The sequence below is a fragment of the Primulina tabacum genome, chromosome 11 (genome assembly GCF_025594145.1).
Source record: "Primulina tabacum isolate GXHZ01 chromosome 11, ASM2559414v2, whole genome shotgun sequence".
Classification (NCBI taxonomy): domain Eukaryota; kingdom Viridiplantae; phylum Streptophyta; class Magnoliopsida; order Lamiales; family Gesneriaceae; genus Primulina; species Primulina tabacum.
In genome coordinates this window covers 34,558,457-34,612,404 of record NC_134560.1, presented here as the reverse complement: position 1 = coordinate 34,612,404, position 53,948 = coordinate 34,558,457, and the positions used below count along the sequence as shown (strand labels likewise).

The following is a 53,948-nucleotide window of genomic DNA, read 5'->3' as shown; positions in this document are numbered from 1 at the left end:
TTCCAAAGTCCATGATGCTTGTAAATCTATTTTTTAATTTAATGGATCTCAAATTCTAATATCTTCAAATGCTCCCAAAAAATTAAGTTAAAAGTCTCCCTCCAGTTTCCTCACATTAAATAAAAATCATTATATCAAAAGGTAACATATAACACACTTTCGTGGGATTAATAAAGATTCAACGTACATATATCTTCCTATTTGACTCAAATTTTATGCAAATTGGAGTTAAAAGATATATCATATTATTTTTATTTTTTAATTCATTGTCTCATCATCCTACCACATAACATAGAATTTAATGCCATTTCAAAACCTGTTTTTCCAAAAAAAAAAAACAAAAAACTAGTAATTATTATATATTTTTGTAAAAACAATTCCAATTATTTTATTCAAATGTAAATTTTTATTGCCACAAATCAAATAGATCGAGTGATATAGTACTTAAAAATATAGAAGGACTCGAACTAGAACTTAGAATCTCAGGAAAAAAAAGTACATTTTTGTTAAGGTAAAAGGTCCAAGTATGAAAGCCCATAAAGTCTGTCTTTTAGGCAAGTGATACTCTCTCATCCTTACTTCACAGACCAACTGGCAGAACTCTTATCCTCTCCTTCATCCCTTTCATCTCCTCCAGAACAAATAATTCCAGTTTTCTCAAGCTTTTCTCTAACCCGTATGGTCTTATGTTTTCATTACAAATAAGTATCATCCCCCATTGACTGATAAACTTTATGAGAATCAGATTTTCCATTGAAAAAGTCGAAGAGAAGAATTGTATATTAACTGGCCGTGTTTTGTGTAATGTGTGGCATACTTGAACTTGTGTGTGTGTGTAAATGATTTTATAGGAGAAGGATGTCTTGCCTGTTGCCGCAGTTCAAGTGCTCACCCGTTACTTTTGCTGTTAAATTCAAATCTCTGGGCCATCCTTGTAAGTTGTTTATCTGTGAATTTATGTGATAAAGATTCATGCTTGAGGTTCATTTTTACGCATAATTTGAACTGGGGAAGTTTTGTTTTATGGGTTTTGGAAAAGTTGGCACCTTGGTTATTCTGTCTTGCATTGGTGGACCTGGAGTTCAGTTTAGGAGATTGAATATTTAGAGAACTTATGAGCGAAATTGTAAATTTTATTTCTTCTTCCCATCCAACTATGAATGTAGTTAAGTAATTGAAGAAAAATATGATTTTTTATTTTGTTGATGTAGCTGGAGTTTGGAAACTATTTGCATTCTTTTATTTATCCAATAATGATGTTTTTACATTTAAGTTTTATGGAGGATTTTCAGTAAATTCTTGTTTATTTGTTGTCTAGTATTGGAGGATTTTCAGTAAATTCTTGTTTATTTGTTGTCTAGTATTGGTTCTTTGGACCTCACAACTGTGGGAAGTGGTTCATTTGTTCATTTGTATTCTTGAGCTTTTGCATTCCTAGAAGTAAGAATATTTACGATTCTGTAGTCGACTTTCCACAGCTGTACAATCAGACAACATGCTTAACAATTTCTACAGAATAAAATTCAGTGTCACACGGTCTTGATTTGATTATGGATGATTTCCTGTCCCCCATGCTTAAGATGGCATGTAATTTGAAATTTTTAATGTGGAAAGATCATCCGATGTGTATAGTTAAGACTGTCTTTGTATCAGTTCTTGAACTTGATTTCAAAAGAACTTACAATTTACATTGGTTCATCCTGCTGATATATGCTGTGAAAGTGAGCTTTTCACCAATTAAGTCAACATTTAATGGGTGATACTTGATTTTCGGTTTTCAGGTTAATCAGTGAAACTTCATTTCAACTACATGGAAGTTATACTTCTTGAACTGCCTATAATATTCTCTATTCTTAGCTTTACTAACCATTGTCTCGTGCACCTCTCACACTAAAATTAGTCTCGTAAAATCTCCATAATCCATACCAAGGGAAGTCTTATGGTAATGGTGTGTAGGATTGTGGATCTTATTTTGATAATCTACATAAATGCAGCAAAAGGTAGAGACTCTATTATTTTCTGGACACAGTGTATCCTTTTGTCTACCACTTCAACACCAACCGTGACAGCAAAGACTTCAGTGCTCGAATTGAAGAAACTACAGTTACCATTGTTAGAACCAATTTATAATCCAGCTTCTTCTTCAACTACAGTACTCGACTTGCCTTCATTAGATACTCATCCAATTTCTGGTGCCGGAAATAAACCATGGGCATATATGGGAACACATGTTCATCCTACAAAGGTAACATCAAAATGCACTCACTAGTATTTCAGTTCTCCGAGAAATCCTTAAGAGAGTAGAGAACTATTCAACATCAGGTTTGATGTAGATGCAGGTAAATCTTGAAGCGACTTTAGCTGCAGAAAATCTACTTACAAGTGAAGAGGCTGTTGTAGCTGCTGCTGCATCTGAAGCACTTGCTTTAGCCAGGGCAGCACTACAGGTTGCAAAAGATGCAGCCATGATGGTCAGCCATGAAACATCTACCAACTCTAGAATCTTACATCAAGTTGAAGAGAATCAACCTGTTAATATTACCAAAAGAGTTGGCGTCATAGAGTCTGAGGTTACTAAAATTGGTATGAGTGAAACACACAGAGTTGCTAGTTTTACGGGATCAAAAGAAGAGGAGCCAAGTTGTGAAGAACTTGAATTTCTCGAAGCACAGCTCTCCAAGATTATAGTCGTGAGATCAAAACGTGAGACAGAGCGGAAAGAAAGAAGAAATAAAGCAGCAGAGAAGGCAGCAGCCAATGTTGTATCGGTCATGTCCAGTTCGTCAAGGCGGAAAAAGCGCACTTCCCTGCAGGATATAGATTATTCGGATCCCTTGCGTTACTTTAGAGGGACTACCAGTTCTTCAAAGCTCCTTACTGTATCTGACGAACAGATGTTCTCAAAAGGGATACAGGTAGTTCTAGGAATATACTATTTTTTTCCGCTAAAGTTTTTGTTTTCTCTTTGTCTCGAGTATTTACATATCATGTGGGATGGTTTTCTTCTTCTTCTTCTTCTTATTCTTTTTCCTTTCCCAACCCAACCGAACACAGTATTGAAGAGCCTATGAAATTGACAATTCATTTCTACTTCTAGTATTTTTATTTGGTAAAATATTTTTATGACTGGTGAGTGGCACAAATGGACTAGCAAATCCCAAAATATATACCTCTGCACATCTTCGCTTTTTTTCCTTTAATATCTATTCATCCACCAATAATGCAGGAGCTATTGAAATTGGAAAGGCTTCAAGAGGAGCTTGTAAAAAGTCATGGCAGTGAGCCTACTTTTGCTCAATGGGCTGCTGCAGCTGGTGTTGATCAGAAGACATTGAGGGAACGATTAAATCATGGTACTCTTTGCAAAGATAAAATGATAAAAAGTAACATACGTCTTGTTATCTCCATTGCTAAAAATTATCAAGGAGCTGGGATGAATCTCCAAGATTTGGTTCAGGTATTACTTTTTATCATCACACGTCGTGTCCCACGAATTAAAACTCAGAGAAATTGTGGTCCGTTCTGATATTTCTTCCAACATGATGTTCATTCCAATAGGAGGGTTGTCGAGGGCTTTTAAGAGGTTCAGAAAAATTTGATGCTTCAAAAGGTTTCAAGTTCTCAACGTATGCCCACTGGTGGATAAAGCAAGCGGTTCGGAAGTTCCTTTCTGATCAGTCGAGGACTATTAGACTCCCGGTAATGATTCTGAATGAAAGTCTGATACCTAGAACTTTTATTTTGCATGCATATATATATATATGTGTGTGTGTGTGTGTGTGTGTGTGTGTGTGACAATCTAATTCACATCTTTGTTGGAACTTGGAACGACAGGTCCACATGGTCGATGCAGCTTACAGGGTGAAAGAGGCGAAAAAGCAATTGCATTCTGAAAACGGTAAACAGCCGAACCATGAAGAAGTTGCTCAGGCGACAGGACTATCAATGAAGCGACTTCAGGCGGTCTTATTAACCCCGAAAGCTCCAAGGTCAATTGATCTGAAGGTCGGGATTAATCAAGACCTCAAACCATCGGTATGCCCTATATGAGAATTCCCTTTTTCTATGCTCCCTGTCCACTATATATATTATGGTTTCAAATATTAATGCATAAAGACTATCGTTAGCCCATCTAACATGATTTCAAGCCTTCTAATATAAAATGGTTTCTAACCCGTGGAATCATGGCGAGGAGGTCATGTGTTCAAAACCCATTGTGTTGACATCTCTTCTATGTTTCATCAAGGTCGTCTCCTCAATTGTTTGACCAATGCGCAGGCATGGACACGTGGTACTGATTCTAGGCCTATGCTCCTCTAGTCTATGGCTCACATTTAAGAAGATGTGTTAAGAGTATAAACCTATTGCTATTCTAGCTTCCATGAATTTGAAATTCTGCCCGCCTCACGATTTCATTAATTTTTCTCAGGAAATGATCGCTGATCCCAAAGCAGAAACTTCAGAGGATTTGCTAATCAAACAGTTGATGCGAGAGGACTTGGCGAAGATATTAGACACTCTGAATCCAAGAGAAAAACAGGTGATTAAAATGAGATTTGGCCTTCAGGATGGTAGGGTGAAGTCATTGCAAGAAATCGGCGAACTTATGGGAGTAAGCAGGGAAAGGATACGGCAGATAGAATCGTCTGGATTCCGAAAGTTGAAGAACAAGAAGAGAACCAAGTATTTGCAGCAATATGTAATGCCATGAGTATTTATTTCTTGAGGCTCATTTCTTGTGCAAATGTCATATTTTTGTATCATTAGCATATGATTTTTACTATATGAAAATAAAATCATGATTTGTTTTTTTATTTTAACTTAGAGATATACGTATAATCTATAGTTTTGTGGATAGTAATGTTGGTTCTTAAAGAAGAATGGATTCAGTTAGAATAATGTGTGTGTTGGAAATGAACATTGGTTGGCAGCATGTTCGTCAGTCATTACTGAATATGTTCAACAAAGAATGAGAAAAATTATTATTTTATAACCGATAATATAAATTAATTTATTAATATATGAAATATAACCAATGAAAAAAATAGGACTTTTAATGATTGCTCGTATACTTTTACATATTGATAACCCAATGCCAAAATGTATTGTGCATTTTTTCAGCCCATAGATTTAGCTAACGAGTAGATCTCTTGTGTGACGGTTTCACGAATCTTTATTTATGAGACATGTCAATCCTACAGATATTCACAATAAAAAGTAATACTCTTAGCATAAAAAGTAATATTTTTTCATGGATGACCCAATTAAGAGATACGTCTCACAAAATACGACTCGTAAGATCGTCTCACACAAATTTTTGTCTTAATTAATTATTGGACTTCTTAACAATTCCTGCCCACATTCCCGTTCCAGGTTATTTAACATTACTGATGCATTCGAATCGGATTATGTCTTCGATTTTTTTTTCAGCATTAATTCCGTAGACATAGTTCACAAAGATATTCCAGAAGCCAGCATCTCAACTTTTGATGCGAAGTTCATCTTGCCATTGTGTGCTAAAAAGTGAACAAAAAGATAGAAGCTGTTATAGATCTTATAAATCTTAGTATTTTTAGGGTTTACTCGACCCTACCCCTGCTGGCAGTGCCCGCAAGGGTCGATCCAACTGCTCGGATTTTTCAGAGTCAATTTTTTTTTTTTTTTTATATGGAGGTGGGCCGGGATCACTCCACATGAGTGATGGGTGAAACAATCCGTATTTTTAGGGCTAAATTTAATTTATCGAGTGAAATATAAATGTTAAGTATTTTAATGAGCAAAATTCGAAAATAAGGGATTTAAATATATCTACTCGAAATAAAATATTTAAATGATTATTTTTATGACTTGATGAATTAAATTAAGTAGTATTTAATTAAGGGTAAATTTAAATTGCAGGACTCTTAATTAAAAAGTTTACAATACATAACTCCAAATCAGAAGTATAGCCCAACTTTTTACTGAGAGAGATGTATAATTTTAAAGTTAACGTGTTTAAATATAATATCGGCTCATGTATCAATGCCATACATGTAGTTTTAAAGTTATATTGATCAATGAGATGGATGTAATATACCCGAAACCCGAAAAACCCGACCCGTGCCCACCTCTACTTGTCATGATGGTTCATGGTCTAGAGTGGCAGCTAGGCGGCTGGAACCAGAAACGTGCAGCTGTGAACAGTTTGGGCGCATGTGAGGGAGCTGCACGGCTGCGGCTTGTTTAGGAGCTGGGCTGCGGGTTTGGGCTGGAAACGTCTCAACCAAGGGCTTAAGTTGTGTCTAAGGTTCAGGTCTAGGGCTTGGTTCGGGTCCAGTTCGTGTTGGTTTAGGCGTCGAGTCGTGAGAAGCGTATATGTGTCATAATGCACCTAAAGGGGTTGTTTCTTGGATAAGCTGCTGTTCACGTTTATTTTGTGTCTTGGTCATAGTTTGGGGCTATTTTAGGGGCTTGGACAGTAGGTTAGGATGTTGGCTAAGTATGGTTCGAGTCCCGAGTCGTTCAGTAGGTCGTAAGCTATTTTATTTAATTCGATAATAATACGTGTCCGAGTGCATCTTCGGGGCTATGTTTGGTTAGTTAAATATTGAGGTTTTGGCAGAATGTCCAGGGCGTTCCGAAAAAGTCCACGATGTTTGTAAATAGGTATCACATTCAAAATAATTATTTTTGAGTTATGCGATTTGTCTTGTGGCCAAATTATGTTACGGGTTTGGAAGACAGAGAACGTGTCTGGGGACCTCTTCGACCTCTTCGGAGGAATTATATTATGTTAGGGAGTGGATATCCAGTCCAAGGGCTGTGGTGATATCTGCCGACACAGTACTGTAATTTAGTTTGATCAAACGATTTATGTGTATGAGCTACTTGCATTGAACAAAACTCTACGTGAAATTATTTACGTTTATGATTATGCATAACAAGTATGAAAATATGATTTTATGATTTTTATAAATTGTTTATGTAGGAAAGTCGCGTTATACATATTTATTCTTATAATATTTTATGTACGAGCTAATTTAAATTGCTTGGATTTTTACTACGTATTATTCGTTATATACGGTTTATGCATACTGATTCATTAGACTCACTAGACTTGATCGATGCATATGATGTAGTTGAGTAGACAGGAAGCGGTGACCAGTGAGCAGGCTCGGGCAAGTGACAGTGCAAACTCGAAGACCTTGTAGTTTAAGTTATATTATCTCGCACGTTTTTAAACTATTCACTCTGAATTTTTATCTATCAGTATGGATGAGCAAATTAAATTTATGGTTTTTGTTACACTATTTTTAAATTAAATTAGTAGTTTAAAGATTTTGGGATTAATTGGATGTTGGCGATTTATTTTAAATGATAAAGTTTTAATATTAATTTATTTTAGTATGAGTAGTGACCATTACTTTATTTTAAGAATTATACTTTTAACAAATTATTTAATAAGAAAATTTCAAATTTTTTTCGTAAATATTAAGTATTAGTATTTTAAGATACGGTTTGTCATAGTTTCAGTGCTGGAACAACGGACTTGGCGTTAGGGCAGTAATTTATTACCGCCCCAGCGAGCCTATATGAAGTCTCTAGTGCTTGGACATTGAATGTCGCGCTAGGGTGCGATTTATTCGAGAAAAAAGTTTATTTTATTGGAGATTTTATAGCTTAAGAAAAGCTCGATCATGTTTTTGCTCCGTTTAGGGAACTGTTATATCGCAAATTTTATTTTTAATAATTTTCTTTAGCTCGATTTGATTTATTTGAAGCTAATACCCTTTCATGCCGCAGATTTTTCTAGTGTATGCCACGATCCATTGACTTGGAGCTTGAACCATTTGATCCAGAAATCTAGAAAACTTTTTGTAGGAGAAAGAAGAAGAAAAAAAGCTTAAGATGGAAAGATTGGGATGTCTAAGGCAAAACAAAGTAGACGAAGGACATAAAGAAGAAGAGAGACATGACAGAGAGCACAACGAGGTCAAGCCAACCATAATCCAAATGATTCATAACTCATGTCAGTTTTGGGGAACAATGCCGGATGATCCAAACAATTACATTGCAAATTTCGAGGAAATTCGCGACATTTTTAAATACAATTAATGAAGTTTCTAATGATATGCGTATTTTTCTTTTTTATTTGAGAGATAAAGCTAAAGCATGTATAAATTATTTGCATGTAGGTTCCAATACTAAGTGAGAAGATATGACCAAGGCGTTTCTTACTAAGTACTTCCCACTATCAAAGACAATGAATTTAAGAGCTGACATAACCATATTCTCCCAATACGAGAAAAAATAATTATATGAGGCATGAGAGTGTGACAAGGATCTGTTACGAAGATGTCCACATCATAAACTGCCTCTATGGTACAAATTTTTGTACTAATCACACTATGATAGATGCTGCAACATGTGGAACTTTCTTGCGGAAAACAACGGAAGATGGATATGAGTTAGTGGAGGAGATGACTGCTAGTAGTTGTCATCCTCAGTTCGAGAGGAATAATTAGAGGATACCTATGGGAATGAATCAAGTGTATGAGTTTACTGCTGTGTTCGCATATATTGCGACTTCGAATAACAAGATTGTGATAGTTTGAGTATGGGTGGCACTGCTATGCATATACAAGAGGTATTTTGTGATGTTTATGGTGGTGAACACTTGATTTTCGAGATAGAATTCCTTTATATGTGCCTGATGGGGTGCCAGTGAATCATGTGGGTAGCTAGAATCCTCCTAGAAACAACCCTTATTCGAACACTTATAATGTTGGGTGGAGACAGCATTCAAAGTTTCATGGGATGGTCAAAACATCAAAATTTCCCACAAGGAGGCCAAGAGTATGGGAAGCAGCCAATGTACAAGGACATTGAGTTGATAAATGGAAAAATTCTGGAGTCGAAGGTGAATAAATAAGAGAGCAACAAAAAATATTGATAATTAGATACACCAAGAAATAAGTCATCTAACTATACACATCCACCCACTTCACAGTCTAATATCTTTATTTCTCCTCATTTCATGCAACATTTAAGAAAAGAAAATTGGATGCACATATTTCAAAATTTCTTGAGATTTTTAAGAAATTACACATTAATATTTATTTTGCTGACGCTTTCAGGAATGACTAGTTATGCAAAATTTTTAGGATATCTCATGAAACAAGAGGAAGTTGGAAGATCGCGTGATGGTAAATTTTATCGAAAATTGTTCTGCTTTAGTACAAAATAAGATCTGACCTAAGCTAAAAGATCTAGGGAGTTGTTTTATCTCATGCATGATTAATGATATGATTTTCCATAAAACTTTGTGTGATTAGATGCTAGCATAAATTTGATACCTTTTTTTTTTATTTAGGAAGCTTGGTTTGAGATATCGAAAGCCTACTAGTATTTCTTTGCAATTGGATGATAGATTCATAAAGTACCCACGAGGGTTATCGAAGACATTCTTTTTAAAGTGAACAAATTCATTTTTCCAACTGATTTTCTGGTACTTGAGAAGGAAAAGGATTTGAATATGCCATTAATCTTGGGTCAACTCTTCCTTGCAACCGGAAAAGCACTCATTGATGTACCAGAAAGGAAGTTGAGATTGAGAGCGAGAGACGAAGACATTACTTTTGTGTTTTTAATGCCCTTAAGAACACACTGTACAATCTAGATCGTTTTAGAGTTGATGCATTAGATTCACTTGTTTGCAATTTTGTGCAGGATGCTTCGAAGGATTTAATGGAAGGCATACTCACCAGTGAAGAGTTATAGAAGTAATTTAATGAGAAAAAGTTAAAATTTCTGCATATTTCAATGCCTATCCCCACTGAAAATGCAAGTCAGATTTAGACTAGAGGAGTTGGGAGATAAACTTATACTTGGATATCTTAAGTATGTTTACATAGGTGAGAATAATAATATACATGTTAATATCTCTTCTTCTTTGACAAAGGTGATGGAGGATAAAATGATGAAGGTCCTAAAAGAGTACAAGAGTGCATTTGCTTGGAAGGTGGCGGATATAAAAGGGATTCTATCGATCAACATGCATAAGAATTTGATAGAAGAAAAATAATAACCTCTGGTGAAACCTCATAGAAGATTAAACCCAAAGATGCAAGAGGTAGTAAAAACAGAGACCATCAAACTTCTCGATGCAATTATTATCTATCCTATCTCTAGCAGTGCATGGGTAAGCCATATCCAATGTGTGCCTAATAAAAGTGGTATTGTAGTAATTAAAAATGAAAAGAATGAGTTGATACCCACTGGGACAGTTACAGATTTGTGTGTGTGCATTGATTAAAAGAAGTTGAATGATACAACCCATAATAATCATTTTCCCCTCCCCTTTATTGATCAAATGCTTGAAATATTTGTGGCTAATAAATTTTATTGTTTTTTAGTATTCGGGTTATAATTATATCACAAATTGTCTAAAGACCAAGAGAAAACTACTTTCACTTGTTCCCTATGACACTTTTGCATTTCGACGAATTCTTTTTTATTTATGTAAGGCACCCACCACTTTTCAAATATACATGACTTCAATCTCTCACGATGTGATTGAAAACTTTTTAGAAGTGTTTATGAATGATTTCTCTATTTTGGATTTCTTTTGAGGAGTGTTCAGAATTTGAATTTGGTGTTGATGAGATGTGAGGAAACGAACTTGATGATAAATTGGGAGAAGTTTCATTTTATGGTACAATAAAGAATTGTGTAAGTTATCAATAACTTGCCATCTCTATCATCGATAAAGAGAGTCATAAGTTTATTAAGATATAAGAAATTGTCAAACATTTATCTTTTTTTTTTTAATGAAAGATGTGTCGTTTGATTTTTATTCTGATTGTTTGCAAGCATTTGAGACATTGAAAGGGTGTTTGGCAACTGCACCTGTCTTGGCAACTCCAGATTGGGATCTATCTTGTTAGGATCGATTTGGGGGATCATCGTTGAGTTATAATAGCTCGGTTCTTGAAATATTGAACACCGATGAATTAAATCGAGTTTGGTTTTCAAACCAAGCGGAAGACACTCGAAATAATTATTCGTAGAAACCAATTAAAGATTTTGTAAAGTATTTAAAATATATGCAAGTTAAATGAGTAAAAATATTTTAGTTGAAGCATTTTATCAAATACTTGGTATGCAATATTTTAGTATTTGAAGAACACATAAAATTCTTTAACAATGCATCTTTAAAACAAAGGAAATAATAAATAAATACAATAAACAAATAGACATGAATTTGTTTATGGATGTTCGGAGACTTCAAATGCTCTAACGTCACCCCTTGTGAAGGATTCACTAGAAGACTTTGATTTATACAACTATTTGTACAAGCTCACTCAGCTTAGGACTTACACTATTGCCTAACTGAACTCCTAGCACTCAAGATTGTAGGCAGCACCTCACAATCAGTATATTGTTTAATGTCTCATATGCAAAGACTACAAACACATTGTTTTACGTCTTTGTGTAAAGACTCACTCAACTAATATTTGAAGTTCAACTCTCTTGTATATGTGTGAGTGATTGTGTGTGAGGAATTTATCCTTTACAAGTGTATATCTCAAATGTATCCTCATACAAAGGCTTGTGCTCTCAACTAGCTGATTTCTTCATGCTAACTGTCCATGCTTTGAATCCTCTTCAAAAGCTCTTATTTGATCTTCAAGATGTATTTATAAGCCCCAAAAATGATATATACGTTAGACACAAAAATATGACCGTTTGTAAAGTTTTTGAAATTGCAACAGTCAAATTCGCCTTACTGGACATTTTCCCAACTGGTCAACTCTGGTCAACTCAACAGGTCGTTCAGTTCAACTGGTCAGTAGCTGGTTCAGTTCAGTTGGTCAGGTGCTGGTTCGGTTCAGTTGAGCTGGTTCAGTTGGTCTTATTCAGTTCAACTTGTTTGGTTCAGTTTCAGCTGTTCTGGTTCAGTTTCAGCTAGTCTGGTTCAGTTCAGCTGGTGTGCTGAAATCAGCCTAGCTGATTTCCTTGTGTGCACAACCTGTGGCTTCATCGTCATTTATCAGCATCTTAAGCTTCGATTCAGACTTTGACTTCTGAAGATAATTTGTAGATCATCGTCTTATCTTTCCAACGCATACTGAATCGATTCATTCCAATAACCATGCTGAGAGATATGACCAAATATCGCAACTGCTCATACCCAACTTATTGCTATTTTTGTGCAATCAGTTCGGTAATTCAGCGATCAGTTAGACCTTGTTAACATCCGAATTTTTCCAACTGATGTGAGATACGACTTGTTCCAAATTGAGTTTTATGATCAATCAAGACTTAGCGGATTGTCATTTTAATAATCCTATTGAGAGATATCATCAAAATACCGAAGCTTGCCAGAAATTCAGTTTGTGCAGAATTCAGTTTCAGTTTGCTTCTTGTTTTAATAACTTCACACTTGAGTAAATATTTTAGAAATATAACAAGTTTTGTTAACATCAAAATAAAGATTGCGGACATGAAATATTTCAACATATCTTTTGAGGTAACGTGTGATCCTAGTGACACAGTTGTGGGTGTCGTCCTTGTTTAAAGGAAAGACAAGGTATTTCATACTATATATTATGCAAGTAAACTTTGAATTAATATCAACTAAATTATGCTGCTATTGAGAAAGAATTACTTGCCGTATTTAGGCTAAAAAATTTTATTCATACCTTGTTCTGTCTAAATTTACTCTGTATGTCGATCACTCCGCACTAAAATATCTGCTTGCTAAAAAAGAAGCAAAACCAAGATTGATTGGGTGGATTTTATTGTTACAAGAGATTGAACATGAGATTAAATATAAGAAAGACGTAAAACATATTTTGACATATCGCTTGTCTAGACTAGAACACATTAGTAATTACTGTCGTGATAACGACATTGATTATTGATTTCCTAATGAAAAATTAGTTGTGCTGAAAATTTTAACTTTTCACCAATGAAAGAAATTTTTTCTGAAATGAAATATTATTTTCGGGAGGAACCATTTTAGTTTAAGATATGTGCAAATTCAATGATAAAAAGATGTGTTGCAGAGAAATAGATTGGAAAAATTATGAGTCACTGATATAATCATGATATATGTGGTCATTTTGGGCCAACATGAACAATAGATAATAACTTTAATGTGGCTTTTATTGGCCTAGTATTTTTAAGGATGTTCGCACATATGTTCTTTCTTGTGATAAATGTCATTACACATGTAACATCTCTAACTTTCACGAAATACCATTAAATAACATCATCGAGTGTGAAGTGTGTGATGCATGAGGTGTGGATTTTATTGGACCGTATTTTACTTCTTTTACAAAAAAATTCATTTTTGTTGTGGTTGATTATGTGTTTAAATGGGTAGAAGCGGAAGCTTTTGTCATTAATGATGCTCATGTGGTGTTGAAATTTTTGAATAAAAATATTTTTAATTGAATTGGTACACCACGAAAATCATCAGTGATGGTGTCACCAATTTTCGCAACAAATTTTTTGAAAAATTACTGAGCAAATATAATGTCACTCACAAAATCTCTACCTCATACTATCCCCAAACGAGTGGGCAAGTGGAAGTTCTGAATCATGAAATCAAGAGAATATTTGAAAAAACGGGGAGTGTGAGTAGGAAGTATTGGTCTGTAAGGTTGGATGATGTTCTGTGGGCCTATCGGACTGCCTTTAAAACACATATAGGCACTACACCATATACGTTTCTTTTTTGTAAGACATATCATTTACCAGTTGAATAAGATCACAAAGAATATTGGGCGACTAAAGCACTAAGCTTGGATTTTAATTCTGCAAATGAAAATTTATTGCTACAATTGGACCTAATGGAGGAATTTAGGGTTCAGGCCTATGACTCGGCACTGTCATACAAATAACAGACAAAAAATACCCACGAAAAGCGCATCATACATAGAGAATTCAAGGAAGGTGATGCAATTCACCTGTACAACTCTAGAATAAAGTTATTCCTGAGGAAGATCAAGTCAAGATGGTTTGTACCTATTGTCGTCAGTAAGGTGTACGCATATTATAATTTTGAAATATGAGAAACATGAGAATTTTACTGTCAATGCCCAGAGATTGAAATACTATTTGGTTGATGCAGTGGAGTCACATATAGAGACCACACGGTTCCAAGGCAGTCAAGAATGAGATGGGAAATTAATCGAGCTCTAAACTATAAACTAATAACTAAATTTCTTCCATTGTACTTTTAATTTTCACAATGCATTAGATATTTTAATTTTCTCTTGTTAAATATGTCTGTTATTTTGTTTTTCTCTTTCTTCTTTATAAAAAAAGATGGGTGAGACAGATTTCCTTTCTCTAGGTGGTCATTTTAGACCGCCCCAGTGCGACACCCCTCTCCCTGAACATATTTTTGTGAATTTGTGCTGGAGGGAACTTTTTCGACCACCCCAGCACGACATGCACTGTTGACTGGACAAAAAAATTTAAGAGGCGCTCCAGGGCGGTCATTTTCGACTGCCTTAATACGTCGTACTTTACATAAATTTTTCTCTCCCTTTCTCCATATCCCCTTTCTCTATGAAATCTCGACGTCCTATATAAAATTTCACTCTCTCGCGCTCAATTTGCAGGCACAGGTCGTCAGTCATCCTCTTTCTCTCGATTTGAAGGAATCACTCCAATTCTTCCTCCCCATACTGGTTTAGGTGAAGTTCTTCTTCCCCATATCACTATGAGGTTCATTTATGACACCTAAGAAATTGAAGGTAACACACACATCTTCTTCTTCATCTCATGACGAGTGATTTTTAAATGAGATTGTTAGAACGAGGTTTGAACATGACAAAATAAATAGGCGTCCCACTCTTGAGCGGAGTTTTATTTTTCGCGCAAGGAATTAGCAATTCAAAAGAGATTTGTTGAGAGGGGGTGATAACTTTAATGTGCTCAACCTAAGGCTGCTTTAATTCTGGTGGTTCGAGAGTTTTATGCAAATGTATCAGAGAGGACTGATGACAAGACATTGGTTAGGGGTATGTTAATTTCATTTGACTCCAAAACAATCAATGAATATTTAAGCACACCTGAGGTATATTGTCACGCCCCGAGACTCGGGATTGACACCGACGTTGTTTAACAATCACACAATCGAAACAACAAGCCTTTTTAGTACAGTGTAGACCGAAACCAGTTTATAATTCATAATTTCAACGAAATAAACATATTCTTTACAAAACCGAAATCTCAAAAAGACGACAGTTAATGCGGAAACGTAAACTGCATAATAATAACTTAAACTTAATCTAAATCTTGAAGTCTCGCAATTCACCAGCCCCAAAACTGGTCTGATTCCTCCTCCTCGATTTCCTCGTCGAATTTCTCTGGGATAGGTTGTAAGGGGGGTGAGTATTTTGGGAAATACTCAGCAAGTGGGGGAAAATCGAGCACAATAAAGACAACATGCATAAATTTCGAATCATAATCATGAGTTCATACGTACTTCATAACACATGCATAAACTTTACTAGCCACTGTGATTTATCTAACTTTCTATGGTTTACTGACGTCAGTCCCTAATTTTTACTCCTCTAAGGGGGCGAGGCCGTATAGCGATTATATCCCCCACCGCATAAGGATACGTCATGGTTGGGATTCCCACCCATATACATTCGACTCCTCACAGTGCTTAAAATCGAATGACACAACGCAAGAAAAGAGTAGAAGAAGAATTGTACTCGACTATTTTCGAAAACCGAACACATGCATAAATCCAAAAATTTCAAGTTTAAAACAAGCCCACTTACCGTGTCTTGGATGCTAAAAAAACGTGGAACACACGACTTGGATTGGATTTCTTCTTGTTCCTCGATCGGGCAGCACTTCAGCTCGACTTTTAGGCTAACTTCGGGACGATTTTTGGGCAGAATTTCGGCTAGGATGGCTGCTGAAATTTTCAAAATTCAGCAAGGGATTTTCGAAATTCTAGTGTGTAAGAATGGCTAGGCTTGATGGTGTATTTATAGGTGGATGAGATGAGGCTCAACAAGGTAATCAAATCATGTCCATAATTGCCTCCAAATCACCCGGTTGACTCCCCATAATTTTATTCCAATCAAAGCTTATTTGGCTACCAAACTTGTGGGATTTAACCTTGATTCCTTCCTTTTTTGCTTGGCTCGAAATCATGATGCTAGGTCAAGGGATTTTGAGCCAACTTTGATTATATAGTTCCCAATCACACTAGTATCTATCCATCACCATATGTAGGAAATTAATCTAGGAGGGATTTTCGAAAATCTCTAGCAATGATCATGCCTCAATTCTTTTAATTTGTATGATACTCCAATCATGCAAATATTCTTTCCAATTTTCGAAATTGCATGCCTTGGTATACTATAAATATTATTGACTTGGTAATTAAGATTTTCAATAATAAAATTTCCAATACAAGGGTGCATAATATATTCCCAAAAATCCAATATTCTAATTTACTTGAATAATAATAATTATAAGGTTGATTTGATTAACCAAAATATCCGGTCCTCACATCCCTTCCTCCTTATGAGAAGTTTCGTCCTCGAAACTGGAGTTGGCTTGGTCTCCAAATAGGTAGGGATATTTCTTGTGCATTTTCTCTTCAAACTCCCAAGTAGTTTTCTCGTTCTGTGTGGTTTGACCATTGCACCTTGACGTAGGGAATGATACGTCCTCTCTGTACTTGGTCTTTGGTGTCCACAATATGAGTAGAGACATCTTCATATTTCTGTTCTTCCCCCAAGTTACCATTGATTACGAGCAGTTCAATTTTCATAACATGGCTTGGCTTCGGGATGTATTTCCTTAGTTTGGACTTGTGAAATACATTGTGGATTCTAGACATATCTGGTGGCAATGCTATTCTATAAGCCAATGTTTCAATCTTTCGAGAATTTCGAATGATCCTACGTAACGAGGTTTCACCTTTTCATCTTTATGAATCTACTGATTTTTTCCATTAGTGAGACCCTTGTATAAGTATTTTCACTCAATGTGAATTCCATTGGTCTCCTTTTAAGATCAGACTAACTCTGGTTGGTCTTATGCAGCCTTGAATATGTCTTTGATAATGGTCAATTTTTACATTGTCGCTTGGAATAGTTCTGGTATGTTATGGATGTCTCCTTTATTTCGTCCCAGTACAGTGGTGATCGACACTTCCGTCCGTAAAGGCTTCAAATGGAGTCATTCCAATATTTCCGTGATAACTGTTATTGTAGACAAATTCTATCAGGGGGTATATGTTCACTTCAATTACTATTGAAGTCTATGACACATGCCCTTATCAAACACTCTAGGGTTTGAATCATTCTATCTGTTTGACCATTATTTTAAGGGTGATAAGCTTGTACTAAGAGTAACTTTTGTTCTCATGGCTTTTTTTTTAAAGCTCTACCACAAACGTGACACAAATCTTGGATCTCTATCCGACAATATGATTGTAGACACTTTATGTAGCCGTATAATGTTATCCATGTATAGAGTAGCCAACTTATCAATATTATAATTCCTTCGGACGAGTAGAAAGTACGCAGATTTTATGAGTCTATCTACGATTATACGTACCCCGTCGTGACTCTGTACTGACTTTGACAATTCTACAAATGAACTCCATGAAAATATGTTTTCATTTCCATTCTAGGATTCTAACGGTTGCAGTAGTCCTTCCAGTCGTTGATACTCGACTTTCACTTGTTGGCATACTTGTCACTTAAATATAAACTCAGCGACATCTATTTCATCTTGCTTCGCCAGAAATTTTCTTTCAAATCCCTATACAACTTTGTACTGACGGTATAGATCTGGAATGTTGACTTATGCGCCTCTTACATCACTTCCTATCGAAGATTGTCGATGTCTGGCACACCCAATCGTCCTCTCATCCCCAGGATTCTGTCTGGGCCCACTTGAAAATCTGACGACTTTATTTCCTTGGCTTGTTCTTTGAACTTTTCTAGTGTCATGTCTCGACTTTGATTTAGCTTGACTGCTTCTCGAAGACATGGTTGCACGAAGAGTGATGCTAGGGTTATCTTACCCATGTTTGACTCAAAGCATTGGCTACCTTATTTGCCCTGCAGGCGTGGTAGCTTATTGTCAAGTCACATTCTTTGACTAACTCTATCCACCGTCTTTGTCTCATTTTTAATTCTTTTTGAATGAACAAATATTTGAGACTTGGTGGCCAGTGAGTGAATATTTCACACTTGGCATCGTAGAGATAGTGTCTCCAAATTTTCAAAGCAAAAAAAATCACTGCTGCCAACTCGAGATCGTGAGTAGGGCAGTTTTGCTCATGCGGCTACAATTGACTCGCCTGTCTTGCATGAGTACGCATCTGAGACCTTTCTTTGATGCTTCACTACAAATGGTAAAATCCTTGTCCACAGTAGATAATACCAACATTGGTGTAGATGCTAGATTATCCTTTAATGTTTGAAAACTCTTTCACATCTTTCTCTTCAGTTGAATTCATAGTTCTTTTGTGTGAGTCTCATCAGTGAAACTATCGACTACTGAAGAGAAGCCCTCGACAAATTTCCGTTAACAACCTGGTAATCCAAAAAAACTTCTAATTTCGGTTGCATTCTTATGTTTTGGCTAATTTAGAATTGCCTCTACTTTCTTTGGATTCATTGATACTCCGGATTTCGATCTTACATGACCTTATTCTGAATGCTGACATTGAGGTGTCTTCTGCTCTGACCTATAGCTGATGATAGCATGTCATCAGGTCAAGCTTGGAGAAGACTGTAGCTCCTTTACGTTGATCGAAAAGATCTTTTATCATTGAAAGAAGATATTTATTTTTTTGATTGTGATCTTATAGAGTTCTCTATAATCTATACACAATCTCATACTTCCATATTTCTTCATTACAAATAGGACTGTAGCTCCCCAGGAGGATGCACTTGGCCTAATCTGATTTTTGTCTAACAACTCTTGAAGTTGTTCTTTTAGCTCCTTGAATTCATCTGGAGCCATTCGGTACAGTGTATTGGAGATTAGTGCATCACCGGTACCAAATTTATCTCGAACTCTACTTCTTAGTACGAGAACGTTCCAAGAAGCCTTTCTGGAAAAACGTCCATAAATTTTCGTATTACTAGAATATCTTCCAACTTTAGCTCATCTCCTTCTTGCACTTTGTTTAACTTTGGTAGGTAAACTTCTTCTCCCGATATTATCGCTTTCCAAGTCTGGGAAATAGAAAAATCTATTTCTGTTCCTTGGCATCGCCATGGTACCTGATTTCTTCTTTGTTCGGGGTTCAAAGTTTGGCACTTTTACTCTAGTAATCTAATATTGCATGGCTCTTAGATAATCATTCATCTCTAGGATGTCGTCGAAATCTACCGAAGAGAGCTGAATCAAGTCGGCACTGAATATATGCGAATTGATACTAATTTTATCTTAACTTGAAATTAATCCCGATTACAATCTAAAAATTTAGAACCCATATAGAATAATGAAACTTAACTCGATAACGATCAATAGCTTATCGACTTAATTCCTGAAAATTATAACCTAGTTGTTACCTCAAATAATTACTCTTTTACTAGATCTTATTTTCATCAAGACCATGAGCCTATCTCGCTCTAACACAAGGAAATTCATTGAATGTCATTCGATTTGAATCATTCTTAGTACCATAAAAGTCAAAACTTATTGTACTATACTTTCCTTGATACCCATCAATATCTCATCACTTATTTTATTTACGTAAAGTCGTAGCCTATTTGTTATCCCAAAATAATATAAATTCCTTAACATGAGAATATTGTCTCACAAGATATTCCAAGATCCTAAATATTTAAAGTTAGTGCTCAACATTCTTAGTAACCCAAACATATTGCTCACACAGTTAACTATCGACCCAAAATCAAATTCCATTTTGGAATACCCAAAACTTATTATATAATTCTTATATAAGATATTCTCACGTTAGTTTTTCATCATTAACTTATCATTCCCGAGTCAAATATTTCATCTTAAGGCTGCTTTAATTCTGGTGGTTCGAGAGTTTTATGCAAATGTATCAGAGAGGACTGATGACAAGACAGTGGTTAGGGGTATGTTAATTTCATTTGACTCCAAAACAATCAATGAATATTTAAGCACACCTGAGGTATATTGTCACGCCCCGAGACTCGGGATTGACATCGGCGTTGTTTAACAATCACACAATCGAAACAACAAGCCTTTGTAGTACAGTGTAGACCGAAACCAGTTTATAATTCATAATTTCAACGAAATAAACATATTCTTTACAAAACCAAAATCTCAAAAAGACGACAGTTAATGCGGAAACGTAAACTGCATAATAATAACTTAAACTTAATCTAAATCTTGAAGTCTCGCAATTCACCAGCCCCAAAACTGGTCTGATTCCTCCTCCTCGATTTTCTCGTCGAATTTCTCTGGGACAGGTTGTAAGGGGGGTGAGTATTTTGGGAAATACTCAGCAAGTGGGGGAAAATCGAGCACAATAAAGACAACATGCATAAATTTCGAATCATAATCATGAGTTCATACGTACTTCATAACACATGCATAAACTTTACTAGCCACTGTGATTTATCTAACTTTCTATGGTTTACTGACGTCAGTCCCTAATTTTTACTCCTCTAAGGGGGCGAGGCCGTATAACGATTATATCCCCCACCGCATAAGGATACGTCATGGTTGGGATTCCCACCCATATACATTCGACTCCTCACAGTGCTTAAAATCGAATGACACAACGCAAGAAAAGAGTAGAAGAAGAATTGTACTCGACTATTTTCGAGAACCGAACACATGCATAAATCCGAAAATTTCAAGTTTAAAACAAGCCCACTTACCGTGTCTTGGATGCTAAAAAAACGTGGAGTGCACGACTTGGATTGGATTTCTTCTTGTTCCTCGATCGGGCAGTACTTCGGCTCGACTTTTAGGCTAACTTCGGGACGATTTTCGGGCAGAATTTCGGCTAGGATGGCTGCTGAAATTTTCGAAATTCAGCAAGGGATTTTCGAAATTCTAGTGTGTAAGAATGGCTAGGCTTGGTGGTGCATTTATAGGTGGATGAGATGAAGCTCAACAAGGTAATCAAATCATGTCCATAATTGCCTCCAAATCACACGGTTGACTCCCCATAATTTTATTCCAATCAAAGCTTATTTGGCTACCAAACTTGTGGGATTTAACCTTGATTCCTTCCCTTTTTGCTTGGCTCGAAATCATGATGCTAGGTCAAGGGATTTTGAGCCAACTTTGATTACATAGTTCCCAATCACACTAGTATCTATCCATCACCATATGTAGGAAATTAATCTAGGAGGGATTTTCGAAAATCTCTAGCAATGATCATGCCTCAATTCTTTTAATTTGTATGATACTCCAATCATGCAAATATTCTTTCCAATTTTCGAAATTGCATGTCTTTGTATAAATATTATTGACTTGGTAATTAAGATTTTCAATAATAAAATTTCCAATACAAGGGTGCATAATATATTCCCAAAAATCCAATATTCTAATTTACTTGAATAATATTAATTATAAGGTTCATTTGATTAACCAAAATATCCGGTCCTCACATATATGAGACACTGTTTGAGGATTTTATGGCAGACCCATAGTATAATTTGATCATCCAAACTTTATGTTGTCCGGGTTATACTTGGAAGACTCTGAATTCCTATAGTTGCTTTCTTGAGAAGTTCTTAGTGTTCGAGCCCTCTTTGTGATATGCTTTTATGTCAAAGCATCTGATGCATGTCTCACACACAACCGGTGTTAAAAAAAATAGCTAATGTTATATATGCACTGGTGATAGGTGTTCCAATCAATGTGAAAAAATTAATCTCCCCACATATACAACATTCTATCCACTGCACGAATATTGGCTTGTTTTCCCCATGATCATTACCAAATTATGTGCTCGAGCAGGGGTAATCATTAATGAGGACGGGGAATGGATGCAATCAATGAAACCAATCGATGACTACTGGATCAAGATCAAGAGGGAGAAAAGTGCCTAGGAGGAAGAAATATAAGAAGAACCCACCCTACCACCACTGCCACCACAACCCCACAGACGTCCGTTAATGACAAGGTTGACGAACTTCGTGCATTTGTGGCTTATCAGAACCAGTACCAATCATCCAACAACGCCTATATGAATCGATGGATTCCTTGATGCGGGTCATGGAAAAGCAAGTGGGTTTGATCTATTCACCTATCCACAACCACCAGCATACCTTCCACAATTTTAGTTCCGATATGCGTTTCCACATCCACGAGATACTAAGGTAGGAGTGCCACAATCGGATGAGGATGAGCAGTGATCAGGTGAGACTTCTTTGTCTCTTTTATATTCAGTTTTATTTAATATTTTCCGTATTTTTCATGGTGTCTTTTTTTTTTCTGTTATGCATTTTTTGTCGTCTAGTGCAATGGGGATATTGCATGACTTTAGTACGGGGATGGGGATACTCTTTTTATTTTACATTTCATGGTGTCTCTTTTTCTGTTATGCATTTTGCGTCTTCTAATGCAATGGGGACATTGCACGACTTTAGTATGGGATGGGGATAATCTTTTTATTTTACATTTTTTGCGTCCAATTGTTATGAATTGGTTTGGTTGAGTCATAAGACAAGTAGTTCGTGGTGATGAGATTGGTAATTGTTGGCCAATGATGAATATGAATTGATGACATACATGCTCGATGATTTTAGTCACTTTATTATTTTAGAAGGACAAATTACGTTTTTGGTCCTGTAATTTGCACTTTTTCTAATTTTAGTCCTGTTATGAGACAATTTACGTTCTTAGTCCATTAATTTATAATATTTTCCAATTTCAGTCTTTTTCCCCCAAAATTGAAATATTCCTCCGGAAAATGCATAGCTGGCGGCCGAAATGCTGAGCTGTAATTTGAATTGGGGTTTTTGATTTTTGGTGGCCTTTTCAAAGTCCACGTAAGTAAATAATATAATAGAAAAAATAAAACTAAATCCACATCACTTTGAAAAATAAATCCACAAACATATTCCAAATTTTTTTTTAGAAAAAGAGTACAACAATTATTTAAACATAATCTCTGAAAGTGGCTCAATCTTAAAGAAAGCCATTCCATTGCTGATACATTATCGAACCATGGTTTTGAATGGTTGTCAATGAGGAAAGTGTTTGCACTGAGGAAAATGTTTGCACTGATACATACATTTTTCGGAGGAATATTTCAATTTTGGAGGAAAAGGACTGAAATTGGAAAATATTATAAATTATTGGACTAAGAACGTAAATTGTCTCATAACATGACTAAAATTAGAAAAAACGCAAATTACAGGACCAAAAACGTAATTTGTCCATTTTAGAATACACCTGTTGTTAAATCATGTATTTTTTGTGTGAATGTTGAATAATTTTAAACACATATGTTGGAACAAATGTATGAGTAATAGTGAAACTCGAAATTTTTGCTAGAAATTTGAGAAAAATGAAGTGTTCATTAAAATTGAATATATCTCCTATGAAACAAGTTACCTACCCGCCGCATGAAAATGATGTAAACATTTTCTTGGATTATTGAATTTAGTGGAGCCTACCTTGAAATATGAATTTGTTAACTCATCCTTATTGAGCCTAAAATATTGTACCTTTAGAAAATTGAAACCAAAAACCACTTATTCATGTCATAGAGGGGTACATATGTGAAAAATTGCACTTGTGAAAGAAAGAGTTTCTTGAAAAATAAACTTTTGAAAAAGGAGATGTAAGGTGAAGGAGAGCCAAATAAAAGAATGAAATCTTATTCCTAGGCTAAAAAGGGGACTGCATGGAATAGAGGAATATCAGATGCAAAATTTAATCGTGCATAATGAAAATGAGCTATGTACCCTCATCCTTTTGTTCAGTCCTTGTTTTCTTTGGTAGCCTCAGGTGAACCATAAACTGCACCTACGAATTCCTAATGATTTTTGTTTAGATGGTGAGTAGTGAAAAAGGGGTGTATAAGAGGGAGACGTTCACTAAATTGTCGATTTAGCTACTTGTAATTTTTGGACAATTAATCTATTTGAACTATATGATAATATAAAAAACGTAACACACAATAAACACGTTCACATTCAATGCAAAAATTTAGCATATAAACTTCAAGGGATGTGCGATGACATGTGTTGTGACTTGATTGATGGTAAGAATCTCAAAGATTCACTGAGGCGTGAAAATGAATGCAATGAAATCACAATTGAACTAGTTGTTGTTATTTGTTGGGTTTTGTAGCCTATTTAGCTCGAATACAAGCAAAATATTAGCATGGGGAGCTAGATAGCTTGATAGGGGTCGTAGTTGCATATTTTATTACGTTGATTTAAGTTTAATTTTGAATAAGTTTGCGTGTTGAGTCCACATTTTCTTCATTTTGTTGCTAATTCATGCTTAGGGTGACTTCTCGAGTGCATCAATTGAATTTTAGGTGAAAAAGATGGAAAGCGGTGAGAATTGATGAAATAGGACAGAAAATGTCGCGTTGGGGCGGTGCTTTTTAATCGCTCCAACGTGAATGCATGAAGATTGAGGAAGAAAAAAAGTGAAGGGTGAGCATCAATGAAGATTTCAATGTTGTAGCAGATGACTTAAAAAGACGCACCAAAATTCAATAAAGAATGTAGAGAGCCAACAGTCCATATTAACTCAAGAATGTGGAGAACCAAAATACACTCTTACATTTCACAATTTTTCATTAAAACTTTAATTTAAATTCCATTTTCCAACTATTATTCACATGAATGAAAATTGATACAAAATCTTGGTGATAAAACTCTACAGTTAAATCCTGCATATGATAAGTTGGTGTTATCCTTTGAATTTTTCCTTGTGAAATATTTTTTTTCTAGCTGGCATGTAGATATGATGTCCTTGAATTGTTCTGTCATTTTTATAAATTAAGATGTCCTTCACACATGAATTTTCATGATACAATTCAATTATCATGATTGTGTTCATTTTGGCCATGAACACATGCATGATTATGTGAGAAGGTCTAGAAATGAGCCATGAAATTATTTCGAAGCAGCCCCTCTTCTCTCACACATATGTGATTCTTTATTATTCTGCATAAGAATCAATAAAAGATGTATACTTATCCTCAACATTCATTCTATCATCATAAGAATGGACTATAGATAAACCCCATAGTGATCCACCAAATTAGTGCAATTAGGTTGTCTTATTGAATCTAGTTCTTAAGATATCCAGTTGGCGTAGTTTGGGTTTTCCTTCACACCAATTAATCTCATTTCCCTTGATGATTTCACAACTAACTCTCTGTTTAACTGTTTGGTTAGCAGTTTTGCTATATTATACTTTGACTTTACATAGTCAACAAAGATAACTACAGTTGAAAGTAGTTGTCTAATGGTATTGTGTCTACGATATATACGTCTAAACTTACCATTATTCATATTGTTTTCAATCGAATAGCACAATGTATACATATAGCCGACATAGGTTTCTCCCATCCAAGATCATCTTCTAAGAATTGACGCAGCTATTCAGGCACTTTATCACATTTGTCAAGAAATATAAACTAAAATTCCATCGTGAATCCGACTCTTGCTATTTTCTTAGAAGATTTCCATGCAATAACTTCATCTCCTAAAGTGAATACAAATATGCTTGTAGACTGTGAGTCTTTCATGTCATATATCCAGTTTGCATCGATGTATCCTTTAACAACGGTGAATATCTGGTATAGTGCAGCCCATAGTCACAAGTGTACTTTATATACCTAAAAAATCTGACATTTTTTTCCAGTGTTAAGCTCCAACTCGAGAGTATTCTAATGGAGAGATACTCTCGCCTCGATTCTTTGATAGATATAGACTCATATCTATCGGTGTTCTAGCAAATGGAGAATCATCCTTATTGAATTTTTCAAGAATTTGGTCAACATAATGGGATTGACTTAGAACTAGCCCTTATGATGTTCTATGGAATTTAATTCCAAAGATTACATTTGCTAGTCTCATGTCTTTCATGTCGAATCTTGAATTCAGGACCTTCTTAGTGGATTTAATCATCTTATCATTACTTCTTATGATAATCATGTCATCTATGTAAAGTCATAAAATGATATTGCCATTTTTAGTGTCCTTTATGTATATACATTTGTCACATTCACTTATTTTAAATCCAATTTTTTCCATGACTTTATCAAATTTTTTGTGTAATTTTTGGTATTTGTTTTAAGCCATATAGATACTTTACAAGTTTACAAACCTTGTTTTCTTGCCCAAGCGCAAAAAAAGCCCCAGGTCGTTCCATGTAATTTCCTCTTCTAAATATACATTTAGAAAAGTAGTTTTTACATCCATTTGGTATAGTTCAAGATTCTGCAAGGCGACAATCACAAGTATCACATGAATAGAAGTTATTATCATTACAGGAAAATAAGTCTCAAACTAATTAAGTCATTCACATTGATGGTAACCCTTGATTATCAACCCGCTTGAAAATTGATTTACAACCTAGTGAAAATAATAAAATCCATTTACAAGGCTCTTACACGGATTCACTACTTCTTTGAAGCTGAGGTTCACTTTCAATAATGAATATAATAAAATCCGCACCAAATGATTTTTCTACTCTAGCTTTCTTGCTACGTAAGTGTTCAAATTCATAATGAATTTCCTGTTCTTTTTCCATTGTCTCATACAATATTTTAGAAGAACTTGGTTATTTCTTAGATTTGCTTGTAAACACATGTTTAAAGAACGAAGTATTTCTTGATTCCATTATTGTATTTTTGTTAATATCAGGTATTTAAATTCACGTAGAAAAAAACGATAAGCTCTACTGTTTTGTGCATATCCAATGAAAATGCAGTCAACAATTTTTGGTCATATCTTTACCTTCTTCGAAGTGGGTACTGCTATCTTGGCAAGACACCTTTACACTCACAAGCATTAGTAGGAAGGAGTTCTTTTTTATTTTATTTTTTCGTAAATCATATGAACTTTTATCTTGTTTCTTACGGTGCAACTTATTTAGAAGGTAATTTATTGTTAGAACAGCTTCCCCCCACATATTCTGTGGTAAAACATAACTCAATAACATTGCATTTGTAACGTCCCAAAAATTTGAAGGTCCACGTGAACCACGTGTAGGCAAGTTATTAAATTTCTTTGGTATTTTATTAAATTGTTTTAAAGCCTAAAATGCATGTTTCTTTCATTAATTTATGTTTAATTATTTTTATGTATTTTATGCATAATTCATGCATGATAGTATTTAATTCATGAAATTTTAAAAGTTCACGCATTAGGGTTTCTAAGTGCATTTCACGTTCGAACGAGGATCGAAGACCGGAGAATTTTCAGGAAAATTATTTATTACACAATTTATTTTTATAAATTAATTTAAAGTATTTTAAATTGTAATTTTCGAAAATGGGAATTTTTGGGTATTTTTACCCGCATGATTTGAATTTTTAACGGTAAACAAATTTTATCGAATCGGGAGACGTTTCGAGGTTTCGGCTAATATTTTAAGAAATCTTTTAACATAAAATATTTTTCGGGATTGTATTTGAATTTAACGAGCCAACTTTTAAATTCAATAGATTTAAATATTATTTTTAAACCTTAATTACCAAGATTAGAGCCTTTAATCTTTTTAATTAACATTACAATTAAACCTATTTCCACCCCTTAACCTCCCCGTAACCCCCACAATCGATATTCACCAAATTCTTGTAGAATTACCTCGGCTTTTGGCAGCAGCAAGCTCAAGGGACACGGCCACTTCATTAACCAAATAATTGACCCTTAGTTAATTCCCTAAACTCCCACTAACCTATTTACGTTTCAACAGCCGTCCATTCCACCACTTACAAGTTTCTTTCGTGGTTCTTGCTACTGCAAAGTTCGGTGAGGCCATTTTCTCCTTCAAGCTAAGCGTTTATTCCTTCGGCCATTTGTCCCTCGATCAGTTGTCCAAGCTTAATCATCAGGCACGTGCTGTAACATTCTTGCTGCATCATTCACGTGAATTATGTCTGAAATAATTGTGTCATGCATGAGATTTCTCGAACCAACCATGTGTGTGTGGGTTTTTCGGTTTTCATGTGTAAAATGTATTCTTGTGTTTTAACACTCACATTTTCTGGTCTTGGCGCATGGGGCTGCTGTATTAAGATGGTAAGGGGCTGTGCAGATCATGGTTGGTAAGGTTTAAGTGCCGGTATGTGCGGCTGGTTGGGTTTTGTTGAATTTGGTGAGTGCCGATTGGGTGTGTTGCTTGGGAAGGGTCGATACATGCCATCCTGCTACCCCAGCTGTGCGAGAGTCTTCTCCTGCTCTGTACCAGGCCCTGATGGGGCTGAGTGGGGGTCTGGGGTGGCTTGAAACATGCTGGTGCGACAGGAAGCTCGTTCTGACCAAGAAGAGGCGCATTGGGACACGATAGTGGGCTTGGGGTTACTCCTCGGTTATTGGTTGGTAGGGGTGTGCATGGGGGCGGTGGTTTGAGTCGGTTGGGTACCTTAAGTGCTGATCTAAGTCCCTGGTGTGTGAGCTCATGATTGGTGTCTTGAGTTGAGGGTGGAGGCGTGAGATAGGAGAAAGGATAGTGCATGAGGTGGCGTAACAAGAAAGGGCCGAGAGTTTGGTGTATGCTATTAATTAAGGGCCGAGAGTTTTGGGTCTAGTCTTGGGGTATTATGAGCTTCATAGTGTTTTTAAAATATGATAAAAAGTTGGGAAGATTTCGGTTTAGTTTCGGTTTGATTCGGGTTAAAACCGAGGCTCCGGTCGAAGTTTTAAAACGAATTAGATAAGCTGTGATTCTGTTTCGAGTTTATGTCTAAGAATGTTTTTAAAAATGTTTTGGGATATTTTAAGGAGCTTGGTAAGCTTTGGGTCAATTTTAGAGGTCCAGGGGTGAAACGATAATTTTCGGGTTTCCAGGGGCAAATTGGTCATTTTGCACTCGGGGTGAGATTTTGGTCCTGGCAGCGCCCTGAGCACAAATTTATGATATTTTAAATGTTTATGCATCATGTTTAAAAGTTTTACGCAATTATGATAAATACGGTGCATGCTTGGTTTAAAAGAAAAATTACGTATATGCATGATTTTATTAAGTGATGAATATGATGACACGTTTTGAAGGAAGTGATTTAGTTGTGACTAACACGATGACACGATGATATGATTGGAGATATCGTGAGGGAAAAGACCCTAGAGGGAGCCCGTTTACGGGAGAAGGCCCCAGAGGGAGCCCGACGATCGTATTTCCATTGACATGATATGATGACATGATAGGCTCGGGCTCAGTTGACGGGTGAGAGTGTCGCTGATGTCCCCCGCCGCCAGGTACCGCGGTTACACGTAGATGGATCCATCGACTGACATGATGACATGATGATACGAAAGTCACAGCTAATGAACGGAATTCAAATTAAGATTTTAACACGTATATGCTAATACGATGATACATGCTATTACCATGTTTTGACAGGTCACGGTTATGCATACGATATGATAACATGATGAGACATGTTTTGACACGTTACGATTTTACACGACACGCTTATGTTCATGTTTTTAAGCTCATAAAATGTATGTTGATTATGCTATTTTTCACTGTTGTGTGCTACGTATATGTACTTGTTATTACTGGTACAGGTGTGTTGAGTCTTTAGACTCACTAGGCGTGTGTGATGCAGGTGAGCTTGTTGCCGAGAAGACTGGAGGTCCTGAACTCTGAGTAGGTAGCTCCGGTGCGGTGACACGACCCGAGGATCGCATGTTTTCCGCATTATGATTTATGAGATTTGAGAGGAGATGAATCTTTTTATACGTTGACGATTTTAAGCTTTTTATTCGTTTACGTTTATGTTTGATTTTGGAGTAGTTTGGAAATTTTAAAACTGCGTTATTTTTATTGTCAAATATTTAAAATCATTTTTAAATGTTATTTCGAGATTGCGAAGCTTTTATTTTAAAAAAAATGTCTAGTAGAATTTTAAAAATGAGCGAGAATGAGCGAGACGTTTCAGCATTCATTATTTCTTTCAAAGTACGATTCTTTCTCTCTGCAATGCCATTTTGCTGAGGAGGATAAGGTTCGGTTCTTTCGTGTCTGATACTATGTTGATCACAAAACTCAGTAAATGGTGTTTCATATTCACCTCTATGATCACTTCTTAGCACCTTAATTTTCTTGTCAAGTTGATTCTCAACTTCACTTTTGTACATGACAAATTTTTCTATGGAATCATCTTTACTTTTGAGAAATACACAACAAAATCTTGTTCTATCATCAACAAAGGTAATAAAATATTTATTTCTGACACGTGTTTGTACTCTTTTTAAATAACATACATATGTGAAAATTAGATCAAGGGGTTCATTATTTCTTTCAGTGGTTTGGAAATATGATCTTCTTAGTTTTGCCTCAACACAAGTTTAGAATTTGTGTTGTTTATCGATTCAAAATGTAAGAATGCTTTTTAAGCTAATTAATCTATGAATAATATCATAATGAACATGTCCTAGTCTAACATATCAAAAATTGGAAGACTCGAGTAAGTAAGCAGAATAACTCATTTCATCAATTACATACTTAACAACCATTACATTGAGTTTGAATATATCATCGCTTACATAACATTTGTCAACAAATATTCCATTCTTAGACAAAACAATTTTATTTGACTCAAAGACAATGCGAAAACTATGCTTATTTAAAAGAAAATCAGACACTAAATTCTTTCGAACCTCCGGCACATACAACACATTATTGAGAGTAAGTCATTTTTCAGACATTGTCTTCAATATCATTTTCCCTTGTCTCTTGATATATGAGGTAGCAGAGTTTCCCATAAACAATTTTTCACAATTGTATGATTCATCCAGAGAAGCATACATGCACTTATCGGACCAAAAATGATGTGTGGCACCAGTATCGACCCACCGCTCCCTTGGATTCAACCATACCCGATTCACTTCAGAAATGATAGTGCATAGCTTCATATTTGAAACCTCCTTGGATATGTCCTCCACAAGATTAATCTCACGTTTTCTTTTTGTCCTTTAGCTTTTAAAAACCTTGTCGCCCAGTCCGCCGCAATTGTAGCACTTCCCAGAATTTTTTTCTTGAATTAGGTCCCAACTTGGAACCTCCACCAGCAATTTTCTTTGCCTTCGAGCTTTGTCTGTGTTCAAAAATATTGGCCTTAGCCACAGCAGGACTGAGAAACCTTCTTTCGGATACATTTTTGTTTTCTTCAATACGAAGCCTAACAAACAGTTCCTCCACATTCGTCTTCTTTTGCTTGTGATTCAGATAATTTTTTAAATAATTTCAAGTCGGAGGTAGCTATGAAACTTTCTAAGTGCTTCAAATAATTCTTGAAATAATTCCAAGCCAGAGGCATCTTTTCAATGATAACCACCACTTGGAAAGTTTCACTCAGCACCATGCCCTCTGCATGAATATCATGCAGAATCACTTGGAGTTCTTAAACCAGACTCATCAATGTTTTGGAATCGACCATCTTGTAATCCAAGAATCGATCGACAATAAATTTCTTCACCCCGAAATCCTTGGTTTTGTATTTCCGACCCAGACTCCCACAATTCCCGAGACATATTCTTTTCACAATACACATTTATAGCGAATAATCCAGATCATTCATTATATAATTTCTACACAAAAAATCTAAATGATGACATGCATCAATAGCACTAGCAGTCTGTACATCTTACCAACACCAGTTGGTTTGGGAGCATCTTCGGTGAGGAACCTTGCTAGATTCAAGGTGGTGAGATAGAAGAACATTTTATGTTGCCGATTTTTAAAATTCGAGCCGTTGAATTTCTCCAGCTTATCAGCATGCCTCAAAGGCATCGTAGCAGCAGGAGCAGTTACCTTGATAACCGAGGGAATCACATTTGGCACATTCGAGTCATTCGAATCAGTAGCCACATCTAGAACAAATAATGTAATGAGTATACCGAATTTGTTTCAAGATTAGTAGCTAAAATAATGTAACCAATAAAAAATTTAGGAAATGAATGTGATTAGTTGCAAAAAAATAAAATAAAAAATTATACTTTGATTAAAATATAAAACCAGCCTTAGGCATAATAGGTCGAATTAAAACAACATAAATCGATAATAAATTAACCAAATTTCTCATAGAGTTGATGAAACACACACTCTAAAGAGAGTTTGTCTGTCAAAACTGTTGTACCAATATATGGAAAAACATAAAACTAATGGATAATATGTTGCAACGTATAATAGAATAGAACGAGAATTCTAATCTAATAAAACTAATTTGTATGAGGAAAATAATGCAACAAACAAGCCGAGGCCTGTAACAAATACAGTTTCCTAAAACAGATTCGTCATGTCCACGAGGTGCTTGAGGATCAATAAAGACGTTTGTTTATAATCCGATTCAATACATGGTCAAAAATATTATTTTTAGATCAAAAATATTATTTTTAGTTGCGGATATTGACTTTATCGATCCATCTCAAAATAGACTTACTATTGTGGTTAATTTTTTAATAATATTTTTTTTAAAAGGACGTTATATAAATTTGTGTTGATGTTATGTTCAAAATACATGTGCTGTTTCTACTGGTATATATGGAACTAATTGAGGCTAAAGTCGTGTGTTGCCCGATTGATGAAAAATACCAAAAAGCTATGAGAAATTCGTAACTGCTGTGGCGCGAAAATGTCTCTTCGTCTCTCATTCTCACATTTACCAGGAAAAAAAAATCTGAATCTTTCCCGTCCAAAGATGTCGAAATTGAAGAATGGATCACTGTAAGTTTATCCGATCAAATTCTCATTACATTTCTCGCTGAATTGTTCAACGGAGCAAGATCGATGCAACAAAACTTTGTTTTAGTGAAATCTAAGGGCGATTCAATTTCGTAGATTAATGTTAGGATGGGTTTTATTCGGGAATTTTTTGTTTATTATGTTTTGTAAATTCAAATTTTTTTAGTTTGTTTTTATGCTCTAGTTAGTATGATCAATTATGACGAGGCATTGGATGATCGAAGGTTTTTTATTTCCCAATTTATTCATTTAAATTAAATTAAATTGTTTATCCCTTTGGATCAAGTATGCACTATAGCAAAATCATAGCATGTCTTCCATTTCCTAAAATTCGTTGTTCTCCCACTTAAAATTGGCTAAGTTTCCTCATTAAGAAAAAAATTTCAGTTTGTTATTAATACCTTGTGACAAAAAAGGTGCATAATTTTCTTTTTGTTTCCCCTGATTGTATGTCATGAGTACATCTGATTTATTTTGCTTGATTATATACAGCTTTCTAGTTTCAGTGATTATCCTATATTTTGGTCACAGGTTTCCTTGACATGATGTTTCACGATTGCTGTGAGGTCAGGATGATTTTGGTTCATTTCTAGAGGAATTGTTACTCACTCTCTATCTTTGTTTCTGGACATAATGTTTGAATCTGGTTTTAAGTCGCAATATATAGGCGGTCAAAAGGAGAAATTTGTAAGGTAATGTCCGATTTCTTTTACCGGAGGTTAGAAGTTTCTATTATCGTTTCTATATTTTCTTGAAGTTGATGGATATAGTGCACATGATGCAAGCAATCGAGCCATTTTGTCAGTATATCAATGCTTCTATTGCCCACCTTTGTAATATGGGACCTTTACACATCGGTGTTTTACTTCCCACTTGCCAGTTTTTAATTAACATCTAGATTTCTGTTAACAGACATCTAATTATTTTGTTCATGTTTTGTTGTGTTGTAGGTTGGATGACTTGAACTCATCATTATCTTTTAGATCCGACATGGCTGGAAAGAACAGGTGTGGGTTTAGCTTGGAGGGTTTGACTGCTCCTGGACGTACCAAAAACAGTGGATCAAAGTCATTACGAGTGGGATTCCAAAGAGGATCTGAAGGACTTATCACACTTGGCCGATCATTAAAATCCGGGGTTACAAAAGCAGTATTTCCGGAGGATCTCAAAGTTTCTGATAGAAAAATATTTGATCCTCAAGACAAGAGTCTTCTTCTTTGGAATAAGCTTTTGGTTATCTCCTGCATATTTGCAGTATCAATAGATCCTTTGTTTTTGTATCTTCCCGTTTTCGAGGATGATCAAATGTGCCTTCATATCCAAAATAGTCTTGCATACACAACCACAACTTTGAGAACCATCATTGATGCCTTCTACATTGTTCGTATGGTTCTGCAATTCCGAACAGCTTATATTGCACCTTCATCTCGGGTTTTTGGGCGAGGGGAGCTGGTTATTGATCCCAAAGAAATAGCTAGCCGATACCTACATCGTTATTTTTTCGTGGATCTTTTCTCTGTACTTCCTCTTCCTCAGGTATGTTAAAATGCTAACATTTGAGAAACTATACTCTTCAAAGTAATGCTTGAGTTGTTTCAGTCATAAGATGCCATTTCTTCGAAAAGCATGAATGTCGTTTATTGTTTTATCATTTGATTTACGAAGTGCATGTCCTTTTGTTGTGAAGGTGTGGACATGTATCCAAAATCAAACCTTTTCCAACTACGTAAAAACGCTTTGATTCGTTGTCACTTATGTCCATTGAGTTTAGCCCCGAAGCTTGTAGATACAAGAACAGGAAAATCACTATTATATGTGATAGTGAAATCAGGATTGTTATAGGCATAGCGATGAAAAATTTTCAGTCAGTCTTGTCCATCAACCCTCCATGTGTGTGTGTGCCTGTGCCTGTGACAGAGAATGAGAGGAAAAATAAATGCATACTTGCAAGCAATTTTTATTGGCTTAAGAGAACATGCTATGTGGTGCTACTTTCTGTGATCTGTCTTTTACTGTTAGTTCTTACTGAGAACCAATATTTGGCTTTTCATGTCATCTGCAGATTGTAGTTTGGAGGTTCTTGAACGGATCAAGAGGTTCAGATGTAATGGGAACAAAACAAGCGCTAGTGATCATTGTATTTCTTCAATACATACCTAGATTTGTGCGGTTTTTGCCTCTGACTTCCGAGTTAAAGAAGACAGCCGGTGTGTTTGCTGAAACTGCATGGGCTGGTGCAGCATATTATTTATTATGGTTTATGCTTGCTAGTCATGTAAGTAGCTTCAATTTTGTGCTGGCATGCTGATAATTTATTATAGTTCGGAATTCAGTCAAGTTTGTGTCAAAAAAGTGAGTATTTATTGTAAATTATTCCAATTAATTTTCAAGAACGATAATCTTTCAAAACACATGTTTAAATAAGAAAATATTGCTCAAGACTAGTCAGGTAAGACTTTCTTCAAAGGATGACAGCCCCAGATTAATGGTATAGAGCATTACCGATGTCCAGTCAGTCATTTTTTGGGCTGTAGTGAAGCACATAAAATTGTGAAAATTTTACCTCCCTATAATCGTGATGTTTGCCATAAGTTTTTTTATAAATATTCCAAACAACTTGCATCTAGTGGAGTGTATGAAATGCAAAGTTTTTTTTTTAAAAAAATTATGATGTTATTTGCATAATGATCAGTACTTACTCATGCTAAAAATACTTGATATTTGTTTTGAGTAAATGCTACATCTGTCTACATAAAAGATATAATTCTTAATGGAAATACACAACTAAAGAATTGAGCATTTAAGAAATATGACAATGACGTCTGAAAACTCCACAGAACAACTATTTGATACTTTATGTTTCATGCTCTTGGTTGGTTGTGAAGATCTTGTTGAGTGTGAGTTTCATACTTCAACATCATGATGCTCCTCCCACATTTTCCACCCGTACAAATGTACTTAATTGTGTTACTCACATGCATGTTCACACATAAAAATAAGTAAGCATGGGTGTGCATAGGCATCTGTCTATATATGTGTGTGCGCATATGTGCCACTGTATCATACACATGTAAAACAATACACGACTCAAATATTGTAGGTGCACATTGAGTTTTTCTGCAAGTGTTAAAAATTCCTTTTAGTTTTTTTTATATTGAGGTTGACATTTCTGATATCAGTGTCATAGCCTTCAATATGAACTCTCGAGCTTGCTTATCAACTCTACTTTTGCATAACACACTTTAGTATTGACACCAGTAGAAAGCTCCAGGAAAGCGTTCACCTAATATGCTGCAAATGGCGTGACAGATTGTTGGAGCTTTATGGTACCTACTAGCAATTGAACGCAAAGGTGCATGCTGGGATGAAGCTTGCAGGGAAAGTGGAAGCTGTAACCCAAATTTTCTTTATTGCTCGGATGGGGTTTCAAACATGACTGAATGGATAAACAACAGCAAGGCTATCCTTGACCCAAAGTGTGCTGTAACAGATGATGAAACGCCACAGTTTAAGTATGGAATATATGCACAAGCTCTCTCATCTGGTATTCTTGGATCCCAGCATTTTGTCTCAAAATACTTCTATTGTTTGTGGTGGGGCCTACAGAATTTAAGGTTTTTATTTCTTTCATATTCCTCATAGGCTTCAATGTGGTGCACTAGACTTCTGGTTTTATAATTCATTATCTGGATGGAATGAATAAGATACACTTTAGAAACTTGTTAGCATTATGTCTGTAAGAAGCTGCTTTAGAATGACTAGTCTTGTTTCTCTATCTGTAGTACACTTGGTCAGGGGCTTCAAACCAGTACGTACCCAGGAGAAGTTCTATTTTCAATCGCAGTAGCTATTTTTGGGCTCCTCCTCTTTGCTCTTCTGATTGGTAATATGCAGGTTTGTACACCAACATTTAGCAACCTCATGTCTTATTATTGATGCATAATTGCAACTAAACTTGCTCTGTTGATAGTTCCATTTCAGTCTTGCTAAGGGACAGAATCAAAATCTGTGATTAGTGCCTGAGAAACGGATTACTCAGGGCCCATGTTTAACATCCTAGTAAATACATTGGAGGCAAAACTTCGACTTTGCGGAGAAAAAGACAAATCAATCTCTAATTTTCATCGAAGAATTATATTTATTCTGTGGTGGCTTGTCTTTCCCAGCATGTTTTCTTTTTCACGGTTACAATCAAAAGAGTAGTTCAAAATCTGGCACACAGCCACGATAGTAGTGAATATTGGAACTCCCATTGTTTTACTGACTTTTTATGTCAAGCTCACAGTATTCTTCATGTTCTAAAGATATTTCTATGATCGTGGTCACAACTGTCAAAATATTTCATGGCCGAGTGCTCAATTTTGAGGACCTTGTTTATGCTACAGACATATCTCCAGTCTCTCACAGTTAGGCTTGAGGAAATGAGGATCAAGAGACGCGATTCTGAGCAATGGATGCATCACAGAGTACTGCCACAAGAACTCAGGGAAAGAGTAAGGCGCTACGATCAGTACAAATGGCTGGAAACTAGAGGAGTTGATGAGGAGAGCTTGGTTCAAAATCTACCAAAAGATCTTAGAAGAGATATCAAGCGACATCTCTGTTTAAATTTGGTCAGAAGGGTATGTATAAACATTTTAATCTAGCATTTATATGCTCGTAGTTGTTTCTTTAAGAAGAAATCTAATTCAACAACTCTCGTTAAGAGTAAAAAAAGATTTGTTGGTGGAATTTCAGCCTTATATGTGGTGGTAAGATTCAAAATCAATTGCTCTACAAATTTTCTAGCCAATTACATTTGTGCCATCATTATGCTGAATAGACTCACTGAAGATAAAATTTTCATGGCTTGATGTTCAGGTTCCTCTCTTTGCAAACATGGATGATAGATTGCTTGACGCTATCTGTGAAAGGCTAAAACCAAGTTTATACACAGAAAAAACATATATACTTCGTGAAGGGGACCCTGTTGATGAAATGCTCTTTATTATCCGTGGTCGACTGGAGAGTGTGACGACAGATGGCGGAAGGTCTGGTTTCTTTAACCGTGGTTTCCTGAAAGAAGGTGATTTTTGCGGAGAAGAACTTCTGACATGGGCTTTGGATCCTAAATCCGGTGCCAACTTTCCACCTTCTACTCGTACTGTGAAAGCTTTAACAGAAGTAGAGGCATTTGCTTTAATAGCAGATGAACTCAAATTTATAACCAGTCAGTTTAGACGTATTCATAGTCGACAGGTTCAACATACCTTCCGTTTCTACTCACAGCAATGGAGGACCTGGGCTGCCACCTTTATCCAAGCTACGTGGCGTCGGTATTGGAGGAGGAAGATGGCCGAACTTCATCGCCATGAAACTGACGACGAAAGTTCGATAGAAGAAGAAGAAGATGATGATGAAGACGAACAAGAAGAAGAAGAAGCAGCAGCTAAAATTCGATTGATCAGTCGTACTACATCAGGACTGGGGGCTACAATGTTGGCATCAAGATTTGCGGCTAACGCGCTACGTGGAGTTCGCAGGTCCCGTGAGTCGAAGTCTAGTAGGATGATCAAATTGCAAAAGCCGCCTGAGCCTGACTTTGCTGTTGAATAATGCTGCAAAACATCTGACCAGTGGAATATGTGTAGTTTTTAGATGAGCATATGGCATTGCTTCCGATGTGATTTTTTTCCATCCGTTATTTACGTTTCTCGTAATAGTGTCATATTATACGAGTGGAGAGTTTGAGGTAGAAATGATGGTTGTAATACACTGTCAAGAGAGCACAAATATATTTTGCAATCCTTTTTAGCGTTCAAACGCACGTACACTGAGCGATCTTATTTGCACTTTCATTTTGAGTAGATCTCTTATGAGACGGTCTCACGAATCTTTATCTGTGAAACGAGTCAATCCTACCGATATTCACAATAAAAAGTAATATTCTTAGCATAAAATGTAATATTTTTTCATGAATGACCCAAATAAGATATCTGTCTCACAAAATACGACTTGTGAGACTGTCTCATACAAGTTTTAGCCCTTCATTTTTTGTTGTTGCATACATTATAGAAATAAAAAATGAAGAACAAATAACATTGGACACATATGTTTATATATATGAACATATATTCTTAATCATTTGGTTGACCCTTGTTAGCTTCAACTTGAATTCTTACAATAATTAACTTAACAGCCAACTCTGGCAATTTATAATTTATTGCACCTACTTTTACTTTTTTTCAAAAAAGATAAGATAAGAAAATACAAGTGAAATTTTTTTTTATAGTATTACTGCTAAATTGGGCTTTATCCTGACGGGCCGTCAACCATTCCTTAAAGTACTCGTTCTGAGAACTTGTAATTTATGTTAAACACGCACCTTTTGGATATATTATTACGAGTTCCAAATAATAGAAATATTTTTTCATGTTTAAATAATTATTACCTATAAATTAGCATTGATACAACCTTTTTATATTAAGCAAAAAATTTTGTGAAACTGTCTCACTAGTCAATTTTATGAGACGGATCTCTTGTTTGGGTTGTCCTTGAAAAAATGTTAATTTTTATGTTAAAAGTGTTATTTATTATTGTAAATATGGACATGATTGACTTGTCTCACAGATAAAAATATGTGAGATTGTCTCACAAGAGACCTATTATTTATATTATTATAAAATTAAATTTAAAAAATATTTATTATTTACATTATTCTATCAAAGATGAACATGATATTGACTAGAACTATAAGTATAAACATATAATAGATAATGCATGAATATTAATATTTAATTTTAAATGGGTCGAGTCCTATAAGGCCCATTACCCAAGTACGATTACAAAATCTAATATTAATATCCAACTAGATACCTATTTCAACATACCCAATTTAAAATGGTTGGGTATAGGATGAAAATAGACCATTGTCGTACAGAAGAGAACTAAAATTTCCACTTTTTCATAGTGGGAAGATGCGCTCCTTAATTTTTGTTAAGAAATTAAGTCAAATGTTATAAAGATATAAGTTATTCGAGTTTGTTACTCCCTGTTGTTGGAGGTGTTGTTTGGGACTTTTTGGGTCAAATTGTTCTTTCTTTCAGTGAATTTATTGGAGTTGAGTCTAATGTCTTGGTAGAGTCACACACCATCACTCACACATACAGAAAATTGAGGTTACTGATAAGTTGAGTGAGTCTTACACAAACATGTAAAACTTGTATTGTATATGTAGTCTTTAACACATAAACGTTAAACAAGTGTTGGCTGAAATGTGCTGTCTTCAGTCTAGGCTAAAAGTTCAGTTAGACAGTGGTGTAAGTCTTAAGCTGAGTGGGTTTGTACAAGGTGTTGTATAAATCAAAGTCTTCTAGTGGATCCTACCCGAGGTGGTAGAAGGGGTGACGTAAGAGCAGTTGAAGTCTCCGAACATCCATAAACATATCTTGTGTACTTAACTATTTAACTATTGAACTGATTTGATCGGTTCGAGCTGTTCCTGATATATGCAAGAATCAATCCCCTTATATCAGTTAATCAGTTTACACAAGTTAAAAACTTTAATCTGATTAGTTTTCTTAACAAATGATTATTTCGAGTATTTTCTGCTTGATTTAAAATCAAACTCGATATAATTCATCAGTGTTTACATTATTAGAACACGAGCTATTGCAGCTAATTGAAAATATTATGTGTTGAAGCACCCTCGCAGGTGCCTCAAAACCGATGGGATTTGGACCATATTGTCATTAGGTCGAGTTTGATTTTAAACCAAGCGGAAAATACTCGAATTAATCTTTCGTTAAGAAAACTAATCAGTTTAAAGCTTTTAACTTATGTAAACTGATTAACTAATATAAGAGGGGTCGGTTGTTACATATATCAGTTCAGTTATGGTGAGAACTGAACTGATAACAGCTCGAACTGATCAAAATCAAAGTCTTCTAGTGCATCCTACCCGAGATGGTTGAAAGGGTGACGTAGGAGCAGTTGAAGTCTCTAAACATCCATAAATATATTTTGTATACTTAAATGTTTAACTATTGTTTTCAAACTGATCAAATCAGTTTGACTATTGTTTTCAAACTGATTAACTGATATAAGAGGGGTCGGTTCTTACATATCAGTTCAGTTATGGTGAGAACTGAACTGATAACAGCTCGAACTGATCAAAATCAAAGTCTTCTAGTGCATCATACCCAAGGTGGTAGAAAGGGTGACGTAGGAGCAGTTGAAGTCTCCGAACATCCATAAACATATCTTGTATACTTAAATGTTTAACTATTGTTTTCAAACTGATCAAATCAGTTTGAAAACAATAGTTAAATATTTAAGTATACAAGATATTTGATCAGTTTGAAAATAACATTTAAGTATACAAGATATATTTATGGATGTTCGGAAACTTCAGCTGCTCCTACGTCACCCTTTTACCACCTCGGGTAGGATGCACTAGAAGACTTTGATTTATACAACATCTTTTACAAACCCACTCATCTTAGGAGTTACACAACTGCCTAACTGAACTCCTAGCCTAGAATGAAAGCAACACCTTCCAGCCAATACTTGTTTAATGTCTATGTGTTAAAGACTACATACACAAGTTTTACGTCTTTGTGCAAGACTCACTCAACTTATTAGTACGTTCAATTTTCTGTATGTGTGAGTGTGGTGTGTGTGAGAACTGATATGATTACAATACGAAAGTGTTATCTCACACTGAGGGAAAATGCTTCTGATCTAAGCTGATAACACTTTGAAGTGTTTTCTCAAATTTGGACTGATTGATTCATATAAGCTGATATATGTTGAGTGTGCCCTTCTCTCTTGATTTTCACACACTTATTTGTTGATGGTCTTGATCTTATATTTATAGAGGCAATGTGCCCATACACCAAGACTCATCAGATATGTTCGTTGCAGTTTGAATTAGTTCTTGGCTTTAAGCTCTGCTGCAACGTTCACTATTGTACTTTGATCGTACAATTGCTTTTATACAGTTGTTCACAGCTGGGTTCCATTTAGATAAGCTTGTCATGTTTGGCAAATTGATCGGCTCCTAACTGATACTCTGAACTGGTCAGTTGAACTAATCTTGAACTGGTTTGGTAAAATCAGTTGGCTCATCAGCTTAACTGATTTCACTGCTTCAGTGGAACTGGTCAGCTGAGCTCTTTATCAGTTGAGCTCTTCATCAGTTGTTCGGGCTTCTGAAGGTCTTCTTCTGCTGAATCACCTATCAGCTGGACAATTAGTTTAATTGGTCTTTGATATATCATTGAACTGATTCAGTTTGGGCAATCAGTTGGCGCTTTCAGTTTTGCGTCTCTATAGCTTCAGTTTTGGCTCGATAACTGATCAGTTCGAATTCTGATTAGTTCCAATTTCTGCGTACTTGGGTAAATTCATTATAAAAAAAATAACAAGTTTTGTTAATCGTCAATATCAAGATTGCGAACATGAAATGTTCCAAAAGCCCATATTCTTTTGAGGGGGCAACCGATGCATCTTTTTCATATCTTCCGAGAGGAGAATTCGACGGCGGAGGCGTTGACGACGGGTGCTCATGCTTATAAACGATACATCCTAGAGTTATGACCTTCCCTACCCAAGTATATCTTTGTCTTTTGTTATTCAGGGCTCCCTACCTTAGATCTAGATACATTTGAGGGAAAAATTATTTATCATTTTTTGTATCTTTATGATCTCTTTTGTAAGGCCCGAGATGTTATCATTTTAATCCGAGATTATTTAATTTATGAATTTTGGAATGATGAATTAGGTTCCACGGTTTTTGTAATTAATTAGGATTGAAATTGAATTAAAAAGAATTGTGAGGACCAAAGTGCAAATAGTGAAGATTTCAGGGGCTAAAGTGCAATTAATGGGATTGAGTGGGACACTTGTCTTCACCATGAATTTGATATATAAATAAGTTTCATTTCTTTGGGACTTTCAGAAGGAAAACCGAGAGTTGCCATTACAATTTCCCTCAAGCTTCACTTTACACTAGATTGTGATTTTATGCAATCCGGTTACCAGGATTTGAACCCGAACACAGTTCTGTGATCCTCTTTTCAAGAGCTACTCAAGGATGTAAGTTTCATCGATTTCTGACGTGTTTCGAAATTCATGTATTGGAGGAATTATGATTTGATCATTATTATGTGTTCTGGATATACTGATCAATAGATATTCGAAGTCAGATCAAAGAACAGACTGTTTATGAAATTATTATGATTTTTCAGAGTATATTGATTGATATATACAGATTTGGATTATTTACTGATTCTGGATTGTATCGGATATTGGTTATGATTTGTAATTGATATCTGTTGATATTGTATTGACGGGGATATCGGGATTGTGCCTTTATGCTGTTAATTTTGAATTAGATTCAGATTGATCGGATTTAGTATTGAATTGGGAATGGAATGTTGATATTACTATTCTCGATATGTCATTTCAGATTGACAGAGACAATCTTGAATTCAGAATTTCCAGACCGAGACTACGAACGAAAGGTATAAGTCGATGTTAACCGGGAGATTAACTTGAGTCAGATTGGACTCTAGTTTCCCTAAAACCACATACTTTATTTTATTGCAATTGTTTGACATTGATATGATTAATCTATTGATTTATAGAAAGTAGAGAATAGCCTATAGCTATTGAGCGAGAGTCATTGATAGAAGGGCCAGACAGTGATAGAGCGGTCATTGGCCCATTGCACATTGTCATAGGATAGCTTTGGCGGATATGCCAAGTCTGTGGCGGATATGCCAAGACACTGGATTATTAACTTATATCGATATTGCTTAGGGACGGATCGACTCCTATCGCTGAGATTCGATATATGTGTTAATGTCCAGGAACCGGGATCCCTAGATTAGAGATGAGTCGAGTCAGAGATGACGAGTTAGAGAGTTTTATCTATATTCACTAATGTGTCATAAATTATGATTCATGTTCTTAATACATGGTTTATGCTTTTGTATATGATTTTATGTATCGCATGTATACATTGCTTATACTGGGATTTTATTCTCACCGGAGTTATCCGGCTGTTGTCGTGTTTGTATGTGTGCATGGCAACAGGTGGGACAGGATCAGGGTCGAGGAGATGAAGAGAGATCGTGATTAGAGTGGAGACTACGGACTTTGATTAGAGATAGGGTTTAAACACTTGATATGTAGTCGTTAAACCTTAGTTTTGAATGACTGTATATAGTACAAGACTTGTACTTTAATACTGATAGGTATATTAGATTGATTCCATTACGTTCCGCACTATATTTAAAAAAAAAATTTAGACCCAAATTAATTACATTGATCCAATTATCCCAATGACGATTAAGAAGATGATTAGCGTCCGGATCCCCACAACAGGTGGTATCAGAGCGATAGATCCTTTATATTGAAATAGAAGCTAGGGAGCGGGGTAGATTGAGTTTTCTTTCCTGCTTTTGATTGCTAGCATGTTCTACTGCTTTATAATGATTGTTTATCTGTTTATCTGACTTGATTTGGAAACATGTGTTATTGAGAATGAATCAGAACCGATTCTTGATCAGCAGTAAGATGATCGGAGGAGGACTGAAACAGATTTATTGTATTTGGTTGCTAACCCTTTTGGTAATCAGATATGCCTCCTCGAAGAATACCAGAACAGGGTAGCACTTCGAATCCTCCAATGGATGTGACAGCAACACCGATGGAAACATTGCTGAAGAGATTTCAGTCGTTCCATCCACCGACTCTGAAAGGTACTGAGACTTCAGTGGATTGTGAGAGTTGGCTAGATGACATTGAGATGCTGTTTGAGTCCTTGGATTACACTGATGAGCGGAGAGTGAAACTGATAGGGCACCAGTTGCATGATGTGGCAAAGAACTGGTGGATTACAACAAAAAGGGCGTTGGAGCATCGAGGTACAATTATCACCTGGAATGTATTTAGAACTGAGTTTTATCAGAGATTCTTTCCAGTGTCGTACAAGAAGGATAAGGGAGCAGAGTTTGCAAACATGAGACAGGGTCAGCTGAACATCGAGGAATATGTGGCCAAGTTCTCTACACTGCTACGATTTGCTCCACATGTGGCTGAGAATGACGAAGTCGTTGCTGATCAGTTCATTAATGGCCTGAGTCCTGAAATCCTTTAATTTGGTGAACACTGGGAGATCGAATAATTTTACCTGATGCTTTGAAGAGAGCTAAGGGAGCCGAAAGCCGGTCTGATGAGACAGAAAGGAGCTTCGTTTGTGCCTCCAGCCCCGAGACCACAGCAACCACCTCCTCGATTTGAGAGTGGCAGCAGTAGTGGTGGAAATAAAAAATTCCTGAAAGCTAAAGGGAAACAGTTCAAGAGATCTGGAAGCAGTTCATCCAGTTCTAGTGGCTCGAGACATACCGGTCAGGGCCAGAGTTATACAGTACCTTATTGCAGCACTTGTGGAGGGAATCATTCCACAGAGCAGTGCCGAGGAGTGTTTGGCACTTGCCGTATTTGTAGACAGCAGGGACATTTTGCTCGAGTTTGTCCTCAGAGAGATACTCAGAGGTCACAGGGTGTCGAGTCATCTGGATCAGTAGCTCAGACAGGTAGACGACCATCTGCAGTTCACTCTTTCCAGCCAGCACCATCTCAGTCACAGCCGAGGCCAGGAGGGAGCCAGACAATTAGCCAGCCTCCTACACAGCAGGCCAGAGTGTTCGCTTTGACTGAAGAACAGGCTCAGGACGCACCAGATGATGTTGTGGCAGGTAACTATTTTATTTCTGGTTATCCTGCATATGTATTGATAGATACTGGTGCATCACATACATTTATATCTGAGCGATTTGCATTGAATCATGCATTGCCTATTGAGTCATTGTCTGCGGTAGTGTCTGTCTCTTCTCCTTTGGGGACAGGTCTGATATCAGTGACTTCTGTTAGATCGTGTATGCTGCAGTATGATGGTCATGAGATTGAGTTAGATTGCATTGTACTTGGGTTGTCTGATTTTGACTGTATTATCGGTATTGATATGTTGACCAAGTACAGAGCTACCGTTGATTGTTTCCACAAGATTGTGAGATTCAGACCTGAAATGGCTGAGGAGTGGAAATTTTATGGTAAGGGTTCTCGAGCCAGAATTCCTTTGATATCTGCTATGAATATGACTCGATTATTGCAGAAAGGAGCGGATGGATTCCTTGTTTATTCAGTTGATTTACTGAAATCGAGTCCATCATTGGTGGATTTGCTAGTGGTGTGTGAATTTGCTGATGTCTTCTCAGATAAGATTCCTAGATTGCCTCCGATTCGAGAGAGAGACTTCAGTATCGAGTTGATGCCAGGTACAGTTCCGATTTCTAGAGCTCCGTACAGAATGGCACCGATAGAATTGAAAGATCAGTTGGAGGATTTACTGGCCAAGGGGTACATCAGACCGAGTGTTTCTCCTTCGGGTGCTCCAGTACTGTTTGTGAGAAATAAAGACGGTTCGATGAAACTCTGTATTGACTACCGGCAACTGAACAAGGCTACGGTAAAGAACAAATACCCTTTGCCTCGTATTGATGATTTATTTGATCAGTTGCAGGGTTCTTCTGTATATTCCAAGATCGACCTGAGATCTGGATATCATCAGCTAAGAGTCAGAGATTCTGATATCTCAAAGACAGCATTCAGAACCAGGTATGGACATTATGAGTTTATTGTCATGCCGTTTGGTTTGAGGAATGCTCCGGCTGTATTTATGGGATTGATGAACCGTATCTTTCAGAGATATCTGGACGATTTTGTGATTATATTTATTGATGATATTCTGATTTATTCGAAGAATATGATTGAACATGCTGATCATTTGAGAACTGTATTGAAAATTCTGAGGGCTGAGAAACTGTATGCTAAACTGTCGAAATGCGAGTTTTGGTTGAGATAGATTGTATTTCTAGGGCATATTATATCCGGAGACAGTATATCAGTTGATCTCAGTAAGGTTGAGGCAATCATTTCTTGGCCGAGACCGACATCAGTGCCCGAGATTCGCAGTTTTATGTGTTTGGCAGGATATTACCGTCGATTTATAAAAGATTTTTCCTAGCATTGTCAAGCCGATTACTCAGTTGACTCATAAGAATGCTCCGTTTATTTGGTCAAAAGACTGTGAGTCCAGTTTCCTGGAGTTGAAGAAGAGATTGACCAGTGCACCGATACTGACTATCCCCTCAGGTACTGGTGATTTTGTAGTTTATTGTGATGTTTCTCACCGAGGATTGGGTTGTGTTTTGATGCAGCGAGGACATGTTATCGCTTATGCCTCAAGACAGCTGAAGCCCCATGAAACTCGTTATCCAATTCATGATCTTGAATTGACAGCCATCGTCTTTGCATTGAAGATATGACGACATTATCTGTACGGTGAAAAATTTGAAATTTATTCTGATCACAAGAGCCTGAAGTATCTGTTTTCACAGTCCGAGTTGAATATAAGGCAGCGAATATGGCTTGATTTACTAAAGGATTTCGATTGTGAAATCAAGTATTATCCAGGAAAATCCAATGCAGCAGCTGATGCACTGAGTCGAAAAGGTAAGTTCTTTATCTTTATCGACGATTGGTGTTTAAAATTTGATAGAAGATTGCTATTTGTCTGGATTAGCCTTTGAAACAGATTGTCAGCCTCTAAGATTATTTGATATTCGGACCGAACCAGAACTAATATTGCGAATCAAAGAAGCACAAAAAGTGGATCAGAATGTACAGAATTCGATTGCTATGGTCAGAGCTGGACATCAATCGGAGTATCAGGTTCGTGACAGTGTTTTGTATGTGAATAATCGTATTGTTGTGACGAATGTTTCAGATTTGAGACAGCAGGTCCTAGCAGAAGCGCACAGCAGTCGTTTCAGCATTCATCCTGGTGGCAGAAAAATGTATAATGATTTGAAGACACAGTATTGGTGGAAACAGATGAAATCTGATGTTACTGAATTTGTATCCAAGTGTCTGAATTGCCAACAGGTGAAAGCAGAAAGAAAAAAACCAAGGTGAAAGCAGAAAGAAATAAACCAGGAGGTCTACTACACAATTTATTTATTCCCTGAATGGAAATGGGATCACATTTCCATGGATTTTGTGACGCAGTTACCGAGATCCTCCAGAGGTTGTGATGCGATTTAGGTCGTGATTGATCGATTGACCAAATCTGCATGTTTTATTCCATACATGATGACATACAGACATGACCAGATGGCCGATATTTATGTCAGAGAAGTGGTCAGATTGCACGGAGTGCCGAAGTCGATTGTTTCAGACCGTGATCCTCGGTTTACTTCGCACTTCTGGCAGAGTTTGCAGCAGGCTCTACGTACGAAGTTACATCTGAGTACCGCATATCATCCACAGACCGACGGACAGTCAGAGCGGACTATTCAGACATTGGAAGATATGCCTGAGAGCTGTAGTGCTTGACTTTAGCACTAATTGGCAAGATGCATTGCCGCTTTGTGAGTTTTCGTACAACAACAGCTATCAAACGAGTATTGAGATGGCTCTTTCGAAGCGTTGTACGGAAAGAAATGTCGATCCCCTCTTTATTGGGATGATATATCTGAAGTTCTTGAGACTGGACCTGATATGATCAGAGATATGACAAAGATAGTGAAGCTGATTCAGAAGAGAATGAAGGCAGCTCAAGACAGGCAGGTCAAATATGCCAACATCAGACGACGACCGTTGGTATTTGAGGCAAGAGACCGAGTATTTCTGAAGATTTCATCTTTCAAGGGAGTTGTCAGATTTGGCAAGAAAGGGAAGTTGTCTCCTCGATACATTGGGCCATATGAGATTCTCGAGAAGATAGGAGATCGTGTCTATCGACTTGTCCTACCGCCTTCTTTATCTGGAATACATGATATCTTTCATGTATCTATGCTACGGAAATATCTCCCTGATGATTCTCATATTATTCAACCAGACGAGGCCGAACTTGATGAAAGTCTGAGTTATGTTAAGAAACCTATTCAGATTCTTGATCGTAAAGAAAAACAACTCATAACGAAGATTATTCCTCTTGTGAAAGTCCAGTGGACTCATCATGGCATTGAGGAAGTTACTTGGGAGACTGAATCAGATATGAGATAGGAATTTCCAGAGTTATTTCACGGATGTGAGTATTTTATTTTAGCTTCTGTTATATCTTCTTATCTTAAGTGATTTGATTGTCTGCGATTTCGAGGACGAAATCATGTCTCAGAGGGGGAGAATTGTAAGGCCCGAGATGTTATCATTTTAATCCGAGATTATTTAATTTATGAATTTTGGAATGATGAATTAGGTTCCACGGTTTTTGTAATTAATTAGGATTGAAATTGAATTAAAAAGAGTTGTGAGGACCAAATTGCAAATAGTGAAGATTTCAGGGGCTAAAGTGCAATTAATGGGATTGAGTGGGACACTTGTCTTCACCATGAATTTGATATATAAATAAGTTTCATTTCTTTGGGACTTTCAGAAGGAAAACCGAGAGTTTCCATTACAATTTCCCTCAAGCTTCACTTTACACTAGATTGTGATTTTATGCAATCCGGTTACCAGGATTTGAACCCGAACACAGTTCTGTGATCCTCTCTTCAAGAGCTACTCAAGGATGTAAGTTTCATCGATTTCTGACGTGTTTCGAAATTCATGTATTGGAGGAATTATGATTTGATCATTATTATGTGTTCTGGATATACTGATCAATAGATATTCGAAGTCAGATCAAAGAACAGACTGTTTATGAAATTATTATGATTTTTCAGAGTATATTGATTGATATATACAGATTTGGATTATTGACTGATTCTGGATTGTATCGGATATTGGTTATGATTTGTAATTGATATCTGTTGATATTGTATTGACGGGGATATCGGGATTGTGCCTTTATGCTGTTAATTTTGAATTAGATTCAGATTGATCTGATTTAGTATTGATTGGGAATGGAATGTTGATATTACTATTCTCGATATGTCATTTCAGATTGACAGAGACAGTCTTGAATTCAGAATTTCCAGACCGAGACTACGAACGAAAGGTATAAATCGATGTTAACCGGGAGATTAACTTGAGTCAGATTGGACTCTAGTTTCCCTAAAACCACATACTTTATTTTATTGCAATTGTTTGACATTGATATGATTAATCTATTGATTTATAGAAAGTAGAGAATAGCCTATAGCTATTGAGCGAGAGTCATTGATAGAAGGGCCAGATAGTGATAGAGCGGTCATTGGCCCATTGCACATTGTCATAGGATAGCTTTGGCGGATATGCCAAGTCTGTGGCGGATATGCCAAGACACTGGATTATTAACTTATATCGATATTGCTTAGGGACGGATCGACTCCTATCGGTGAGATTCGATATATGTGTTAATGTCCAGGAACCGAGATCCCTAGATTAGAGATGAGTCGAGTAAGAGATGACGAGTTAGAGAGTTTTATCTATATTCACTAATGTGTCATAAATTATGATTCATGTTCTTAATACATGGTTTATGCTTTTGTATATGATTTTATGTATCGCATGTATACATTGCTTATACTGGGATTTTATTCTCACCGGAGTTATCCGGCTGTTGTCGTGTTTGTATGTGTGCATGGCAACAGGTGGGACAGGATCAGGGTCGAGGAGATGAAGAGAGATCGTGATTAGAGTGGAGACTACGGACTTTGATTAGAGATAGGGTTTAAACACTTGATATGTAGTCGTTAAACCTTAGTTTTGAATGACTGTATATAGTACAAGACTTGTACTTTAATACTGATAGGTATATTAGATTGATTCCATTACGTTCCGCACTATATTTAAAAAAAAAAATTTAGACCCAGATTAATTACATTGATCCAATTATCCTAATGACGATTAAGAAGATGATTAGCGTCCGGGTCCCCACATCTTTATAGGTACAATTCTCCAGTGTATTTTTATTTGCTCCGATTTGGAATATTAGTGAAGTCTCTGGTGTTTCTCGGAGTGTTCTTGGTGTACATGTGCGATCAGATACGTGTAATATAGTGCCTCTTCTTTGGTTCACCTGAGGGGTCACAAGGTCAGTTGGACATTTACTACAGACTTCTCCATGCCCAGTTGTTGATCCATTTCGTTTTGCCTGAAGGTTTAAACGAGACCAGACTCTTATTCCTGGGTACCTCCTTTCTTCTATCAACGCTTTATATGTTCTACCTTTCAGCTCTTGTGATGTGATGGGATCAGATAGTGACATCCCCTTAGCCTTATTTGGGTTTTTTTAGTACTTCTGTTGGACAACGTTCACTCTCTCTTTTTCTTGGTGGTCGCATTTGCGCAGTGACTTTCCAGTAGATCGTGATGTTTGGACATAGTTCTAGTACAGATTTTGACAGACATAATCGGTTCAGGATTTTTACATACAGGTCAGGACTGATGTCTTAGTGTTTAACTACTTTCTGACCTCCTCGAGTCGTGGTTGCTGCTGACTTTATTTTGACTTGATCAGGATGATAGATTGTAATGTAATACTCACTTTGATTGTTTAAAACTTTATCTAGAGCTTACAGTGTATTTATATGCTTTTGATAGCCTAGTTATATTGTTGTTATGTTTTAGTTGTATAGTCGTTTGATGAATTCTTGGCAAAGTCCCTTCCTTCTTTAGGTTTTCTTTTGTATTGTTATATATATATATATATATATATATAGGTAGGGGTCTGCATAACCCCCACCATGCTGTAAGTGTTTTATTTTTAAAAAAATTGTAATTCTTTGCTTTATGTTTGATCTTATAGATCCACTTACAGGTCGATCAGATTAATTCTGAATCGCTGACGAAAGCTCTAATGTCACGTTAAGGAACCTGTGAAAGCAAAAATTAATAAACAAATGAATCTTAATGATTCACTAGTCGTGATGGTGAAATAAATCGAAAATTTTTTCATCTATCCTGAGAAGTCATGAACAAGTCCTAGCATATCAAGAGCGGACATTATCATCATCTGCAGACAAATTCAAATTTTCTTCATCATTAGCTAAATTGGAATAGTATGACTGATTCCTGGAGGCACGGGTAGTTTGACTGCATTACCCATCATCGAAACACAAGCCGGAGAACTCATTTTATGTATAGGAGAGTTTTGTTATTCTTTTGGGTTGTACCTCTATTGATCAAAGTTCCTTGGCGACATTAGATTGATCGTGTACAACAACATTAACCACACAAACTTGGGCTTATCTCCATCCCTAGAAGAGCCGTATGAGGCGGAAGCTTCACGTACGATTATGTCCTGCCCTTGAAAGTGGAGAAACCCTATCTTGACCTTCAATCTCCATAGCAATATGTTCCCCAGATACATTGTCCACAGAGCCAGCACTAGAGGGTGTAGCAGGCTCGAAGACCAACATCTCACTCATTAAGCCGGCCTGGTCGACCCAATTATGATATTGCGACCACATTTTTTTTTTCATTCATCCCAAATATATAATTCAATTTTCACTTTTAGTATTATTTTCTCTGTTATTTTACCAATCTATCATTATTATTAAATGCACTAACTACTCTAAATTTTTTGTTCACTCTATAAAAAAAATCCTTAAATAAAGGTAAAATGAAAATTTTCTTTGTAAAATTTATTTTTTCAATAATTTTCTTAATATATATGTGTGAAAACACATATAAACTTTTGGGACAGAGATTATTTATCTACTTATACGCGTAACTTCTTTATAAATATGATCAATAATTTTTAATGTTAATGAATAAAAAATTTTGTGCTTAAAAAAATCTAAAATTTTGAATATTGCATTAAAAAAATAATTTTGAATAATATATTGAATGATATACAAGCCACCTATATGGCTGCTACCTAGTTTTTTAACTATTTATAGCACTAATTTCATGATATTATTTCTTATTTTTAGCCAAAGAAAGTAATTAATAGACGTCCACTATATATATATATATATATATATATATATATATATAATGGATCACTTGATAGCTACTTTTTCTTGCGACTTCCATAATGGTGGGCTCATTTCACAACTCATCAAGAATAAGAAATGAAGCAATAAAATAAATAAACACTTTAGTCGTTGGATTATTATTATTACAATAAGTTTGATAATTAAACTAAGGATAATTATTGTAGTCATGATTAAGACATAATATATATCTACCCTACATCATCAATAACACTTTATTTCTTGAATTTATTTTGAAAGAAAAAATCATCTCCTAATTTTAAATATTAGTATAAAGCATGAACACAAGATCATAATTATGATTTCTTCAGCATAATTAATTGTTTATTTATTATTGGGGCAGTTAGATTTGTCATATTTCGTGTTCCTTTTCCGCGAGTGGAAGAGTCACTAATTAATATGACAAAGTGGAATTAGGAAAAGTCGTTCCTCAATCAAGATTAGGGAAAAGGATACATTGTTTTACGAATTGAATGATGATTAATGATGAAGTAACTGAAAAAATAAATTTAGTTTGGAATATTGAATTTTGTTTATTGGAAATAGTGCCTAAAAATGAAAATTAAATATTTCATGTATCCAAATGCAAAAAACCCTAAGAAATATAAATTAAAAACCCATTGGTAGTACTTTACTAACAAATCTAATGTAGTGGCATCAAGTAATTACATATTATCATAAAGTGAAAAAGATTTTCATAAATTTAAATTACTTTTCTTTTGAATTTGACCATTCCACGTAATGTACTTAAACTCATCAATATATTTCAATATGATTAACTAGCTAGTCATTTTATTTTGCATATCTCAACTCGGTAAACACCGTTAGAGTGCTTCAATAATTGTTTTTGCTAAGAAAGAGATCGACACATAAGCTTGTGTTGTTGTATAATTTAATAGATCGGAATTGCAAATGTACTATTAGTGATAAATTTTTGTAAAATAACAAGTGTTTGATTCTACGTACAATTGATATCAAAATCAATATCGTAAACTCGGTTCACATGGATTGCATAGAGAGAAATTGTTGAGGGTGAGATTATTAATATGCAATAATTGTCTCTATCAAGAGAGGAACCGACAAATGAAACTTGTA

The 53,948-nt window shown here is 35.9% G+C and overlaps 2 protein-coding genes and 1 non-coding gene across 6 annotated transcripts; 2 read left to right on the top strand and 1 right to left on the bottom strand.

Annotated features, from left to right (window-relative positions):
• The first annotated feature begins 557 nt into the window (after positions 1–557).
• Positions 558–4,820, top strand: LOC142518541 (RNA polymerase sigma factor sigB-like). 3 transcript variants are annotated; one of them, XM_075621328.1, is made up of 7 exons: positions 558–934; positions 1,995–2,245; positions 2,334–2,915; positions 3,227–3,457; positions 3,559–3,699; positions 3,835–4,035; positions 4,430–4,820. In XM_075621328.1, exons 1-7 carry the CDS (start codon positions 859–861, stop codon positions 4,709–4,711), a joined length of 1,764 nt encoding a protein of 587 aa, XP_075477443.1. In that variant the 5' UTR covers positions 558–858; the 3' UTR covers positions 4,712–4,820. The 3 variants fall into 3 exon arrangements, with proteins under 3 accessions (XP_075477443.1, XP_075477444.1, XP_075477445.1); XM_075621329.1 differs by having other exon boundaries at positions 559–934; positions 2,340–2,915; XM_075621330.1 differs by lacking the exon at positions 558–934 and having other exon boundaries at positions 2,109–2,245; positions 2,323–2,915.
• Positions 4,821–8,245: 3,425 nt separating this feature from the next.
• Positions 8,246–8,352, bottom strand: LOC142519960 (small nucleolar RNA R71). The gene has a single exon (XR_012813844.1). It is a non-coding gene; the product is annotated as a small nucleolar RNA R71 (small nucleolar RNA).
• Positions 8,353–32,704: 24,352 nt separating this feature from the next.
• LOC142519320 (putative cyclic nucleotide-gated ion channel 7) lies at positions 32,705–38,708 on the top strand. 2 transcript variants are annotated; one of them, XM_075622298.1, is made up of 8 exons: positions 32,705–32,862; positions 33,412–33,572; positions 33,831–34,416; positions 34,943–35,155; positions 36,190–36,494; positions 36,663–36,774; positions 37,266–37,502; positions 37,741–38,708. In XM_075622298.1, the coding sequence occupies exons 2-8, from the start codon at positions 33,514–33,516 to the stop codon at positions 38,473–38,475; spliced, it is 2,247 nt and encodes a 748-aa protein (XP_075478413.1). In that variant the 5' UTR covers positions 32,705–32,862; positions 33,412–33,513; the 3' UTR covers positions 38,476–38,708. The 2 variants fall into 2 exon arrangements, with proteins under 2 accessions (XP_075478413.1, XP_075478414.1); XM_075622299.1 differs by lacking the exon at positions 32,705–32,862 and adding an exon at positions 32,881–33,104.
• Positions 38,709–53,948: the final 15,240 nt, after the last annotated feature.

Bases quoted from the DNA above. Each gene is read 5' to 3' on its own strand.
- LOC142518541 (XM_075621328.1), top strand. From the start codon at position 859: ATGTCTTGCCTGTTGCCGCAGTTCAAGTGCTCACCCGTTACTTTTGCT. The intron at 3,458-3,558 runs GTATTACTTTTT...TCATTCCAATAG, and splicing joins ATCTCCAAGATTTGGTTCAG to GAGGGTTGTCGAGGGCTTTT. The intron at 4,036-4,429 runs GTATGCCCTATA...AATTTTTCTCAG, and splicing joins ATCAAGACCTCAAACCATCG to GAAATGATCGCTGATCCCAA.
- LOC142519320 (XM_075622298.1), top strand. From the start codon at position 33,514: ATGTTTGAATCTGGTTTTAAGTCGCAATATATAGGCGGTCAAAAGGAG. The intron at 33,573-33,830 runs GTAATGTCCGAT...GTTGTGTTGTAG, and splicing joins CAAAAGGAGAAATTTGTAAG to GTTGGATGACTTGAACTCAT. The intron at 35,156-36,189 runs GTAAGTAGCTTC...ATGGCGTGACAG, and splicing joins GGTTTATGCTTGCTAGTCAT to ATTGTTGGAGCTTTATGGTA.